We start from the raw sequence: 72,089 nt of genomic DNA, 5'->3' as shown, positions 1-72,089 counted from the left end.
GGAACAGTAATAGTTGGAATAGTAACTGAAGTCTGGACACTGACTGTAGACCTCACATGTACCCTATTATAATAGTAACTGAAGTCTGGACACTGACTGTAGGCCTCACATGTACCCTATTATCATAGTAACTGAAGTCTGGACACTGACTGTAGGCCTCACATGTACCCTATTATCATAGTAACTGAAGTCTGGACACTGACTGTAGGCCTCACATGTACCCTATTATAATAGTAACTGAAGTCTGGACACTGACTGTAGGCCTCACATGTACCCTATTATCATAGTAACTGAAGTCTGGACACTGACTGTAGGCCTCACATGTACCCTATTATAATAGTAACTGAAGTCTGGACACTGACTGTAGGCCTCACACGTACCCTATTATAATAGTAACTGAAGTCTGGACACTGACTGTAGGCCTCACACGTACCCTATTATAATAGTAACTGATGTCTGGACACTGAGTGTAGAACCTCACATGTACCCTATTATAATATTAACTCCTGTAGAATGAAGTGTGTCTTGATAGGCCAAATGTTAATTTTGTGTGGTGAAATTGAATTAATTTATTTCATCTTTAAAAAAATGGAATATACCGTATCCTAAATGTGAATTTTTTTTCGCACCATAAATGCTGATTGTACTTCACTGTCTCAACATGCATCCAAGACTGAATATCCAAGACTGAATACTGTATCCAAGGCTGAGTATGCAAGACTGAATACTATATCCAAGACTGAATACTGTATCCAAGACTGAGTATCCAAGACTGAATACTGTATCCAAGACTGAGTATCCAAGACTGAATGCTGTATCCAAGACTGAGTATCCAAGACTGAATACTGTATCCAAGACGGAGTATGCAATACTGAATACTGTATCCAAGACTGAGTATCCAAGACTGAATACTGTATCCAAGACCGAATACTGTATCCAAGACTGAGTATCCAAGACTGAATACTGTATCCAAGACTGAGGATCCAAGACTGAATACTGTATCCAAGACTGAATACTGTATCCAAGATTCAGTATCCAAGACTGACTACTGTATCCAAGACTGAGTATCCAAGACTGAGTATCCAAGACTGAATACTGTATCCAAGACTGAGTATCCAAGACTGAGTTTCCAAGACTGAATACTGTATTCAAGACTGAGTATCCAAGACTGAATACTGTATCCAAGACTGAATACTGTATCCAAGATGGAGTATCCAATACTGAATACTGTATCCAAGACTGAGATCCAAGACTGAATACTGTATCCATGACCGAATACTGTATCCAAGACTGAGTATCCAAGACGGAATACTGTATCCAAGACTGAATACTGTATCCAAGACTGAGTATCCAAGACTGAGTATCCAAGACTGAATACTGTATTCAAGACTGAGTATCCAAGACTGAATACTGGATCCAAGACTGAGTATCCAAGACTGAATACTGTATCCAAGACTGAGTATCCAAGACGGACTATCCAAGACTGAATACTGTATCCAAGACTGAGTATCCAAGACTGAATACTGTATCCAAGACTGAATACTTCTGAAACATACTAGATCGTTTTTATAGCTTTTCCCATCAGTAGAAATCCACTTTTTCAACCTGAAAGATGATGGCTAGAGCTAACCCATGATGTTGCACAATCATTTGTTTTAGACAAAGAATGATATATTCGTGCTTGAAGTGACAAATCCTAACTGCCCACTTTGTGCAAATCTAGTGTGAATGCGGTGTCTTGTCCTTGGATACTGTTGATATGATATGACATACCAATTATTTTCAGCCCACGTTTCGTTTCAGGGCTGGGTATTATTTGAATGTTACCACCCACCAGCATGTTATTGTTAATGAATCAGAAACAGCTGCAAAGTTATTCTTCTTCACTACTAAAATGAGCCCAACCGCCTTGTGTCCACTTGGCCGCCTGAGCCATGGAGAAAATGAGAATAGGAGGTGCAAACTTCTTCTTCTTCAATGCTTTGATTGGTGTAACGTTAGCTAGAAACCACAAGTGCCAATCCAGATAATTAAAATAATATGACATTTATAGTTACATGTTATTTGCGGCGTGCATGATTAAGACTAAAGTCAATGTAGCCTATAATTTCACTTCCCCTGTGAGAACCATGAGCAAGGGCTGACCTGGCTTGGCTCTACCGCAGCCGAGGCCTACCAGTTAACGTTACTTACCAAAGGTTCCCCCGTGTCCATTACAATGTAGAAAAACGCATATCAGCTTTCTTTCAATAGTTACCCATATTACTGGAGCTTCATCTTATTCTTTCTATGTCGGACTCGCCTCCACAAGTTTTGTAAGATGACAAAACTTTGGCGATAACAATAGATAACAAATAGATGGCAAAGCCAAAGTGGGGATGTTTTCCTTAAATCAATGCTTATGACAAATCCATAACCAGCCACAGAGGCAGCTGGCTAATCTTTTGAATATGTTGTAGTTAAAAACAGAATCAACAGCAACACCATATAACATTTTCTAGCTAGTTAGTTAGATAAGGTAAGCAGGTTCACATGCTAGCTATATGTTGATGTTTATCAACTCCACATGGAAATTCCCACACCCAATTTGTGAATATGTACAAGTAGCCTTCGTCATTCTTCGGAGGTGCGGCGGGTCCTTTAAAACCGGCCAACAACTGATGTAATTTGGAAATGTTGCAAAATCTCCCCGGTCCACAAACGTCTTCGCTCCGTGGAAAGAAGCAGAAATGAAAGATAATACTTTACAGATGTCAACTCATTTGTTGACGATCATTCTATGGATTTATGACATTATTATTGAGTATCAAGTAATGACAAAAGAGAAGCATGTATCACATTTTGGAGAAACAAACAAATAGCCTACTTAATGTCAGATTATTATTTATTTTTATCTGAGTGAGGCAACAACAAAAAATCCCGCAGCCCCTGTCAAAAAAATCATTCCGCCGTCCACGGGCAAATTCTGAATATTTAGTTTATTCATGGATAAAGGGATACTCGTGAGCGGGATATCAAAGGTGCATGTAAACATCTTATCCTGAATAAGACCTAAACTGGGATATGAGCTACTATCTGGAATACTGTGCACATGTAAACGTTGTCACTATGAATCAAGCATCAAGCACACATGACTACATTCACAAATACACACACACACACATTAGCCCCAGGGATGAGAGGCTGTCTTTTTATCCTCATGTGTTTCGAAGGAAAATAACTACATTTCGGGTGATATGTTTACAATATCCTTATGATCTCACTCTTTCTGTGATGCTCTCTTATATTCTTGTAAAATAAATTCAAGTTGATAATGTTCACGGAACAGGATACACAGTGAATGTACACATTATATCCAATATAAACAACAGCACTTTGATGTCGTATGGAGGTATGCCACTTGCAATGTGCTTCATATTAAAACATAGGCAATTCAAACCATAACTTTGAAATAATGAATTGATACTACACATTGACAGACATACTTACTGTTTTTAACTTATGTGACATAGATATTTATATTTCTATTTCTGTATTGAAAAGATATGATTCTGTTATAATGATGCTTTAAATCCATGATTATCCCCTAAAATATGATTTATACAAGTTTACAAGAAAGTGAGCTTCAGGTAAAGTGACAAAGTTCTTGACAGAAGTACAATACTGGATGTGTCACACTTAAGAACAAGATTATGTCAACTTGTTCCCATTGTATATCACGAGGTGCACGCACACACACACACACACACACACACACACACACACACACACACACACACACACACACACACACACACACACACACATACACGCACTTTCAGATTTTTTTCCATAGGGGTAGAAAAATGATTGGTTCCTCACACATGCTTAGACTCCCAATGATATCCTGCTTGCCGTGCTGAAACAACCCAGGCTATATACAGTAGGTTTTGTATTTCAGTCTGTGACGTGGCATGTGGGTCCCGGTGATGATGCTGTGGTGTGTTGCTTTCATTGACTAGTACGGACATCTGTGCACTGTCACATAGTAGGGCTCCTCTGATTTTTGGAGTGGGGGTGTGTAGTGGTTTGAGAAAAAAATTGGCGAATCGACACAAAATGTGTTTGCCTGGTGATTGCCCTCTGTTCCCCTTCCTGCCATGATTGGCACAAAAAAACCTGGGATGGGGGTAGGGGGTTAGAGAGAGGGAGAAAGGGGGATAAACAGTAGAGTCGAGAAAACAATGTATTTCATCACTCGTGGTTGTTCATTGTCATTTATACAGGATGACTTCATCTTGAGCGAACTATGAACGTTATAATAGGGAAAAATGAAATCAACTTCCCAAGTCAGCTGACTTGTTACTTTAACCTCTTATTCTTGTCTGTATTTTTTGAAACTGCATTGTTGGTTAGGGGCTCGTGAGTAAGTATTTCACTGCATTCAGCGCATGCGACTAATGCATGTTGATTTGACTATACAAACACTCCTAATATTCCAACAAGTGGTGTATAATGACAGTTTAAGGACTATGTAGGCTTTTAAGAGATTTTATCAGTTTAAGGACTAGGCAAGAGATTTTATCTCAATGAGAATAACCTGTATAAATAAAGGTTAAAAAAAACATGCTATTTTAATAGTATACTTCATGTACTATTCTATGTACTATTCTAAAGCTACTTTTTATTAACATTTCATTGAGTTCAATAATAATAAAACCATAATTTCCACATATATAAATGATTCACCATGAGCAATAGTCAAATTAGACACCCTAGACCGCTCATATGAAGCTTTCATACATTTAAATATGAGTCTGGAAATCTGCAAAGAAATTCATGAATTTGAGGCTACCCGGAAAATGACACACCCAATTTCCTTTTTCTCCCCATCTCTGGTAATTTGTATATGTATGCAATACATTTTGTTATCTCTGTGGAAGAAGCAAAATCAATCTTACAACATTGGCTGTGAGACTTGGAGGCATTGAGATTCTGCAATATCACCCAATTTTACAGTCATAGTTTTTCTAGAATGGGATTCACACAGCCCTGCACTATGGATAAATAATATTCCTATTGCTTCAGAAATTCACTAAATAAGCAATTGGATAAACTGCAGTAGCCAATGTTTACCGGGTGAAACCTAAAAAGGAGTTTACGGTTTTCTGCAGTGCAGGTTTGACTTAATTTGGTTATTCATAGCGCACTCTCTCAACACAACAGTATATTTCCTTAGTCTTCTTAAACAACACAGCCATTTGAAGTAGCCTGGTCCTTTGAAGCAGCCTCTTTGGGCTTTATTAATTTGTACCCCTCTGCATTAAGTAATTTTCTAGCAGTATAGCGCCTTTAGATTGTTCCTATGCACTTTTTTCATCAAAGCCGTTTTCCCAGAGGAAAATGCCACCACCAATTATGTATTTTCTGTGAAAAAGAGAACGTTTTTGCTTTGAAAAGGTATAAGCGCAGAGGCCAGTTTAACCTTTAAACTCCAACGATTAATGTTAGAATTTGTAGATGGTAAGATGGTCTCAGATCTGCACTTCTGCTCATCTCAAATCAAACCAAATGTTATTGGTCACATACTTACACATATTTCACAGATTATTATTGAGGGTATAGCTAAAAACTTGTGTTCCGAGCTCCAAGAGTGCAGTTGTATCTAACAGTTCACATTACATTCTAATCTAAAGGAAAATAATGGAATTAAGAAATACAGTGGCAAGAAAAAGTATGTGAACACTTTGGAATTACTTGGATTTCTACATAAATTGGTCATAAAATTAGATCTGATCTTCATCACAAGTCACAACAGACAAACACAGTCAGCAAACCTGGAGTACAAACATTGAGACGAGATTGGAGAAGTTGGTTTGAGGTGCCCCGCCCTTTAAAAAACACAAGAAGCATTGCCTGACATGAACCACGCCTTGAACAAAAGAGATCTCAGAAGACATAAGATTAAGAATGGTTGACTTGGATACAGCTGGAAAGGGTTACAAAAGTATCTCTAAAAGCCTTGATGTTCATCAGTCCATGGAAAGACAAATGGTCTATAAATGGAGAAGGTTCAGCACTGTTGCTACTCTCCCTAGGAGTGGCCGTCCTGTAAAGATGACTGCAAGAGCACAGAGCAGAATGCTCAATGAGGTTAAGAAGAATCCTAGAGTGTCAGCTAAAGACTTACAGAAATCTATTGGAACATGCTAACATCTCTGTTGATGGGTCTATGATACGTTAAACACTAAACAAGAATGGTGTTCATGGGAGGACACCATGGAAGAAGCCACTGCTGTCCAAAAAAACCATTGCTGCACATCTGAAGTTTGCAAAAGAGCATCTGGATGTTCCACAGCGCTTCTGGAAAAATATTCTGTGGACAGATGAAACTACAGTTGAGTTGTTTAGTAGGAACACACAACACTATGCGTGGAGAAAAACAGGCACAGCACACCACCATCAAAACCTCATCCCAACTGTAAACAATGGTGGAGGGAGTGAGCATCATGGTTTGAAGCTGCTTTGCTGCCTCAGGGCCTGGACAGCTTGCTATCATCGGCGGAAAAATGAATTCCCAAGTTTATCAAGACATTTTGCAGGAGAATGTAAGGCTATCTTAATTAATGTAAGGCTAACTCGAGAGCAGTTCACACCAGACATCCTAAGAATATTGTTGAACTGAAACAGTTTTGTAAAGAGGAATGGCCCAAAATTCCTCCTAACCGTTGTACAGGTCTGATCTGCAACTACAGAACATGTATGGTTGAGGTTACTGCTGCCAAAGGAGGGTCAACCAGTAAGTAAATCCAAGTGTTCACATACTTTTCCCACCACAACATTGTGAATGTTTACACGGTATGTTCAATAAAGACATGAAGACATATTTCTGTGTGTGTGCTATTCGTTCAAGCAGACTGTGTTTGTCTATTGTTGTGACTTAGATGAGGATCAGATCAAATTCTATGACCAATTTATGTAGAAGTCCAGGTAATTCCAAAGGGTTCACATACTTTTTTTTGCCACTGTATATAAAAATGTGATTGACAGCTGTCAGTGCAAAAAAGAAACATACACTATGAGAGAGTGGATTGAGCCAGACTCACCTACCCACTGTGTTCTAAACTCCTTACGATGGTTCCTTAGGCAAAGGCTAGAAAGAAGATAAAAGACAAGATTGAAAGGCAGAAACTTCAGAACAGACCACAGCTCTCTTCTATCAAAGTATACGATCACGCTTTAGTCCAGCAAAATGTCAAGGAGCATATAACAGATGTCCCTTTTGAAGCACAGAAAGACATTCAATTATATTTATTAAGGCTAGATGATGGAAACGTATTATTATATTTAACCAGGCAAGTCAGTTAAGAACAAATTCTGATGTTATAATGACAACTACCCTGGCCAAACCCTCCCCTAACCAGGACGATGCTGGGCCAATTGTGATGCTGGGCCAAAACGTAAAGTTAGGCTTACTTGTCAAATGTTGCATTTTTTCTGTCCTTTGAGCTATACAATACCAGGAAATACTAGCAGGTAAGGTGGGTCCATATGGGCGACTCAGCCATGGTTCCTGAGGCATTACATTCCAGGGTCACAATAGAACAATTACAATATACTGTGTGTCCAGTGAAAATTGAACTATATGCTCGCTGCATGTTGTAGCAAAGGAATACTTTATTTCCACTTCATTATCTATTCTCTGTGAATAATCACTAATATTTTGCGTTTCTCATTCATTTCCCACAACACTTTCTGTTGTTTCCCTCACATTTTCAAAGAAACTCGTCAGGGCATTTAAACTGGTAAGGCATCAAAAAAAACTGTTTGCCTTTTGCCCAGAGGGTCGGACACAACTGCCAGTGCTTTCTAGCTGTGGGGAATGAATAACTTACTTCCAAGAAGCTAATGTCTAAGCTGTTCATAATCAGGAAGCTAATGGTCTGCGCAGCCAATCAAGGCCATGGTACAGTGGGGAGTGGTAAACACATTGGCATTCCCAGGAGCCTCTTCACTGCTGTACGGGGGGCTCCTGCAGCAACAACGGGCACAGTTTGGTATTCCACTTCTTACCCATCTGTTGGTCAGTCGGTAGTTCAGTCGTGTCTCTGTATGTTGGGTCTCCCCGCCCGCCTGTCTTTCTGTGTCTGGTCCTTTCGTTTGTCTGTTGTGTCTGTCCGTCTGTCCTGTCGGTGCCTGGTCTGTCTGTTTGTCTGTCTGCCTGCTGTGTCTGTTCTGTCTGTCCGAGTGCAATACCAAGCGCTATCAGAGAAACACTCCTCGTAGCGGTGCTGTTACACCACACCCATCTAAATGCTAAGTATTTCTGCTGCGTCTTTATATCAAAATAAGAAAATAGTGAGGGGGGAAAAAATCTTAAATGACCACAATAGAATCTTCCGAGCACGCCCAAGGTTTCTTGATTTCATTTTTTTTCTTCAGTTGAAGGCTGAATGCCTAGAACATTCTCTACTGGTGGTGTGTGAGAAGAGTTCCAAGACCTTGCTATCTATTATAAACTCCAAGAACCGAGTAGAAGGCGAGGTATTGATATTTTAATTAATTTTTTATTTCACCTTTATTAAACCAGGTAGGCCAGTTGAGAACAAGTTCTCATTTACAACTGCGACCTGGCCAAGATAAAGCAAAGCAGTGTGACAAAAACAACAACACAGAGTTACACATAAACAAACGTAGGGTCAAAAAACACTATAGAAAAATCTATGTTCAGTGTGTGCAAATGTAGAAGAGTAGGGAGGTAAAGGCAATAAATAGGCCATAGAGGGGTGAAATAATTACAATTTAGCATTAACACTGGAGTGATAAGATGTACAGCTGATGATATGCAAGTAGAAATACTGGGGTGCAAAAGAGCAAGAGGATAAATACAAATATGGGGATGAGGTAGTTGGGTGTGCTATTTACAGATTGGCTGTGTACAGGTACAGTGATAGGTAAACTGCTCTGAAAGCTGACACAAAGTTAGAGATGGAGGTATAAGACTCCAGCTTCAGTTATTCTTGCAATTCGTTCCAGTCATTGGCAGCAGAGAACTGGAAGGAAAGGCGGCCAAAGTAAGTGTTGGCTTTGGGGATATACCCAACTTTGGCACTTTTCCTACGTTCGCTCTCAAAGAAAAAGGGATTTCTCCCCCCCAAAGGCGAGTCCCGACTGAGCTAGTACTTCTCCAACATTTAAGTGCCCTTCTCTCGCTACTTCTCTTTGATATCGATTGTGGGGATACTAACTCAGGCCAATGTGCTGAGGAGGCAGTGGCACTGTTAAATGCTGACACTAACAAGGTGAGTTGGGTCCAGGAGAGGAGGAGTTGTGGGAGAGACATAGTGGCCTGTACCACTGCCAGTCAAACAAACAGCTGAGCAATGCCTAGTGTTCACAGGACAAGAAACCTAAGGACATCGCAGACTATGTCCTCTCCATAGGCTACAAAGAGAAAGATAGAAAAAAAAGAATGGGAGGGATGGAGAAAGAGGGATACAACAAAGGTATCGAGTGTTTCACTAACTAGCTATTCTTTGTTTAACTGAAAGGCATAAACCCTGACCCCGAGCTCCAGGGACTGTATGTGTCAAGCTTCTCGAAGTAGGAGTGCTGATCGAACCCTAAAAAATAATGTGTCTCTATGTAACTGGCTTCACTGTGCTGCTAACAGCCTCCACTGTCCCGGTCCCTTTACTGGGCTTGAACCAGTGGTCCTCTGACCACTAACACACATCATGACCACCCACTTGACAATGTACAATGAAAAGTCCCCAGTTGTGCCACTAAAACAAGAGCTCTACAAACATTGCTACATATATAAAATCCACTGTTACAAACGATTTACTCAAGTAACCCCAGCAGCTTGGTTGCATACTGTACACTGAACCGGAGTTGAGGCAACACTATATTAACACTTTCGGTAGTTCAGACAAAGACACCAATTCTCACCGTCAGAGTTCCCAGCCATTGTAGACACTGCGAGCACAATGACAAAAAAATACAAATTGTATCACAAGAGGACTGCACAGTAATGTGCTAGCATCCTGGGGTGGCCTGTGCTGGGTGGGGTTAACCATCTAAAGACTCATCAAGCTCAGAACCACTAACAACACCTGGCATACACAAAATGCCAGAGTGCATGCAATCAGACCAGGGCGGGATTTTGTGTACTTACCAAGACAACACACATTGTCATTCAATCTAATGGCTAAGGAATATGAACAACAGTCGCTATCTAACAGCCTGGCTGGTCCCATTTCTCTGTACATTATTTGTTGGATGAGATCAGCCGTGAAACATACTATAGCACCTTCTAGGCCTATTGCTAGAATTGCTATTGTTGTGTATTGGGGTTGTGTGCCGCAGCGCATCATGAGGGTCATCATTATTGAATTGTTGTAAAGTTTTGATTATGAAACCCACGAGACGTAACAAAAGAGAGATGCACCATCGAGAGCATTCTGACGGGTTACATCCGTCAACTTTAAATGGCAAGTTATTGTAAAGGGGATTTTTTTGCGGCCATATTAAGCTGCATCAATTCGCTTTTACTGAGATTCAGTTTATACCCTGATAAGTGACCCAAGGATGTGAAAGTGCCAAGGGCAGCGGGAACAGAAATAGAAAGGTTGGAGGGTATATAATAATAAATCATCTGCATGTAAAGACAGTTTGCGTTCGTGTCCGTATCTGACTATACCTTTGATGAGGGGGTTGGAGCGAAGTCCTATTCCAAGTTTCTATGGTGAGGGTAAACAGTAAGGGACTTAAAGGCCAACCCTGGCATGTCGATCATTGCAAAGGAAGCAATCTGATTGAGTGTTATTAGTCCTGACAGAGGCTTGAGGGGATGAGTACAGAAGTCTTAGCCAAGTCATTAATTTGGAGCCAAAGCCGAATTTATTTGGAGTGTAAAAAATGTCCATTCCACCCGATCAAACGCTTTCTCCGCATCCAGGGATATAATGGCTTCGGATGTATTGGCGACAGAAGGATGATATATATTATTAAATAATGAGTATCTATTTTTAATAAATCCTGTTTGATTCAGAGAGATGATTCATGGGAAGACTGTTTCCAGACGCGTTGCCAGGAGTTTGGGTAGAATTTTATAGTCAACATTTAGCAGGCTAATTAGACGGTATGATACACAGTCAAGAGGGTCTTGTTTTTTTTTAAGAATAAGACAAATGGTTGCCTGACTGAGAGTCTGTGGGAGAGAACCATTTACAAATGGTTACCTGACTGAGAGTCTGTGGGAGAGCACCATTTACAAATGGTTGCCTGACTGAGAGTCTGTGGGAGAGCACCATTTACAAATGGTTGCCTGACTGAGAATCTGTGGGAGAGCACCATTTACAAATGGTTGCCTGACTGAGAGTCTGTGGGAGAGCACCATTTACAAATGGTTGCCTATCTGAGAGTCTGTGGGAGAGCACCATTTACAAATGGTTGCCTGACTGAGAGTCTGTGGGAGAGCACCATTTACAAATGGTTGCCTGACTGAGAGTCTGTGGGAGAGCACCATTTACAAATGGTTGCCTGACTGAGAGTCTGTGGGAGAGCACCATTTACAAATGCTTCATTGTACATTTCAATTAGAATAGGGGCTATTTTGGAGAGAAACGTCTTATAAAACTCTGACGAGTAGCCGTCAGGCCCTGAGCTTCTCCCGGATTGAAGGGATTTGACAGCATTAGACAATTCTTCAACAGTGATCGGCTGCTCTAATTTTCTTTACCAAATCCTGGCTGACAGAAGGCACAGAAAGTGAGTGGAAGAAATTGGAATGTAACTGCTTTACTTCCAGAAGTATATAAAGACTGGTAAAATCTCTTGAACTCATCATTGATCACCCTAGGGTCTAATGATGTCCCAGACGATGTACGGATTTTAGGAATCTGAAATTATGATGATAGTTGACGTAACTTGTGAGCTAATAATTTACTGGCTTTATCTCCTTGTTCATAGTAAGTGCTCCTAGACTTGACAAGCAGTTCAGTAACCTGGTCTGTTAACAATGTGTCAAATTTTGCTTGCCAAGTTAAATATCCGGAGATGGTGAAATGGAATAAATGGAACCTAATTGGGCAATGCAGTGTGTTATCATAGATAGCCTATCCCTTTTCAGTTTGTTTGAATGTGGGGCGTAGGAAATAATTTCACCTCTGATATAAGCTTTCAAAGTTTCCCAGAGAGTAGACACAAAGATGATTGGGGTTTGTACTCATGAAAAAGTCAATTTGATGCAAAACAAAATTGATAAAGTGTTCATTACGGAGCAGTTGAGTATTTATCCACCAAGGCGATCACAGATTGTCAACAGTTTGAAAGACTACTTCCATAGTAACAGGGGTGTGGTCAGATACAACAATTGGATTAAATGAACAGTAAGATATGGAATGGAGAAGTCTGTCATCAACAAGGAAGTAGTCTATGAACCAATGACAAAAAAGAGTATGCTTTTCCAGATGGATTAAATCTCCAAGGGTCTGAAACTTCGAATTCAGACAAAGGTTTGGACAACTCTAACTCCAGCTGGTGTCCACTTTACCATAAAGGCCTGATTGGCGGAGTGCTGCAGAGATGATTGTTCTTCTGGAAGTTTCTTCCATCTCTCGGGAGGAACTCTGTCAGAGTGACCATCGGGTTCTTGGTCACCTCCCTGACCAAGATCCTACTCCCCGATTGTTCAGGTTGACCGGGCGGCCACCTCTCGGAAGAGTCTTGGTGTTTCCAAACTTTGTCCATTTAAGAATGTTGGAGGCCACTGTTCTTCTGGACCTTCCCCAGATCTGTGCATCGACAATCCTGTCTCGGAGCTCTACGGACAATTCCTTCAACCTCGCGGCTTGGTTTTTACTCTAACATGCACTGTCAACTGTGGGACCTGATATACACAGGTGTGTGCCTTTCCAAATCATGTCCAATCAATTGAATTTATTACAGGTGGACTCCAATCAAGTTGTAGAAACATCTCAAGGATGATCAATGGAAACAGGATGCACCTGAGCTCAATTACAAGTCTCATAGCAAAGGGTCTGAATACTTATGTAAATAAAGGTATGTTTTTTTATACATTTAAAAAAAAAATACAAAAACCTGTTTTTGCATTGTCATTGTGATGTATTGCGTGTAGATTAATCAGGATAAAAAAAAATATTTTTTTAGAATAAGGCTGTAACATAGCAACATTTTGAAAAAGTGAAGGGGTCTGAACACTTTCCGAATGCACTGTATGTGTAAACCGAGCCCGTCCTAGATAAATCGTTGAACTGAATCCTGTCTCATCATTATTGAATTGTTACAAAGACTTGATTATGAAACCCGCAAGACATAACACAAGGACATATTAATAAATTATTATAATAATCATGACACACTACACCAGGACAGCATGGTTAGATGTAGCCCAATAATGAACAAAGGAGCCTAACATTACTCCTTATAGTCCAAGGACCTCACATGTTCTGTTTAGAAACGAATTGGCTCTGGCAGCCAAAACAGCCAAATTCTCGATACGAATGTTGTTCTTGCCTTTTGTTTTCACTAGCAAAGTGCATATAAATGTTGATTCAGGTTGGGGTGATGTCGGGGGTAAGTTCCCACATTAATTTGGTTAAAAGGGCAGTACATTAAATCATACTTTGAGGACTTGTGTCACGCCCTGACCTTAGTATTCCTTGTTTTCTTTATTATTTTGGTTAGGTCAAGATGTGACAAGGGTGATATATGTGTTTTTGTACTGTCTAGGGGTTTTGTATGTTTATGGGGTTGTTTACTATCTAGGTGTTTTGTATGTCTATGGTTGCCTAGATTGGTTCTCAATCGGAGGCAGCTGTTTATCGTTGTCTCTGATTGAGAACCATATTTAGGCAGCCATATTTTTGGGGTAATTCGTGGGTTATTTTCTATGGTTAGTTGCCTGTGTCTGCACTTGTTTATATATAGCGTCACGGTCGATTTGTTGTTTTGTGAAGTTTGTTTAAGTGTTCTTCGTTTCATTAAATAAGAAGAATGTATTCACATCACGCTGCGCCTTGGTCTCCTCCATTCAACTAACGTGACAACGTGTTAGAAAGCTCTCTGTGTGTGTGCACACATTAGACTTTTTATCTTAGAGATTATTCTGAACTGAAGACACATGTAACTATGTAAATCTTAGCCGATTGGTGATAGTAATTTGCTCTGTTGTATTTTATCATGTATTTCATATACACTTGGTCTTGACGTGACTACCATTAATGCAATGACGATTATTTTATCAAATCAATTAACTGTTTAAATCTTACGATTAAATTAATCATGTAACAATTAACTTATTAGCAATATTGGGGCACCACGGAAAAAAGTTTGTTTAATGAGTTACCGTTTCCCGAATTAATTCAAGAATATTAGAATATATCGTTATTATATTAGTCATTCATTAATTATTATCTCATATCAGTCTCATTCTGAACGTCGCATAATCCGTCAAATCTGCACAAACCCTAGTCTACATGATGACTCAGCGATACACAAACGGCTTTATTTACTAACTAACTAAATAATCACAGAATTACATTAACACTCATACAGGATAGATTATACATCGACTATTAACATAATGCAATGAAAAGTCCCTAGCAGACTAACCCGATATGATGGCTTGTTACACAATGAAAGGGGTGGGGAAAGAAAGAGCGGAAGAGGAGAGAGACAAAGGAATTAAACTATCGTAAATATGGATATTTAGCACCCTAACAACCACTCATTCAGATATGCAACATTTTTTTTATTTTACCTTTATTGAACTAGGCAAGTCAGGTAAGAAAAATTCCTATTTTCAATGACTGCCTAGGAACAGTCGGTTAACTGCCTGTTTAGGGGGCAGAACACCAGATACCTTGTCAGCTCGGGGGTTTGAACTTGCAACCTTCCGGTTACTAGTGCAACGCTCTAACCACTAGGATACCCTGCTGCCCCAACATATTTACGCTTGTACAGTGGTTCCTCCATTAAAAGTTGCGTCATACTGCAGCACACCTGGTACTGTAGCCGGACGCTCTGGGCTGGGTACTGTAGCCGGACGCTATGGACTGGCGAGGCGCACTGTAGGCCTGGTGTGTGATGCCGTTACTGGTGCATTCTATGGCACGTTATTTAATTGTCAGCACATTTTTTACATTAATGCAAGTTAGTGCTAGTTTGACCACCAGAGGGCATCTTTGAGGCGCATTTGATAGTCCTCCATATTGACATTACTAGAGAATTTAAAACCTTTTTGTAAGAACATAAGCTCAGCAAAAAAAGAAAAGTCCTCTCACTGTCAACTGCGTTTATTTTCAGCAAACTTAACATGTGTAAATATTCAACAACTGAGACATAAACTGAACAAGTTCCACAGACATGTGACTAAGCACTGAAATTCCTGTAGTTTAATTAATTTGATTAATATTGGTGTTTATATTCCAAGTGTCACGTTCGTCGTAGTGAGAAGATCAAGGTGCAGCGTGAATTGAATACATGTTATTTTTTAATGAAGACGGACACTAAACAAACTACACAACAACAAAACGAACGTGAAGCTATACTACAAACGTGTAGACACAGTTAACTAGGCAATTATAGACATATATAAACACCTAGATGGTAAACAACCCCATAAACCTACAAAACCCCTAGACAGTGGAAATACACACACAATGTTTTTAATGCTGATCAATGACGGGGCTCTCCACCCCATCCACAATGTTTTTAATGCTGATCAATGACGGGACTCTCCGCCCCATCCACAATGTTTTTAATGCTGATCATTGACGGGGCTCTCCGCCCCATCCACAATGTTTTTAATGCTGATCAATGACAGGGCTCTCCGCCCCATCCACAATGTATTTAATGCTGATCAATGACGGGACTCTCCACCAATAATTACATTTAGAGGATTGGAGGTTTCTAAATTAATATCGAAGGGGAATTTTTCATTAGGATCTGTGAGAATATCTGTGAGAATATCTGAAAATGTTGAAGGGGCATTTATATAATTAGAAATTAATTAATAATAATAATGATCGCTTTGTTTTAAAAGTAACAATATTTTGGAGATTTCGTTTTCAAAAAAGTATTTAGTCAGTCACCAATTGTGCAAGTTCTCCCACTTAAAAAGATGAGAGAGGCCTTAATTTTCATCATAGGTACACTTCAACTATGACAGACAAAATGAGAAAAAAAATCCAGAAAATCACATTGTAGGATTTTTAATGATTTTATTTGCAAATTATGGTGGAAAATAAGTATTTGGTCAATAACAAAAGTTTACCTCAATACTTTGTTATATACCATTTGTTGGCAATGACTGTCATGACTCCGACCGAAGGACACTCCCCTTCCCGTTCGGGTGGCGCTCGGCGCTCGTCTTCGCCGGCCTACTAGCTGCCACTGATTATTTCCTCCCCCTCCTTATGTGTTTATAGAATGCACCTGTTTTGAGTTAGGTAGTTAGTAGTAGGCTTTATTAGGCAGCCAGCCCGCCTGGTTCCTTGTGCGGGATTAATTATTGTGACCGTCTGTTTGGTGTACACGTCTATGGGTTTTGTGTTGTCCCATTTTGTTGGTTTTCCCTGGACAGTTTAAATCCCCCTGTTTGGGGCATTTGTTTGTTCTTTACGCCCTGTGTTTTCGTGAGGGTTGGCTTATGTTCGCCGTTTCTCTGTACATTAAAATAGCACTCACCTGAACTCTCTGCTTCCTGCGCCTGACTCCTCACCCACTACACTCAGATCGTTACAGAATCCCGCACCTCTGAGGAATGGAGTCAGCAGGAGCAACAGCCACTCCCCTCCCATTGATGGAAGAGAGGGTTCTACATCACACCACCGTTCTCCATTGGATCGGAACGGCGATGGATCTGGTGAGGGAGAGAATGGACCGATGGGAGAGAAGCGGTCTCCTCTCTCCACCTTCGGCCCCCCCTCCTCAGGATTCCCCATCTCCCGACTCCAGCACCCTCCGTCTTACGCTCCCGAGGGTCTATGATGGAGCGACAGCAGGGTGCCAGGGGTTCTTACTCCAGCTAGAACTGTACCTGGCCACCGTCAGACCCACTCCCTCGGGAGCGGAGAGGGTGAATGTCCTCATCTCCTGCCTCACGGGTCGTGCTCTGGAGTGGGCAAACACAGTTTGGAATGGCCCAGACTCAGCTAAGGAGCACTACCCCGAGTTTTCTCGCCGCTTCCGCGCCGTGTTTGACCACCCTCCAGATGGCCGAGCGGCGGGAGAACGACTATTCCATCTCCGGCAGGAGAAGAGGAGTGCCCAGGATTACGCGTTGGAGTTCCGTACCTTGGCAGCAGGATCCGGGTGGAACGACAGGGCCCTTATCGACCACTACCGGTGTAGTCTCCGGGAGGACGTCCGCAGGGAGCTAGCGTGTCGGCACACCGCGCTTTCCTTGGATGAGCTAATTGACATGTCCATCCGATTGGACAATCTGCTGGCTGCCCGCGGGCGTTCAGAGGGGGTCCTGTGTGTTCCACCACCCAGCACCTCCATTCCTGTTCCGATGGAGTTGGGAGGGGCTTTGCCGAGGGGTACCGGAGGAGGAGGCTCCCTCTGCACCAACTGTGGTCGGAGAGGACACACGGCCGATCGGTGCTGGGGGGGGTCCGTCTGGGAGTCGAGATGACAGGCGGAACATTTCTCGATCACCCCAGGTGAGTCAGCACCAAACTCACCCATGTTGGTCACATGTTTGTCTTTTTTTTCCTAAATTTTTCCCCCTCTTCCCAGCATAGGGCGCTAGTCGATTCAGGCGCAGCTGGGAACTTTATGGATCGCGGACTCGCTATTAAATTAGGTGTTCCGCTTGTGCCGATAGATTCTCCCTTTCCCGTGCACTCCCTAGATAGCCGGCCATTAGGGTCAGGGGTGGTCAGGGAGACCACGATTCCACTGGACATGGTAACGCAGGGGAATCATAGGGAGCGTATCAGTCTCTATATTATTGATTCGCCTGCGTTTCCAGTGGTGTTAGGGATTCCCTGGCTGGCCCGGCACAATCCTAAAATTTTGTGAAGACAGGGGGTTCTCCAGGGGTGGTCAGAGGAGTGTTCTGGAAGGTGTCTGGGAGTTTCCGTCGGTGCCACCTCGGTGGAAAGTCCAGACCAGGGTCCCACAGTGTGCATTCCCCCCGAGTATGCCGATTTGGCAATCGCTTTTAGTAAAAAGAAGGCGACTAAATTACCACCACATCGACCGGGAAGGGATTGTGCGATAGATCTCCAGGGTAACGCTGTGCTTCCCAAGAGTCACGTGTACCCATTGTCCCAAGAGGAGACGTTGGCTATGGAGACATATATCACGGAGTCTCTGGGACAGGGGTACATTCAGTCCTCCATTTCACCCGTCTCCTCGAGTTTCTTTTTTGTGAAGAAAAAGGAGGGAGGATTGCGTCCGTGTATTGATTATAGAGGTCTAAATGCCATCACAGTGGGGTTCAGCTACCCACTACCTCTCATTGCTACGGCAGTGGAATCCTTTCAGGGAGCGCAGTTCTTCACAAAATTGGATCTCAGGAGTGCGTATAGCCTGGTGCGTATTCGGAAGGGAGACGAGTGGAAAACCGCATTTAGTACCACATCGGGCCACTATGAGTACTGCGTCATGCCGTATGGGTTAAAAAATGCTCCAGCCATTTCTCAATCCTTTGTAGACGAGATTCTCAGGGACCTGTGCGGGCAGGGAGTAGTTGTTTATATCGATGACATTCTGATCTACTCAGCCACTCACGCCGCGCATGTGTCTCTGGTACGCAAGGTGCTTGGTAGACTGCTGGAGCATGACCTATACGTCAAGGCTGAGAAGTGTGTGTTCTCCAAGCGAGCCGTCTCCTTTCTGGGTTATCGCATTTCCACCTCGGGGGTGGAGATGGAGGGTGACCGCACTAAGGCCATGCGTAATTGGCCGACTCCGACCACGGTAAAAGAGGTGCAGCAGTTTGTGGGTTTTGCCAACTACTACCGGAGGTTTATCCGGGGTTTTGGCCAGGTAGCGGCTCCCATTACCTCACTGCTGAAGGGGGGCCCGGTGCGGTTGCGGTGGTCAGCAGAGGCGGACTGAGCTTTCAACAAGTTGAAGGCGCTGTTCACGGATGCTCCCGTGTTGGCGCATCCGGACCCCTCTCTAGCATTCATAGTGGAGGTGGACACCTCCGAGGCTGGGGTGGGTGCCGTGCTATCACAGCGCTCCGGTACGCCACCAAAACTCCGCCCCTGCACTTTCTTTTTTATTTATTTTATTTTTATTTATTTCACCTTTATTTAACCAGGTAAGCAAGTTGAGAACAAGTTCTCATTTACAATTGCGACCTGGCCAAGATAAAGCAAAGCAGTTCGACACATACAACGACACAGAGTTACACATGGAGTAAAACAAACATACAGTCAATAATACAGTAAAAAAAACAAGTCTATATACAATGTGAGCAAATTAGGTGGGAAGGGAGGTAAAGGCAAAAAAGGCCATGGTGGCAAAGTAAATACAATATAGCAAGTAAAACACTGGAATGGTAGTTTTGCAATGGAAGAATGTGCAAAGTAGAAATAAAAATAATGGGGTGCAAAGGAGCAAAATAAATAAATAAATTAAATACAGTTGGGAAAGAGGTAGTTGTTTGGGCTAAATTATAGGTGGGCTATGTACAGGTGCAGTAATCTGTAAGATGCTCTTCTCGAGTAAGCTCAAGCCCAGCGGAGCGTAACTATGATGTGGGGGACCGGGAGTTGTTAGCGGTGGTCAGGGCTCTGAAGGTGTGGAGACACTGGCTTGAGGGGGCTAAGCACCCCTTTCTCATCTGGACCGACCACCAAAATCTGGAGAATATTCAGGCAGCTAGGAGACTGAACCCGCGTCAGGCAAGGTGGGCCATGTTTTTCACTCGATTCCGGTTCACTTTATCTTATAGACCGGGCTCCCAGAACGTGAAGGCGGACGCACTGTCCCGCCTTTACGACACGGAGGATAGGTCCACCGAACCTACTCCCATCCTTCCGGCCTCAAAGCTGATGGCACCGGTGGTATGGGAGGTGGACTCGGACATCAAGCGGGCGATATGGGCTGAACCCGCGCCTCCTCAGTGTCCGGCGGGGCGGAGGTACGTGCCGCTTGGTGTTCGGGACCAACTGATTCGGTGGGCTCACGTCCTACCCTCCTCGGGTCATCCTGGGGTGAGGAGGACCGTGGGAAGCCTTCGGGGGAGGTATTGGTGGCCTACCTTGGCTAGGGACGTTAAGGTTTATGTCTCCTCCTGTTCGGTATACGCCCAGAGTAAGGCTCCTAGGCACCTTCCTAGAGGGAAGTTACAACCCCTCCCCGTTCCACAACGGCCATGGTCACATCTATCCGTAGATTTCCTGACCGACCTTCCCCCGTCTCAGGGCAACACCACGGTTCTGGTGATTGTGGATCGGTTCTCTAAGTCCTGCCGTCTCCTCCCGTTGCCCGGTATCCCAACAGCCCTACAGACTGCGGAGGCATTATTCACCCACGTCTTCCGGCACTACGGGGTGCCGGAGGACATAGTTTCTGATCGGGGCCCCCAGTTCACGTCCCGAGTATGGAGGGCATTCATGGAGCGTCTGGGGGTCTCGGTCAGCCTAACCTCCGGTTATCACCCCGAAAGTAATGGGCAGGTGGAGAGAGTAAACAGGAGGTGGGTAGGTTTCTGCGGTCGTACTGCCAGGACCGGCCAGGGGAGAGGGCGAGATACATCCCCTGGGCTGAAATGGCCCAGGACTCACTACGCCACTCATCTACTAATGTGTCCCCCTTTCAGTGTGTGTTGGGGTACCAGCCGGTCCTGGCACCGTGGCATCCGAGCCAGACCGAGGGTCCTGCGGTGGGGGAATGGGTGCAGCGCTCCAAAGAGACCTGGAGGGCTGTCCAGGAATCCCTTCAACAGGCTAGTGGACGGCAGAAAAGGAGTGCTGACCGCCACCGCAGTGAGGCCCCCGTGTTTGTACCAGGGGACAGGGTCTGGCTCTCGACCCGAAACCTGCCCCTCCACGTGCCCTGCCAGAAGCTTGGGCCGCAGTGTGTAGGGCCGTTCAAAGTCCTGAGGAGAATAAACGAGGTGTGTTATCGATTACAACTCCTTCCTATTATCGTATTAACCCCTTGTTTCATGTGTCTCTCCTCAGGCCGGTGGTAGCTGGTCCCCTACAGGACGGTGAGGTGCTGGAGGTCCCTCCTCCCCCTCTGGACATCGAGGGGTCCCCGGCGTATACGGTGAGGGGCCTGCAGTACCTCGTGGACTGGGAGGGGTACGGTCCGGAGGAGAGGTGCTGGGTACCCACCAGGGACATTTTGGATCCGTCAATGTTGAGGGATTTCCATCGCCTCCATCCGGATCGCCCTGCGCCTCGTCCTCCGGGTCGACCTCGAGGCCGGTGTCGGCGCGCTGCGGGAGCCGCGCGTCAAGGGGGGGGTACTGTCACGACTCCGACCGAAGGACACTCCCCTTCCCGTTCGGGTGGCGCTCGGCGCTCGTCGTCGCCGGCCTACTAGCTGCCACTGATTATTTCCTCCCCCTCATGTGTTTATTGAATGCACCTGTTTTGAGTTAGGTAGTTAGTAGTAGGCTTTATTAGTCAGCTGGCCCGCCTGGTTCCTTGTGCGGGATTAATTATTGTGACCGTCTGTTTGGTGTACACCCTGTGTTTTCATGAGGGTTGGCTTATGTTCGCCGTTTCTCGCAACATTAAAATAGCACTCACCTGAACTCTGCTTCTGCTTCCTGCGCCTGACTCCTCACCCACTACACTCAGATCGTTACAATGACAGAGGTCACGTTTTCTGTAAGTCTTCACAAGTTTTTCACACACTGTTGCTGGTATTTTGGCCCATTCCTCCATGCAGATCTTCTCTAGAGCAGTGATGTTTTGGGGCTGTTGCTGGGCAACACGGACTTTCAACTCCCTCCAAAGATTTTCTATGGGGTTGAGATCTGGAGACTGGCTAGGCCACTCCAGGACCTTGAAATGCTTCTTACGAAGCCACTCCTTCATTGCCCGGGCGGTGTGTTTGGGATCATTGTCATGCTGAAAGACCCAGCCACGTTTCATCTTCAATGCCCTTGATGATGGAAGGAGGTTTTCACTCAAAATCTCACGATACATGGCCCCATTCATTCTTTCCTTTACACGGATCAGTCGTCCTGGTCCCTTTGCAGAAAAACAGCCCCAAAGCATGATGTTTCCACCCCCATGCTTCACAGTAGGTATGGTGTTCTTTGGATGCAACTCAGCATTCTTTGTCCTCCAAACACGACGAGTTGAGTTTTTACCAAAAAGTTATATTTTGGTTTCATATGACATTCTCCCAATCTTCTTCTGGATCATCCAAATGCTCTCTAGCAAAATTCAGGCGGGCCTGGACATGTACTGGCTTAAGCAGGGGGACACGTCTGGCACTGCAGGATTTGAGTCCCTGGCGGCGTAGTGTGTTACTGATGGTAGGGTTTGTTACTTTGGTCCCAGCTCTCTGCAGTTCATTCACTAGGTCCCCCCGTGTGGTTCTGGGATTTTTGCTCACCGTTCTTGTGATCATTTTGACCCCACGGAGTGAGATCTTGCGTGGAGCCCCAGATCGAGGGAGATTATCAGTGGTCTTGTATGTCTTCCATTTCCTAATAATTGCTCCCACAGTTTATTTCTGATTGATTTCAAACCAAGCTGCTTACCTATTGCAGATTCAGTCTTCCCAGCCTGGTGCAGGTCTACAATTTTGTTTCTGGTGTCCTTTGACAGCTTTTTGGTCTTGGCCATAGTGGAGTTTGGAGTGTGACTGTTTGAGGTTGTGGACAGGTGTCTTTTATACTGATAAAAAGTTCAAACAGGTGCCATTAATACAGGTAACGAGTGGAGGACAGAGGAGCCTCTAAAAGAAGAACAATATTTCTAAAGATCAAAATATATATTAGGCTAAATGTATTATTTTCTTCTCCAAATGCAGACAACGACACAAAACATACTGCCTCCCGGGTTTGCATTGCAAAAGAGGGCATGAACTGGGTCAAGACGCCAGCAGAGGAAGTGGAACTTTATGTGGTATAATAAAGGTAAAATAAAAATAAATAAGAGATCTCCAACACCTACGGTAGGCCTACAGTATATTAAAAAAATGTTTTCAATTCTCTACATGTAGGTCTCCTGATTTAAACCCAATCAAACTTTTTTGGCATCAACTGAAAACATTAATTTGTAACTATGCCAAGCCTACAAGACATTTTGGCTAAATAAATTGACGATACAACAATGCAACAAATACAGTGGCTTGCAAGAGTATTCACCCCCTTTGGGATTTTTCCTATTTTGTTGCCTTACAACCTGGAATTAAAATAGATTTACACAACATGCCTACCACAAAACTTGAGCGTGCATAACTATTCACCCCTCCACAAAGTCAATACTTTGTAGAGCCACCTTTTGCGCTATGAGTATGGCACATCTAGCCACTGTGATTTTTGCCCATTCTTCAAGGTAAAACCTGCTCCTGCTCCTTCAAGAAATCGTTAAGTCATACCACAGATTCTCAATTGGACTGAGGTCTGGGCATTGACTAGGCCATTCCAAGACAATTAAATGTTTCCCCTTAAACCACTCAAGTGATGCTTTAGCAGTATGCTTAGGGTCATTATCCTGCTGGAAGGTGAACCTTCGCCCCAGTCTCAAATCTCTGGAAGACTGAAACAGGTTTCCCTCAAGAATTACCCTGTATTTAGCGCCATCCATCATTTCTTCAATTCTGACCAGTTTCCCAGTCCCTGCCGATGAAAAACATCCCCACATCATGATGCTGCCATCACCATGCTTCACTGTGGGGATGTTGTTCTAGGGGTGATGAGAGGTGTTGGGTTTGCGCCAGACATAGCATTTTCCTTGATGGCCAAACAGCTCAAATTTAGTCTCATCTGACCAGAGTACCTTCTTCCATATGTTTGGGGAGTCTACCACATGCCTTTTGCCGAACACCAAACGTCCAGCTCTGTGGAGTGTACGGCTTAAAGTTGTCCTATGGACAGATACTCCGATCACTGCTGTAGAGCTTTGCAGCTCCTTCAGTGTTATCTTTGGTCTCTCTGTTGCCTCACTGATTAATGCCCTCCTTTCCTGGTCTGTGAGATTTGGTGGGAGGCCCTCTCTTGGCAGATTTGTTGTGGTGCCATATTCTTTCAATTTTTTAATAATGGATTTAATGGTGCTCCGTGGATGTTCAAAGTTTTGGATATTTTTTTATAACCCAACCCTGATCTGTACTTCTCCAAAACTTTGTCCTTGTCCTGTTTGGCGAGCTCCTTGGTCTTCATGGTGCCGCTTGCTTGGTGGTGCAGGTGTATATATACACTGAGATCACGAGACACTTAAATAAAGTCCACCTGTGTGCAATATAACTAATTATGTGACTTCTGAAGGTACTAGAACGTATTTAGGGGCTTCATAGCAAAGGGGGTGAATACATACGCAAGCACCACTTTTCCATTTTAGATTTTTTTTTAAATTAATTTAATTTAAGTATATAATTTAAGTAATTTTTTAAATTTCACTTCACCAATTTGGAGTATGTTGTGTATGTCTATCACATCAAATCCAAATAAAAATCTATTTCAATGACAGGTTGTAATACAACAAAATACTTTTGCAAGGCACTGTACGAGCCATGACCTATATGTTCAATATATATTGTCCTGCTAGAAACGTTGTTTGCAGAATTCACAGCCTGTTACGCCTAGGAAAACATGGTTAATATTATATCTGTGACAATATCTAAGGGGCTTTTATATCATTCTAAATTAATAATGATAATAATAGCTTTTTTTTAATAACGATATTTTGTATATGATTTCGTTTTCAAATAATGAAAAGTGAGCAAGAAAAAGACCCTTCTTGAACATGGGGTGAGACATTGTTACTAATTTGTAAATAAAGCAAGTTTGTTATTGGAAATATTTATTTATGTTTTTAGATGGAGAGAAATCAAAAGCCTACCATCACCTCATGGGTCTCCCAGTCACAGGTATTGAACCACCATCTGTAGCAACACAGTTTGCACTGCGATGCAGTGTCTTAAACCAGCGCCTTGGGACCCAAAAGCATAATCAGTGCTCTAAATCCCCCTTGCGATGGTCTGGAGCAATGAAGTGGTGATGCAGGGTACCTTACTAAACCACAAATTACCTCTAAGTCCCGCAGCCTAATCGCAAAACGTTTAGTTGAGCAACCACTGTATATCTTTGTCATTTCTCTGTTGAAATCACCCGGTCCGTCTACATGGGGAGTAATTCAACAGAAAGTCTCTGTTTGTTTAATTCTATGGTTGTCCATTAGACTGGATCCTTCAGACGTTCCAATGGTCATTTTATGGGATTTCCCTTGTGTCTTTGGTCAAGGTTGTAGACTGTGAATGTCTAGTCTTCACCTTCACACTGTTGGTCAAGCTGGTCTTCACATTCTCTGGTCTGGTGGAGTCTAACCATTTCCACATGTAGCCACCACTCCACGCTTTCTGGTCTAGTGGTTGATTATTCAAGGTACAGCTAAGGCCACTTTGCACATCGGCAGCAAGCCGGCATGTTTTGGTCAGTATTTAAATCGCAACCATTTGAACGTGTAGCCACCACTCCACATTGTCTGGTCTTATAGTTTTAAACCATTTGTCACATCCGGCTTACCGTCCGAATACTGGTCTGATGTAAATTGGGTTAGGAGTCCTTATTAAGCACTCTGGTCAAAGGGGGTGTTCCATCCTTTTGGCATAATGTCACATAATGTCTGTGCTCACGTGGGTGTGGTTACTGACTGGGTAAAACTTTACATGAAAAAGTTTGAAGACTAAAATCACATTTAATCTTCTCACAAATAGTTTTATATTTACCCCTATATGTTTTACAACATGTAGATGTAACTCTGACATATACATTGTGAAAGCTCTTAAAGTTACATTGTTTCCGTTTTAAAGCCTTTAATGATATCACCAAACAATAAATTATCTGACATGATTGCTCTTTAAGTCCCCCCGACCATTTCCCTCAGACATTCCATACTGCGAAGGGCCAGAGAGAGACTTTTTACGACCGGTCGTTAAAGTCATCAACTGGCCCAATTTTTCCCCCCTTCCTCTCTGGTGGGAGGGAGAGGGAGAGAAAGAGAAAGTATGGGTAAACCACTTCTCCAATCTTTTTGGCTCTTTAACCTGTTGATCCTACCCCCTACTTTTTCAAACATTCTGTTAAAAATCGCGCAACATTTCAGCGCCCTGCTACTCATGCCAGGAATATAGTATATGCATATGATTAGTATGTGTGGATAGAAAACACTCAGACGTTTCTAAAACTGGTTAAATCACGGCTGTGACTATAACAGAACGTGCGTTTAATCGAAAAGCGCAGGAAAATCTGATCACTGAAAATGGGAAAATATATCAATGCGCCACTTGAATGTATTGTTGAATAGAAACCACATTAAATGGGGCCGAGGTTGCAATACCTACAGCTTCCACACGATGTCAACAGTCTTGTCATTTGCCTAGGATTTGTTTCTTGGTCAAACGGACAAGAGACAGCCCATATCTTCCGGTCTCTGACCGGATATTTTGGTTGAGATTTACCCGGACATTATTTCAAGACGTACAGCTATAGAATATACATCGCCTCGTGATCAATTTGATCGATTATTAACGTTTACTAATACCTAAAGTTGCAATACAAAAGTATTTCGAAGTGTTTTGTGAAAGTTTATCGTCAACTTTTTTCATTTTAAAAAATGACGTTGCGTTATAAAACGCTGTTTTTTTCCTTGATCACACAGTCTTCATAGATCGATATCTAGGCTATATATGGACCGATTTAATCGAAAAAAAAAGACCCAATAGTGATGTTTATGGGACATCTAGGAGTGCCAACAAAGAAGATTGTCAAAGGTAATGAATGTTTTATATTTTATTTGTGCGTTTTGTGTAGCGCCGACTATGCTAATTATTTTGTTTACGTCCCCTGCGGGTCTTTTGGTGTGTTGCATGCTATCAGATAATAGCTTCTCATGCTTTCGCCGAAAAGCATTTTAAAAATCTGACTTGTTGGCTGGATTCACAACGAGTGTAGCTTTAATTCAGTACCCTGCATGTGTGATTTAATGAACGTTTGAGTTTTAACGAGTGCTATTAGCATTTAGCATAGAGCATTTGCATTTTCAGATGTCTAGATGGGACGCCTGCGTGTCGGGGGGACGCAAGAGGATAACAAAGAATAAAGAGCAAAAACATATACATGATCAAATACAGATCTTAGAATCAACTATTAAAGACTACCAGAACCCACTGGATTCTCCAATTACATTGAATGAGTTACAGGACAAAATAAAAACCCTCCAACCCAAAAGGCCTTTGGTGTTGATGGTATCCTCAATGAAATGATCATATATACAGACAACAAATTCCAATTGGCTATACTAAAACTCTTTAACATCATCCTTAGCTCTGGCATCTTCCCCAATATTTGGAACCAAGGACTGATCACCCCAATCCACAAAAGTGGAGACAAATTTGACCCCAATAACTACCGTGGAATATGCGTCAACAGTAAACTTGGGAAAATCCTCTGCATTATGATGAACAGCAGACTCGTACACTTCCTCAATGAAAACAATGTACTGAGCAAATGTCAAATTGGCTTTTTACCAAATTACTGTACAACAGACCATGTATTCACCCTGCACACCCTAATTGACAACCAAACAAACCAAAACAAAGGCAAAGTCTTCTCATGCTTTGTTGATTTCAAAAAAGCCTTCGACTCAATTTGGCATGAGGGTCTGCTATACAAACTGATGGAAAGTGGTGTTGGTGGTAAAACATACGACATTATAAAATCCATGTACACAAACAACAAGTGTGCGGTTAAAATTGGCAAAAAACACACACATTTCTTCACACAGGGTCGTGGGGTTAGACAGGGATGCAGCTTAAGCCCCACCCTCTTCAACATATATATCAACGAATTGGCGCGAGCACTAGAAAAGTCTGCAGCACCCGGCCTCACCCTACTAGAATCCGAAGTCAAATGTCTACTGTTTGCTGATGATCTGGTGCTTCTGTCACCAACCAAGGAGGGCCTACAGCAGCACCTAGATCTTATGCACAGATTCTGTCAGACCTGGGCCCTGACAGTAAATCTCAGTAAGACCAAAATAATGGTGTTCCAAAAAAGGTCCAGTCACCAGGACCACAAATACAAATGATCAAAATCCAGAAAAGAGCCGTTAAATTCTATAACCACCTATAAGGAAGCGATTCCCAAACCTTCCACAACAAAGCCATCACCTACAGAGAGATGAACCTGGAGAAGAGTCCCCTAAGCAAGCTGGTCCTGGGGCTCTGTTCACAAACACAAACACACCCTACGGAGCCCCAGGACAGCAGCACAATTAGACCCAACCAAATCATGAGAAAACAAAAAGATAATTACTTGACACATTGGAAAGAATTAACAAAAAAACAGAGCAAACTAGAATGCTATTTGGTCCTACACAGAGAGTACACAGCAGCAGAATACCTGACCACTGTGACTGACCCAAAATTAAGGAAAGCTTTGACTATGTACAGACTCAGTGAGCATAGCCTTGCTATTGAGAAAGGCCGCCGTAGGCAGACATGGCTCTCAAGAGAAGACAGGCTATGTGCTCACTGCCCACAAAATGAGGTGGAAACTGAGCTGCACTTCCTAACCTCCTGCACAATGTATGACCATATTAGAGAGACATATTTCCCTCAGATTACACAGATCCACAAAGAATTCGAAAACAAATCCAATTTTGAAAAACTCCCATATCTACTGGGTGAAATTCCACAGTGTGCCATCACAGCAGCAAGATTTGTGACCTGTTGCCATGAGAAAAGGGCAACCAGTGAAGAACACACACCATTATTTATTTTATCTTGTGTCCTTTACCATTTGTACATTGTTAAAACACTGTATATATATATAATATGACATTTGTAATGTCTTTATTGTTTTGAAACTTCTGTATGTGTGATGTTTACTGTTAATTTTTATTGTTTATTTCACTTTATATATTCACTTTATATATTATCTACCTCACTTGCTTTGGCAATGTTAACACATGCCAATAAAGCCCTTGAATTGAATTGAATTGAAAGAGAGAGAGAGAGTTAGAGGGGGGGAGGATCTCTTTGATCCTCACCCAGGAGGGAAAGACAAGACAACTGTAATTGTCAATTCTTTCATGACTAATAAATCGTACTGGTTGAATTGAGTAAATGCACTTCTAATTATTTGATTGACTTTACGTTCATAATTTAGTAGGTCTATTGGTAAATGTTATTCACACTACACAAAGCATTTATGCTTGGACTCTAACTCTGCAGCTCAGAGCTAAGGTTAACTCAATAAGTTTATGCTAGGACATTGATCGCAAGATATTAGCTCTTTGTCTCTCAACCTCTTAATATTGCATAACATTTATCTTGGACACATATTAATCTGAGTGGTGAAAAAAAGCTTGCTACCTTGACTATACCCATCTAATACGCTTATGGGCCTATAGTATTTATTCACATAATAATGGAGTCAGATTGAGGAATGTAATTTATTATTAAACATAATTTAACAAAAGTCCCCCAGCCAGAAGATACTCCCATTAATAAAGGTAGCATCTATGAATGGGTTTATTAGGGATATTTTCACACATGGGAAAGGGGGAATCCAGCAACAAGTTCACAATGGGTAAGGGTACAGATATTTCTCACGCTTCTCACACTCTCCACAATACGCGTTTCCCTCTCGGTCCTCTCCCTCTTTGTGCAGCCTGCTTCCTCTTTTATCCTCAAGCACACAATGGCTTAACGATCCATCGGCAGGAAATCCATATAAGGCTTGAGGGTGGGAGCCAGCAGGCTGCACGATATCTTCTTTCAATCACCCCTCTCCCTGCCGTCTGCCACAATACGTACCTACTAATTTTAACTAATTGATGTGCATCATTCCATACTTAGTAGGGAGCACAATCCAGACCATTGCCGATAGAAATGAGGTGTATAGAAGATACCCTACACATGGAATCGAGAGCAATGTAACATTCTGAACGTTACACCCCAACAGAACACAGGTCTTTTTTTTTTTACACCAGACAATGGTTTGTGGAAAAGTAAACAGAGCTGTGTAAAACAAAAATGTCAGTTGAAAAAGTAGTCAATGACAGAAGTTGAAATGCGAAGCGGGCTAAAAGTGCGCTAAGTGACAGGGGAAAGGACTGTGTTCAGACAGGGGCTCTGACAAGAACAAGAGAGGGGTAAACATACACCGAGGAGATAAAAGTAAAAATAAAAGGAAAACATAGATGAATTAATAGAGTGGGGCAGCACCAGAGGAGTATTTATACTTACAAGGGGCTGTGCCCAGGGACATAAAGTCATGAAATTCACTAGCTCTTAAAATGGAGCTAAAACATAAAGGCCATTGGAACGTCAAAGAGAAGAGGGAACAAATAGGGGAATCATATTCAAATGATTTCAGCAGTCAGCTTTCATTCTTTCGTTTTAAGTCATCTTTCTTTCTACATCTGTTTCCATCTATAGCATACTGTTTCATACTTTCCATCTATCCATACTGTTTCATACCTACCAAACCTATCCTTCTTTCCTTGTTAACACACAGTATTCCTCTGCTCTCTGTGTGCTCATTTAAGCATACTTTTTTATATATATAATGAAATAGTTTGTTACTCCTTATACAACTGGGGGGGGGGGGGTCAATACATTACAATCAATTACATCCTGCATGAAAACCAAAGGGAAATCCAGGGGCTTTTTCCTTCCTTTGAGCACTGGGCTCAAAGTCTGTCTCCTCCAACTTTGAGCAGGGGATATCAAAATAACTTTGGGCATTAAGAACTTAGGCATGCTGGTTTGCATAGTCAGCGACAGTAAAACACATTTTACAAGATGCCGTTATCAACACTTCAGTATTTTAGTTGGTCAGATTAACTGATCGAAGGCTGAAATTCAAACGCAATGCTTTTCAATGCATAGGCTTGTAAAAATAGGGCTGGTTTTGCGGACCAAGATGAAGTCAACTGCTGGACAACAAAAAAAACATACTCAATGGAGATTCTTCATTGAAAGTGCTTTTTAGTCCAGGGTCCAGAAAATGGATCCTACAATCATTTTATGTTGGCTAACAACTTGGAGGGAGAAGGAACAGTTGGCAGAAAGCCATCAGGGCAGCAGGAGAAACATTTTTGAATTGTAATACAATTCTTTGTGACCCATTGAGTCCTGTGTGTGCTGTTCTGTTTATAGAGCGCTAAGGATTTCAGATTCAGAATATCCTCAGAGGCAATTCATCTTGCAGCAGTCATTCAATATATAACATCTAAAAATGTACAATGAATAGCAGAGGATATTTACAAACAAATCAGCAGGGTAAAGTGCAATTTCAGAGTGCAAGTGCTAAGCACAATTAGTCCAACATTTGTAAAGTTGCAGAATTGAAATCGGAATAAAATAGAACTTGGTCCTATTATTTTTAACCTCAGGTAGTCTGTACCTGTGTCCAGGGGGAAGGAGCTGGAATTTAGGGTGGAGTGGGCGGGAAGAGTTAACCGCTACTTTATTTGCCTCATGTAGGACTCTGCCCAGGTAGAGAGATGACCGTTCTTGCTGTTGCTGCCAGATGATTTTTCCGCAATCATCTGACTATCTTGCCTAACCTATTTTTCGGTGCAACCTTGATGTTCCCAAACCAGCAGGTCAAGCAGTAGGACAGAATGATCTCAATGAATGATTTATAAAAGACAACCATTAGATCAACGTTAAAAAGTGTTGTTTCCGTAGGAAATACAGTCTCTGTTGGCCTTTCTTAAAAATAGCGTCAGAACACGGATCCCAGGATAGCTTGTTGTCGATGACTAGTCCAAGGAATTTGTACTTCTCCACTATTTCAAGGCGCTCACCTTTTACGGGCTCACCTTTTATGACTGCAGCTTCCCCTAGCCCTTGCAACATCATGAAACACATTTCAAATCAAATCAAATTTTATTTATCACGTGCATCAAAATAAACAACAGTAGACCTTACAGTGAACTGCTACCTCACAAGCCCTTAACCAACAATGCAGTTTTAAGAAAAAAAGTATATATTAAATAATTAAGGAGCAACGATAAAATAACAGTCGATGAGCTTTATACAGGGAGTTCCGGTACAGAGTCAATGTGCGGGGGCACCGGTACGTTGTGGTAATATATACAGTACCAGTCAAAAGTTTGTGAACAGTTACTCATTCCAGGGCTTTTCTACATTGTAGAATAACAGTGAAGACATCAAAACTATGAAATGACACATATGGCATCATGCAGTAAACAAAAAAGTGTTAAACAAATCAAAATAAACCCAGAAAAAAAAGAAACGTCCATTTTCAGGACCCTGTCTTTCAAAGATAATTAGTAAAAATCCAAATAACTTCACAGTTCTTCATTGTAAAAGTGTTGAAACACTGTTTCCCATGCTTGTTCAATAAACCATAAACAATTAATGAACATGCACCTGTGGAACGGTCGTTAAGACACTAACAGCTTACAGACGGTAGGCAATTAAGGTCACAGTTATGAAAACTTAGGACACTAAAGAGGCCTTTCTACTGACTCTGAAAAACACCAAAAGAAAGATGTCCAGGGTCCCTGCTCATCTGCATGAACATGCCTTAGGCATGCTGCATGGAGGCATTACATTTACATTTACATTTAAGTCATTTAGCAGACGCTCTTATCCAGAGCGACTTACAAATTGGTGCGTTCACCTTAAGACATCCAGTGGAACAGCCACTTTACGATAGTGCATCTAAATCTTTTAAGGGGGGTGAGAAGGATTACTTTATCCTATCCTAGGTATTCCTGAAAGAGGTGGGGTTTCAGGTGTCTCCGGAAGGTGGTGATTGACTCCGCTGTCCTGGCGTCGTGAGGGAGTTTGTTCCACCATTGGGGGCCAGAGCAGCGAACAGTTTTGACTGGGCTGCGCGGGAACTGTACTTCCTCAGTGGTAGGGAGGCGAGCAGGCCAGAGGTGGATGAACGCAGTGCCCTTGTTTGGGTGTAGGGCCTGATCAGAGCCTGAGGTACTGAGGTGCCGTTCCCTCACAGCTCCGTAGGCAAGCACCATGGTCTTGTAGCGGATGCGAGCTTCAACTGGAAGCCAGTGGAGAGAGCGGAGGAGCGGGGTGACGTGAGAGAACTTGGGAAGGTTGAACACCAGACGGGCTGCGGCGTTCTGGATGAGTTGTAGGGTTTAATGGCACAGGCAGGGAGCCCAGCCAAAAGCGAGTTGCAGTAATCCAGACGGGAGATGACAAGTGCCTGGATTAGGACCTGCGCTGCTTCCTGTGTGAGGCAAGGTCGTACTCTGCGGATGTTGTAGAGCATGAACCTACAAGAACGGGCCACCGCCTTGATGTTAGTTGAGAACGACAGGGTGTTGTCCAGGATCACGCCAAGGTTCTTAGCGCTCTGGGAGGAGGACACAATGGAGTTGTCAACCGTGATGGCGAGATCATGGAATGGGCAGTCCTTCCCGGGAGGAAGAGCAGCTCCGTCTTGCCGAGGTTCAGCTTGAGGTGGTGATCCGTCATCCACACTGATATGTCTGCCAGACATGCAGAGATGCGATTCGCCACCTGGTCATCAGAAGGGGGAAAGGAGAAGATTAATTGTGTGTCGTCTGCATAGCAATGATAGGAGAGACCATGTGAGGTTATGACAGAGCCAAGTGACTTGGTGTATAGCGAGAATAGGAGAGGGCCTAGAACAGAGCCCTGGGGACGCCAGTGGTGAGAGCGCGTGGTGAGGAGACAGATTCTCGCCACGCCACCTGGTAGGAGTGACCTGTCAGGTAGGACGCAATCCAAGCGTGGGCCGCGCCGGAGATGCCCAACTCGGAGAGGGTGGAGAGGAGGATCTGATGGTTCACAGTATCGAAGGCAGCCGATAGGTCTAGAAGGATGAGAGCAGAGGAGAGAGAGTTAGCTTTAGCAGTGCGGAGGGCCTCCGTGATACAGAGAAGAGCAGTCTCAGTTGAATGACTAGTCTTGAAACCTGACTGATTTGGATCAAGAAGGTCATTCTGAGAGAGATAGCGGGAGAGCTGGCCAAGGACGGCACGTTCAAGAGTTTTGGAGAGAAAAGAAAGAAGGGATACTGGTCTGTAGTTGTTGACATCGGAGGGATCGAGTGTAGGTTTTTTCAGAAGGGGTGCAACTCTCGCTCTCTTGAAGACAGAAGGGACGTAGCCAGCAGTCAGGGATGAGTTGATGAGCGAGGTGAGGTAAGGGAGAAGGTCTCCGGAAATGGTCTGGAGAAGAGAGGAGGGAATAGGGTCAAGCGGGCAGGTTGTTGGGCGGCCGGCCGTCACAAGACGCGAGATTTCATCTGGAGAGAGAGGGAGAAAGAGGTCAGAGCACAGGGTAGGGCAGTGTGAGCAGAACCAGCGGTGTCGTTTGACTTAGCAAACGAGGATCGGATGTCGTCGACCTTCTTTTCAAAATGGTTGACGAAGTCATCTGCAGAGAGGGAGGGGGGAGGAGGATTCAGGAGGGAGGAGAAGGTGGCAAAGAGCTTCCTAGGGTTAGAGGCAGACGCTTGGAATTTAGAGTGGTAGAAAGTGGCTTTAGCAGCAGAGACAGAAGAGGAAAATGTAGAGAGGAGGGAGTGAAAAGATGCCAGGTCCGCAGGGAGGCGAGTTTTCCTCCATTTCCGCTCGGCTGCCCGGAGCCCTGTTCTGTGAGCTCGCAATGAGTCGTCGAGCCACGGAGCAGGAGGGGAGGACCGAGCCGGCCTGGAGGATAGGGGACATAGAGAATCAAGGGATGCAGAAAGGGAGGAGAGGAGGGTTGAGGAGGCAGAATCAGGAGATAGGTTGGAGAAGGTTTGAGCAGAGGGAAGAGATGATAGGATGGAAGAGGAGAGAGTAGCGGGGGAGAGAGAGCGAAGATTGGGACGGCGCGATACCATCCGAGTAGGGGCAGTGTGGGAAGTGTTGGATGAGAGCAAGAGGGAAAAGGACACACAGTGGTCGGAGACTTGGAGGGGAGTTGCAGTGAGGTTAGTGGAAGAACAGCATCTAGTAAAGATGAGGTCGAGCGTATTGCCTGCCTTGTGAGTAGAGGGGGAAGGCATGAGGACTGCAGATGTGGCCAGGGCAATAAAATGCAATGTCCGTACTGTGACACTTCTGATCATCCTCGCAGTGGCAGACCACGTGTAACAACACCTGCAGAGGATCGGTACATCTGAACATCACACCTGCGGGACAGGTACAGCATGGCAACAACTGCCCGAGTACACCAGGAACGCACAATCCCACCATCAGTGCTCAGACTGTCCGCAATAGGCTGAGAAAGGATAGACTGAGGGCTTGTAGGCCTGTTGTAAGGCAGGTCCTCACCAGGCATCACCGGCAACAACATCGTCAATGGGCACAAACCCACTGTTGCTGGACCAGACAGGACTGGAAAAAAGTGCTATTCACTAATGAGTCGCGGTTTTGTCTCACAAGGGGTGATGGTCAGATTCGCGTTTATCGTCAAAGGAATGAATGTTAAGCCGAGGCCTGTACTCTGGAGCGGGATTTATTTGGAGGTGGAGGGTCCGTCATGGTTTGCAGGCAATCTCAACGCTGTGCGTTACAGGGAAGACATCCTCCTCCCTCATGTGGTACCCTTCCTGCAGGTTCATCCTGACATGACCCTCCAGCATGACAATGCCACCAGCCAAACTGCTCATTCTGTGCGTGATTTCTTGCAAGACTGGAATGTCAGTGTTCTGCCATGGCCAACGAAGAGCCCGGATCTCCAGCCCATTGAGCACGTCTGGGACCTGTTGGATCTGAGGGTGAGTGCTAGGGCCATTCCGCACAGAAATGTTCGGGAACTTGCAGGTGCCTTGGTGGAAGAGTGGGGTAACATCTTACAGCAAGAACTGGCAAACCTGGTGAAGCCCATGAGGAGGAGATACACTGCAGTACTTAATGCAGCTGGTGGTCACACCAGATACTGACTGTTACGTTTACTTTTGACCCACCCTTTGTTCAGGGACACATTATTCAATTTATGTTAGTCACATGTCTGTGGAACTTGTTCAGTTTATGTCTCAGTTGTTGTATCTTATGTTCACACAAATATTTACACGTTACGTTTTCTGAAAATAAACGCAGTTGACAGTGAGAGGAAGTTTCTTTTTTTGCCGAGTTTACATGACTCAATATGTATTATTTAATAGTGTAGATGTCTTCACTATTATTCTATGTAGAAAATAGTAAAAAATAAAGAAAAACCCTTGAATGAGTAGGTGTGTCTGTAGCTGTAGAACATTTTGAGGATCTCCATGCCAAACGTTTTCAGTCTCCTGAGGTGCAAAAGGCGTTGTCGTGCCCTCTTCAAGACTCTTGGTGTGTTTGGACCATGATAGTTTGTTGGTGATGTGGACACCAAGGAACTTGACGTTCCCAACCTGCTTCTCTACAGCCTCGATGAGAATGGGGGCGTGCTCGGTCCTCCTTTTTCCTTTGTCTTGATCACGTTGAGGGAGAGGTTGTTAGCCTGGTACCACACTGCCAGGTCTCTGACCTCTCTATAGGCTGTCTCGTTGTTGTCGGAGATCAGGCCTACCACTGTTGTGTCGTCGGCAAACTTAATGATGGTGTTGGAGTCGTGCCTGGCCATGCAGTCATGGGTGAACAGGGAGTACAGGAGGGGTATGAGCACACACCGCTGAGGGGCCCCTGTGTTGAGGATCTGCATGACAGATGTGTTGTTACCTACTCTTACCACCTGGGGGCGGCCCATCAGGAAGTCCAGGATTCAGTTGCAGAGGGAGGTGTTTAGTCCCAGGGTCCTTAGCTTAGTAATGAGCTTCATGGGCACTATGGTGTTAAATGCTGAGCTGTCATCAATGAATAGTATTCTCACGTAGGTGTTCCTTTTGTCCAGGTGGGAAAGGGCAGTGTGGAGTGCAATAGAGACTGTATCATCTGTGGATCTGTTGAGGCGGTACACAAATTGGAGTGGGACTAGGGTTTCTGAGATAATGGTGAGTCTTGACCAACCTTTCAAAGCACTTCATGGCTATAGACGTGAGTGCTACGGGTCGGTAGTCATTTCGGCAGGTTACCTTGTTAAATAAAGGTGGAATAGTTTAAGTAGTTGGTGAACCAGGCGTGGCAATCATTTGAGAAACCAAGGCTGTTGAGTCTGCCGATAAGAATGTGGTGATTTACAGAGTCGAAAGCATTGGCCAGGTCGATGAATACGGCTGCACAGTAATGTCTCTTATCGATGGCGGATATGATATAGTTTAGGACCTTGAGAGTGGCCGAGGTGCACCCATGACCAGCTCTGAAACCAGATTGCATAGCAGAGAAGGTACGGTGGGATTCGAAATGTAATCGGTAATCTGTTTGTTAACTTGGCTTTCAAAGACCTTAGAAAGGAAGGGTAGGATAGATATAGGTCTATAACAGTTTGGGTCTAGAGTGTCTCCCCTTTGAAGAGGGGGATGACCGCGGCAGCTTTCCAATCTTTGGGAATCTCAGACGATACGAAAGAGAGGTTGAACAGGCTAGTAATAGGAGTTGCAACAATTTCGGAAGATCATTTTAGAAAGAGAGGGTCCAGATTGTCTAGCCCGGCTGATTTGTAGGGGTCCAGATTTTTCAGCTCTTTCAGAACATCAGCTGAATGGATTTGGGAGAAGGAGAAATGGGGAAGGCTTGGGCGAGTTGCTGTTGGGGGTGCAGTGCTGTTGACCGGGGTAGGAGTAGCCAGGTGGAAAGCATGGCCAGCCGTAGAAAAATGCTTATTGAAATTCTCAATTATGGTGGATTTATCAGTGTTGCTGCCTATATTTGCCAGGACGCTCTTGAAAAAGAGATTTTAAATCTCAATGAGCCCTTCCTCGTTAAATAAATATAAAATAAAATATCTCTGTCCTCAGTTTTTCTTGCTTGGGACTGGAACTGGAGAATGTTTTCATAATGTCCTTGCACTTCTTTCAGAACATCAGCTATCTGGATTTGGGTGAAGGAGAAATGGGGAGGCTTGGGAGAGTTGCTTTGGGGGGTGCAGGGTTGTTGTTTGGGGTAGGGATAGCCAGGTGGAAAGCATGGCCAGCCGTAGAAAAATGTTTCTTGAAATTCTCAATTATAGTGGATTTATCGGTGGTGACAGTGTTTCCTAGCCTCAGTGCAGCTGGGAGGAGGTGCTCTTATTCTCCATGGACGTTACGGAGTTCCAGAACGATTTTGAGTTTGTGCTACAGGATGAACATTTCTGCTTGAAAAAGCTAGTCTTAGCTTTCCCAACTGCCTGTGTAAATTGGTTCCTAACTTCCCTGAAAAGTTGCATATCACGGGGGCTATTTTGTGATGGTCGAGGGCAGTCAAGTCTGTAGACAACCAAGTGCTATATCTGTTCCTGGTTCTACATTTTTGGAATGGGGCATGCTTATTTAAGATGGTGATGAAGAAAGACACTTCTAAAGAATAACTAGGCATCCTCTAATGACGGGAGGAGGTCAATATCCTTCCAGGAAACCCGGGCCAGGTCGGTTAGAAAGGCCTGCTCGCTGAAGTGTTTCAGGGAGCGTTTGATAGTGATGAGGGTCCGCAGACCCACCGCAGACCCATTACGGATGCAGGCAATGAGGCAGTGATCGCTGAGATCTTGATAACAACAGAGGTGTATTTGGAGGGGAAGTTGGTTAGAATGATATCTATGAGGGTGCCCGTGTTTATGGATTTGGGGTTGTACCTGATGGGTTCATTGATCATTTGTTTGAGATTGAGCTAAGATTGTAGGATGGCCGGGGTGTTAAGCATGTCCCAGTTTAGGTCACCTAGCAGCACGAGCTCTGAAGATAGATGGGGGGCAATCAAATCACATATTGTGTCGAGGGCACTGCTGGGGGCAGAGGGTGGTCTATAGCAAGCGGCAATGGTGAGAGACTTATTTCTGGAAAGGTGGATTTTTAAAAGTAGAAGCTCAAATTGTTTGGCTACAGACTTGGATAGTATGACAGAACTCTGCAGGCTATCTCTGCAGTAGATTACAACACCGCCCCCTTTGGCAGTTCTATCTTGTCGGAAGATGTTGTAGTTAGGGATGGAAATTTCAGAGTTTTTGATGGTCTTCCTAAGCCAGGATTTAGACATGACTAGGACATCCAGGTTGGCAGAGTGTGCTAAGGCAGTGAATAAATTAAACTTAGGGAGGAGGCTTCTAATGTTAACATGCATGAAACCAAGGCTTTTACGGTTACAGAAGTCAAGAAATGAGAGCACCTGGGGAGTAGGGGTGGAGCTAGGCACTGCAGGGCCTGGATTAACCTCTACATCACCAGAGAAACAGAGGAGGAGTAGGATAACTGTACGGCTAAAGGCTAACAGAACTGGTCGTATAGTTCGTTCGGAACAGAGAGTAAAAGGAGCAGGTTTCTGGGCGCGATAGAATAAGTTCAAGGCATAATGTACAGACAAAGGTATGGTAGGATGTGAGTACATTAGAGGTAAACCTAGGCATTGAGTAATGATGAGAGAGATATTGTCTCTAGAGACATTTAAACCAGGTGATGTCACCATATATGTGGAAGGTGGAACTAAATGGTTGGTTAAGGCAAATTGGGCAGGGCTAGAGGCTCTACAGTGAAATAAGACCATAATCACTAACCAGGACCGTAATGGACAAGGCATATTGATATTAGGGAGAGGCATGCGTAGCCAAGTGATCATAGGGGTCCAGTGAGTGGTTGGGCTGGCTCAAGACATGGCGAGTCAGACAGCTAGCAGGCCGGGGCTAGCAAGCTAGCAGAAGGGCCTTAGAAGGACGTTGAGAAGGAGGAAAGTCTGTTTTAGCCTCCGCATGTGGTGACATCGATAGACCAGTTGTGATGGATTAGTAGGGTTCCGAGTAGCAGAGGGGTCCAAGTCCAATTGGCAAAATAGGTATAGTGGCCCAAGAAATTGGCTGATGGATCTATTCAGCTAACAGTCCAATATGCTCTCGACAGCTAGCGGGCCTCGGCGAGCAGCTAGCGGGCCGTGGATAGCAGATGGGCATTCAGGGGACGTCGCTGCATAGGGGCCAGTTCAGTACCCCCTCGAGCAGGTTACGTCGTTAATCCAGTCATGAAGGATCGGCGGGGTTCTGTGCCTCATATAATACCCGGCAGTATAAGGGGTCCGGGTATTGTAGCCCAGGAGTGGCTGATGGGCCTCTTCAGCTATCCGGGAGAATGGGCCTAGCATGGGTTAGCTCCAGGCTAATTGGTGCTTGCTTCGAGACAGGCGTTAGCCAGGAGTAGTCACTCGGATTGCAGCTAGCTAGCTGTGATGATCCGGTGAAAAGGTTCAGAGCTTGCGGTGGGAATCTGGGGATATGGAGAGAAAATAGGTCTGGTATGCTCTGGTTTGAGTCGCGTTGTACAAACTAGTGAGAGCTTTCTGAGCTAAAGGATAGCTGATGACCGCTAGCAGTGGTTAGCTGACTACTAGCTAGTAGCTAGTTAGCTGGCTAGCTTCTGTCGGAGGTAAATAAAAATACTTTAGAAAAAAACAGATCCGCACCACATTAGGTGAGGTGGGTTGCAGGAGAGTATTTTGAAGTTGAGGTTTAGAAAAATATAAAAAAGATATGCGAAGAAAAACATAAAAAGATATATACATGGGACACGACAAGACGAAGGACAAAGACGTCTGACTGCTGTGCCATCTTGGATGTTTTTGGGACGTCTTCTATGGTGGATCGCTAAAATATCCAAGTGATTATGATTATGGCCACATTATACCAAAGACTACGGTTTATACATTTGGGAAACAAGCTCATGTTATCAGTATAGCCTGTTATCTTCTGGACTAGTTGAAATATCTTCACATCTAGAAAACATATTTTTTTATTACAGGGGGCAGAAAAAATGCGTGCCATCCAAATCGTCCTCTGGAATAACAGACATTCTGGGGCAATAAATAGGCTACATAACCAACTAGTCCCGTGCGAATAGGGAATAGGCAGTAAAATGATACACCAAATGTAGGCTAAATTTGGACTTGGGAACAGGAGAAATATGATTTATTCATTTATGCATGCACATTCACACACTCCCTTTCTGTCTCTCACTTATTGTATCATAATTGTGTATCAAAGTTATTTACAACCAATGATAACAGAACAGTTACAGATCCACATTATTCAAAATCCATGTAAATTCCATTCCTGTTACAACGCTAATGGCAGTTGCATGTTTCAATGTGTACTCCATATATGACTCTGTAAGGCTACGTCTTACCGTGACTGTCTTGATGTGGCCACTACCTTTGGTACAGGTCCAACCAGAGCGGTTGAAGAGGAGGCCACACATCTCTCCCTCCAAGCAGGGTGCCATCTCACACCACTGTCTACTCCTTACGATACGCACTAAGGAGACAGAGAGAAGGGAGAGCGAGAGAGAGACAGCGAGACAGAAAGAGGGAGAGAGAGGGTGAAACCAAGAGTTAGAACCAAGCTCAATTGAGCTACTGTATATCAATGTTTAAATTCACACTTTAGTGCATTTTAACAGTAATAAAAACCAGAGAGCAAGGAGAGTATGAGAGAGTGAAGAGAGAGAGAGATGATAGACATCTAGATAGAGAAAGATGAAGAGAGAGGAGAGAGTGAAAGACGTATTTCACAATCAGGGGTTCTTGATTAGATCCTTTGAATGTCATCAGTCTAGATGTAATGTAATGATGGCCACTCTTGTGCTCGCCGTATAATCTGTCCGGGAAAACAATGAATTAGCATTAGTCTTTGTTGACGCTAATTAACACTGATTGTTCCTCACACTGGGTGTGTGTGTCTGTGTGTGTGTATGTTTGTGTGTGTTCAAGTCTGTTCAAAGATTAAATCGGTCGTCTCAGGACCTGGCATGAACTATTGTTCCTTTCGGTTTACCAAAAGGTCCTTCTGACTTTATGATGGTGGGCAAATTGAAAGAGAGGGACTACAGTAGCAAATGTCCCCCATGAGAGTGAATGAGTTTGTGTCCCTAGTGATTGTGACATGATGTCAGTAAAGTAAACCCCTTGTCCATGTTTTCAATAATTGGGTGTGTCAGGTTGGCCCTTTGAGCTGGATACTGCTGTCCTGTATAGATCTGTCATTCCATGGGACTTAGCATGGTCGTGCACACACATGCCAGTATGCACACCAGCACACGAAGTAACAACAGCTGACTGAACACCAACTGTTTTCCAATATCATATTAGAAATGGAAAAGGGTAAAAAAAAGGGATTCAAAGACCACATAGACCTAGCTTTAATGGCAAAAGCATTCGAAATTACCTTTAGCTTACTGCTCAATTCCTTCATCTGCTGAAAAAGTCCAGCTATCCAGCCCGACAATTCAATTTCCTTCTGCGAATTGGATTGTCAGCACGACCCATCGGACATAACAAAGCATAGATTGATCAGTCATTCAGTCATTCATAAACGTAGATGTGATTATATTATGTGACAGCCAAATCCAACTGCTGAAGGGCTAAAAAAGTGTGCATCAGAGGGACCAACAGAGCGCTATAGCAAAGCCTGGCTGGAAGACGGACTGAATCAGCTGGGTCGTGTCCAATAGGAAAAAAACGTTATTAAACAGAGTGAAACGGGGTGGTGCTACGGTCATTTTATTTTTCCATTTAAAACGTTTTCGAACTTTGTGTCCTTCTGAATATCACCCGGGGTAAAGTAGTCACACAGGGAGAGCTGTGACACCTGTCATCATGGCCCCCCACCCAGACTGCATTTAACTGTCATAAATGCCATTATAGAGGCTATTTCTTTAGTAGGTGACATCAGAGGTCACCATGTGGGAGAAGTCAAGATGATATTTCAAGTTTTAATGTCACAGGCAGAAGTACAGTGAGGTGGGGGGGAGCAGGAGAAAATGATAGAAAGAGAATCTGAATAACCATCAAACCATGAAGTCCTCTACATTTCCATTTACCTCCACAATTATATTTACAGGCAAAGTTCCCAAACCCACTACGGTAACATAAGTAATGATCAGTTGCATTTACGCTGTGGTAGGTATTTCCTTTAGACAGCACCACCCTTCACTACAACTCTATGCTGTAATTCAATTAAGCGATGTAACTACAAAGTTAATTTCCCACAAAACAGGTGGGGGAAAGGGTACCTAAGTATGGTTCTCAATCAGAGACAACGGTAGACAGCTGTCCCTAATTGAGAACCATACCAGGCCAAGACATAGAAATACAAAACATAGAAAAAAGGACATAGAATGTATTTGTACCGAACTGTCCGGTACAGGGACTTTGGTTCTGCCACGACCCCGACCGAAGGTGGCTCCCCTTCCCGTTCGGGTGGCGCTCGGCGTTCGTCGTCGCCGGCCTACTAGCTGCCACTGATTCTTTTCTCCCCCTCCTTATGTGTTTATTGATAACACCTGTTTTGAGTTGGTTGTAATTAGTTGGGCTTTATTAGTCAGCCGGCCCGCCCGTTTCTTTGTGCGGAATTGATTATTGTAACCCTGGTGTTTGCTACAGACGTACGTGTTCGTGTATCTAGTGCTAGACTGTTTTCGTTCCCTGTGTCTGGGGCATTTTGTTCGAGCACCCAAAAGTGGGGTGGCCGTGGTTCACCATGTGTGCATTAAAGGAGCACTTTATTGAACTCTCTGCTTTCCTGCGCCTGATTTCACCCTCACGACACACAGGACCTTACAGGTTCAGTCTGCACTGTCAACCTGAAGGAATAAATTAAACAAATATTTAGATAAACACTGTGTTGTAGGCCTTGCCTTTTGAGTCAAACAGCTGAATTTATAGCCTGATTTTTCAGGCTATTCTGGTAAAACAACTAAATCTTATGTGCACATTCAAATCTTGATTACTGCGAATCAACCTCTTGGCTTCTTGAATGGAGACCAAGTTCTTATGGTCCATCCAGATCACGAAAGGATGAGGTGCCACCTCCAACAAGTGTCTAGACCCCTCAAGGACTCACTTAACTGCCAAGAGCTTCCAGTTGCCTACATCATAGTTGCGTTCCGCTGGAGAGAACCACTTGGAGAAAAAGGCACACTTTCGTGTCCTCCTCGTTCCGCTGTGAAAGGACCACCCGTGTTCCGGTATCCGAGGTGTCCACCTCTACCACGAAGGGACGGGTAGGATGAGGATGGACGAGGATGGGTCCAGAGGTGAAATGTCCCTTGGGCTCCCCAAACGCCCTGTCAGCCTCGGGGGGTCAGCAAAAATAGGTCTGGGACTGGGGGGTTGGGACTGTGAGAGGCGCTGCCACCGCACCAAAGTTGCGTATAAAACACCTGTAAAAATCGCCATACCCAAGGAATCGCTGAACTTGTTTGAGTGAGGCTGGACGGGGCCAGTCTGTGACCGCCTCACCTTTACAGGGTCCATTTGGATGCCTGAGGAAGACATAATGTGGCCCAGGAAAAACCATTGGATACATGGAACTCACACTTCTCTATCTTGATGTATAGTTGATTCTGCAGGAGGACTTGGTGGACGTGGAGGATGTGTTCCGAAAGGTTCTTGGAGAAGATCAGGATGTCGCCGAGGTAAACAAAGACAAACCGATTCAACATATCCCTAAGCGTGACATTGACCAATGCTTGGAAGACTGCCTGTGAGTTCGATAATCCGAATGGCATGACTAAATACTCATAGTGGCCACTAGGAGTACTAAAGGCAGTCTTCCATTCATCCATCTCCCTCCCTGATTCTCACCAGATTGTAAGCATTGCAGAGGTCCAGTTTGGTGAAGAATTGGGCCCCATAGGCCAACTCCAAGGTGGTGGACATCAGGGGAAGGGGGTAACGATTCTTAATCATAATCCTGTTCAGCCCTCTGTAATCGATGCAGGAATGCAGAACTCCATTCTCCTTTCCCACGAAGAAGAAGCCTGCAGCACCTGGGGATGTAGGCGATCAAATGAAACCTGCCTCTAGTGACTCCCGGAAGTAATTGTCCATGACGGTTGCTTCAGGGGTCGAGAGGGAGTACAGACGGCCCCGGGGAGGGGTAGAGCCGGGTAGGAGTATTATAGCGCAGTCATATGGATGAGGAGGGATGGTGGTGGATTGCCTCTTACTGAAGGCCACCCAGAGGTCGAAGTCCTCGGGAGGGAGAGGGGAAAAGTCTTGGTCTTCAATGGATGCCAGGTGAACACAGCGAGGCTCTTGGTGGGGGTCTTAGGCATCTAGTAGGTGTCCCATTGACCAGGAGAATAGTGGGTTATGTAGCACTAGCCAGGGATACCCTAGGATAAGGGGGTTCTCGGGAGCAGTAATCAACAGAAAACTAAAAGTTTTAGAGTGGTTCACCCTAAACTGCGGTGGAATGGGCTTGGTCTGACATTCCACCTGGCCGGAGCCGATGGGGCATCCATCGAGGTCTTGAATCTACAGAGGGATGGGTGATTTCACGCAGGGGATTTGTAATTATCTGGAGAAGTCTTGGTCATTGAAATTATCCACGTCCCCGGAGTCCACGAAGGTTCGAATGTGGTGCTGACGGTTGTCCCAATGGAGGGTTGTGGGTAGTGTTGGACGGTGAACGGGTAGCTGGGGTCTAACTGCACAGCTTGTTCAGGTGAGCCCCGGCATTTCCCGTCAACTCTGGGCATGTAGAACGGAGATGGCCAAGACCTTCGCATTAGAGGCAGCAGCCGCCGCGCATGCACCTGTCACGTTCCTGTGGGCTCAGACTTGTGCGTCCCAGCTGCCTGGGCTCCTAATTGCTGGGCTGGGGTGCTCCGGAAACCAGAGTGTTTGGTGTCAAAAAGGCGCTGTCTCACACGTTCTCGGATCCAGTTGTCAATCCTGATGTTCAGCATTATCAGGGAGTCGAGGTCCTCTCCCACGTCCCGAGCGGCCAGTTCATCCTTGATGGAGTTAGACAGACCCTGGTGCCTCACTATTCCACCCACTCTCTGCGGCGAGGGTGAAGAACTCAATGGCGAAGTGAGCCACTTGTCTGGACCCTTGGCGGAGGTTGAACAGTCTGCTTGCCGCTTCTCTTCCGCCGACTGAGTGGTTGAAGACTCGTCACAGCTCAGCAGTGAAGGCTAATATGGAACTGTAGGATGGTGGCTGCTATTCCCACATCGCCGTTGCCCACGCAAGGGCCTGGCCCGAGACTAGAGTGATGATGTAGGAGATCATGGCTCGATCAGTGTGGAACGAGGAGACGGTAGCTCGAACACCAGAGAACGCTGAGTGAGGAACCCCCTTGCATCCTCCCGGCTGGCCGCCATAGCACTCGGGGGCTGGGATCTTGGGTTCCCGGTGCAGGTTCTCTGGAGGAACTACAGCGACGCTTTTAGCACTGGGCGATGAGACTTGGGCATTGGCTCCTCCTGGGTTGGGCCAGGTAATCTGTAAGAGGGAATCTGTAAGTGCCCGAAGGGTCTCCGATATTTGGGAGAGTTGTTCTTGCTGCCGCCCCAGCGGTGTTCCTTGGTGGGTTTTAGCATTCTGCATCTGGGTGATCTCTGCTGGGACCATGTTGAGGCAGAAGCTTACTGTGATGTGGTGAGGTTGGACCCAGGAGTAGAGGAGAGACCAGATGAGGAATCAGTGGTTAAGGATGAACATAATACTTTACTGAGAAACGGTAGTTGCAGGATCACAGTACACTTGAAAAACAACAAACACTAAGTCTCAAAAACTCACTCAGGAAAAAACCACACACGATAAACAAGTCAAGCTTCTGCAAAGTAGAACAGAAAACGCACCTCTTTTAACAGGGAAATCATAAAGAGTAAATGGGACACACCCGAGTGTCGTTCATTTCTCTAGGATGGTATCTGGTTATGTTTAAGGATAGGGGTTAGGGTAAGGGGTAGGGGGTGAGCTTCCACATTTTTCTAGTATTCCATTCTTATTTGATTATTGAATTGTTTGGTTTTGAGTTTGCAAGAAAGGCATTTCACTGAATTTGTGCATCTGACATTAAAACTTGAAACGATCATCCTGAGCACCCACTTCTCCCACAGTGACCTCTGATGTCACCTACTAAGGAAATGGACACGATATCGGCATTTTCAACAGTTAAATGCAACAAAACATTATTTATAAAAAGCAATCTATTAATGTGGTTTTTGAACTCTATAATTTGTTTTCCAGGATGATAGCTGTACCTGGTTGACACAGCTTGTTGGCAATTAGCCAATCAGCATTTCCCAAAGAGTTCAAATCACATGAATGCATCCGACTGGTATTTAAGACTTCACAACTGGTAAATTCCCCACCTCCCACATGGTTACAAATGCAGCATCAGAGTGGAAACTTGTGAGGCCCAACCTAACAATCCTGTCACAACAGACTATGCAAGGAACATTGTGAATGCTGAACATTGGCATTTAATTTTTCATCTGTACTGAAACCAAACCGTGACCCCAAAACCGCAATACGTACCGAACCATGGGTTTGGTGAATCAAATCCAATCAAATGTATTTATATAGCCCTCCGTACATCAGCTGATATCTCAAAGTGCTGTACAGAAACCCAGCCTAAAACCCCAAACAGCAAGCAATGCAGGTGTAGAAGCACGGTGGCTAGGGAAAACTCCATAGAAAGGCCAAAACCTAGGAAGAAACCTAGAGAGGAACCAGGCTATGAGGGGTGGCCAGTCCTCTTCTGGCTGTGCCGGGTGGAGATTATAACAGAACATGGCCAAGATGTTCAAATGTTCATAAATGACCAGCATGGTCAAATAATAATAATCACAGGCAGAACAGTTGAAACTTGAGCAGCAGCACGGCCAGCACAGTGAACCATTACAACTATAGCAGCCAATAATAATCCATTTCCTTATTCTATAATCATAGTTCTCTCTTAGTTAATTAGCATCGCAGGAGCCAGAGACAGTATTACAAAGACTGTGTGGTACCAGATACGCCAGATATGTCCTGTTGTTTATGTACTGCAGAGCAGTGCGGACTGGGGCAGGGGGGTGGTCAAGTGTGGTTGATCTCCATGTAAGATGAAGATGACCATGGAGAGATATAGCTAGGGTTGCAAAATTACCTATTTTTTCAGAAATCCCAGTTGGTAGATTCCTAGAATCAGGAGGGAATAAGCATTGAAATCCAAAATCCTCCAATGAGGATTTCTGAAAACTAACCGCAATTGTTGACACTTACCGTCGACGCAGGCTGGCCTGGCCTTCGTGGTGCCAGCGATCTGGCCTCTCCTGCAGGCACAGCGGGCAGTCTGACGGGCGATGGTGCATCTGGGCACGCTGCTGTCTCTGTTGAGCATCACAATCTCACAGGTGCCCACAGCCAACTGGCCTGCAGAGACAACAAAGGAAGAGTCCATTACATGGTCTGTCTTCAATGGCATCCTACACTCCTTATGCAGTGCACTACTTTTGACCGTTGAATTGAATAAGATGCCATTTCAGACACCGTCTATGTTACGTTACAGTCATTCAGCAGAAGCTCTCATCCAGACCTGCATTCAAATAGCATTTGTTTTATTTCAAAATACTTCAGCTGCGCATGATTGAGCTGCCTGGCACAGTGGAATCAATGGAATATTCCCTTGCTCAAATTTTAGGTCATGGGTGCTTCTTTATAGTTACACTTACACTTTAGTTATACTTTTTGTAGTTGTTCCGATGTCAACAACTACAGACCAGTATCCCTTCTTTCTTTTCTCTCCAAAACTCTCGAACGTGCCGTCCTTGGCCAGCTCTCCCGCTATCTCTCTCAGAATGACCTTCTTGATCCAAATCAGTCAGGTTTCAAGACTAGTCATTCAACTGAGACTGCTCTTCTCTGTATCACGGAGGCCCTCCGCACTGCTAAAGCTAACTCTCTCTCCTCTGCTCTCATCCTTCTAGACCTATCGGCTGCCTTCGATACTGTGAACCATCAGATCCTCCTCTCCACCCTCTCCGAGTTGGGCATCTCCGGCGCGGCCCACGCTTGGATTGCGTCCTACCTGACAGGTCGCTCCTACCAGGTGGCGTGGCGAGAATCTGTCTCCTCACCACGCGCTCTCACCACTGGCGTCCCCCAGGGCTCTGTTCTAGGCCCTCTCCTATTCTCGCTATACACCAAGTCACTTGGCTCTGTCATAACCTCACATGGTCTCTCCTATCATTGCTATGCAGACGACACACAATTAATCTTCTCCTTTCCCCCTTCTGATGACCAGGTGGCGAATCACATCTCTGCATGTCTGGCAGACATATCAGTGTGGATGACGGATCACCACCTCAAGCTGAACCTCGGCAAGACGGAGCTGCTCTTCCTCCCGGGGAAGGACTGCCCGTTCCATGATCTCGCCATCACGGTTGACAACTCCATTGTGTCCTCCTCCCAGAGCGCTAAGAACCTTGGCGTGATCCTGGACAACACCCTGTCGTTCTCAACTAACATCAAGGCGGTGGCCCGTTCTTGTAGGTTCATGCTCTACAACATCCGCAGAGTACGACCCTGCCTCACACAGGAAGCAGCGCAGGTCCTAATCCAGGCACTTGTCATCTCCCGTCTGGATTACTGCAACTCGCTGTTGGCTGGGCTCCCTGCCTGTGCCATTAAACCCTACAACTCATCCAGAACGCCGCAGCCCGTCTGGTGTTCAACCTTCCCAAGTTCTCTCACGTCACCCCGCTCCTCCGCTCTCTCCACTGGCTTCCAGTTGAAGCTCGCATCCGCTACAAGACCATGGTGCTTGCCTACGGAGCTGTGAGGGGAACGGCACCTCAGTACCTCCAGGCTCTGATCAGGCCCTACACCCAAACAAGGGCACTGCGTTCATCCACCTCTGGCCTGCTCGCCTCCCTACCACTGAGGAAGTACAGTTCCCGCGCAGCCCAGTCAAAACTGTTCGCTGCTCTGGCCCCCCAATGGTGGAACAAACTCCCTCACGACGCCAGGACAGCGGAGTCAATCACCACCTTCCGGAGACACCTGAAACCCCACCTCTTTCAGGAATACCTAGGATAGGATAAAGTAATCCTTCTCACCCCCCCCCCCCCCTTAAAAGATTTAGATGCACTATTGTAAAGTGGCTGTTCCACTGGATGTCTTAAGGTGAACGCACCAATTTGTAAATCGCTCTGGATAAGAGCGTCTGCTAAATGACTTAAATGTAAATGTTTATGTCTTTGCCAGAAATGAAATATTAAGATGAACAAGGTTGCTCCATGAAGGTTAACTTCAAGCTCTACTTCCTGGCTTGAGGCATTATTTCACCTCATCCCACAATGCAGTTCAAACAGGGGTAGTGGGGGTATGCGGTACCGGTAAAACGTTAATATTATTACTATAGATGGTTAATTTCGTTCATAAGAGAGCAAAGAGCAGAAAGCTCTGATGAAGGCCAAGAGGCCGAAACGTAAGCTTGAATAAAAAAGTGATACTAGCAAGAGCAGGTAAAAAATTAATTTGGCGTATATAAACTGTTTCCATGCACCTGCAACAAGATAGCTCAGGTGTGCGAGTGTAATTTTTTGTTGTTGAAATGTTGAACGTAAAACACACACCAACATAACATGTACAAATATCATGTAAACAAAAAACACTTTTCAATTAGAAAAGAAATCCACTTTGGTTTTAAAAAAGGACTTGACCAAAAATAAAGAAATAATAGTTACAAATAAAAACGACTTACACCACCACAGAAGCTTCGCTATTCGCCATCTTCCAAGTTGTTTTGTTGTTTACTTGGATATAGCTTTCAAAACTCACAGCCCCTCTTCCCAATGCATTGGAATGCAGTGTGCTGCATCCCCATATCTAATTGATCAGCTGTTGTCAAAGCCAAAATGATTATGACATCTGGGCATTTAAAGTGTTGCATCCCCGGGTAATGGAAGCGGGTTATTTTTAGTTGTTGTAAAGAGGAACTCGACAGTAAAAAGCATTAACATCACGAAGAGGTTTATTTCCAAGATGACAGTAGATACTACATAGCAGGTTCCAGGCCGAGTCCATCTGCACCCGCTGAAAGGAAACACAATTGAATACCTTGGCCAACAACCAATGAGGCCTGCCAATAAAACTATGCGCATCCAATCAGATACATATTTCCAATATAACGTACTGAACATGTGCATACCATTTTAACCAGGAGAGCATAATAACTTGCTGCTTATCTCTCAAACACTACATAAAGTAGACTTAATTTTCTAAATGTCACATTCTATTAAACTTAATTTTTGCATACTAAAACGGCCTACTATTTAGGATGCAAGTATGAGTATTCGGACACATAATAGTCTCACCCCCCCCACCCCACCCCACCCCTCCACACACAAACATCCAGCAAGTCCCCCACTCCTGGAGGTTACGGCTGTGCCATTTGATATCAATGTTCTCCCCATGAGTCAACAGCAACCAGATGAATGGGACCACATGTGATAAGCTTAGAGGAGAGAGGGAGGAGGGAGAGAGAGATGGAGGGAGAGATGGAGGGAGACAGTGCGGAGGATTACAGGCTTCTTAATGTGCCCTAAGCCACTGCAGCCCATTCCATCACGAGGAGCAGGAGTTAATTCATATGACAGGGGGTTTCTGTCACTCGGTGGCACGGAGAAGCTTGGTCTCGCCTCTATTTCAGATTATGAAATGCACTTACGGCGGGCCACAGAGTGAGGGATGGCAGGGGGGGTGGGGGGGGGGTCGCCCACGCTCTGGTTTCCATCACAGATGACATCTACAGGCGCTGGCACCCGCTACCGAGTAGAGTGACTAGCTCTTCCCGGGAAAATGACCTTATCACTGAGTCACACACAAACAAACGTACCCACTTACAGAGATGCATGGATACATATATGCACACACACACACACACACACACACATGCACACACACACAAACCTCAAAGCAAATTCACAGTGCAGTGTGATTTCAAATGTGCAAGATTTTTGTGTAAACTTATTGTATGACTTTTAAGTTTCAATAATTCAATATTCTGTAAATACTGTATACCCCAAGCAAAAGGTATGGGATCAAAAACATGTTTTAACTATGGCTTAAATTCTGATATTTTTATGAATGCATATATTTTAGTTTTGACCTGGCTGGCTGCAGCTCAAACTAGCACTATGTAACTTAATCTGTATGTGTGACAATATCTTAGTCTCATTCCTATGTTGAAATCATGGGACTCAGCCATGTAGTTGCAGTGATGTTATTTGAGTGAGGCAATTGAAACCACACACTCACAACCAGAAGCATTTTCTGAGTTGATGAATATGTGATGTTATGTAAAAGTAAGACCATCAAAACCACACACCCACAACCAGAAGCATTTTTCTGAGCTGATGAATACAGTAACTTAGACAATATACAGTGCCTTTCAGAAGTATTTAGACCCTTCTATGTTGTGTCTTGTTAATAAATACAAAATTCATAACTAAAATATAGTAATTGAGTAATTATTCAGCACCTTGAGTGATATGTGACTTAACAAATCACATAATAAATTACATGGACTCACTCTGTGAGAAAATATGATTTTTGAATGACTAAGCCTTCCTCTGTCCCCCATACATACATCTGTAAGATACCTCAGTTACGTATTGAATTTCAAGCACAGATTCAACTACAAACCTTTCCGAAAGCCTGATAAAGAAGGGCAGCACACATGAAGAAAATAACCTATATAATACTATAGAAGTATTACTATATTTAGATACTCTATTATTCACTGCAGTGGTTGTGCAGAACAAATATATACACTACCGGTCAAAAGATTTAAGGGTTTTTCTTTATTTTCACTATTTTCTACATTGTAGAATAATAGTGAAAACATCAAAACTATGAAATAACACATATGGAATCATGTAGTAACCAAACAAGTGTTAAATAAACCAAAATATATTTTATATTTGAGATACTTGTGCAAAGCTGTCCTCAAGGAAAAGGGTGGTTATTTGAAGTATCTCAAATATAAAATATATTTTGGTTTATTTAACACTTTTTTGGTTTCTACATGATTACATATGTGTTATGTAGAAAATAGTCAAAATAAAGAAGAATCTTTGAGTAGGTGTTCTAAAACTTTTGACCGGTACTGTAGTGAATACTGTAGTATTTACTGTAGTATTTTTGTGGATATGACTGTATTATTTGCCAGACATTACTGCAGTATACGGTAGTGTTTACTGTAGTGTTTTTTGGACATTACTGTAAAATACTTTAGTATTTACCAGGTGTGAAAGTAAGATGGTAAGGTCCAGTATGGTGTCCCGGCAAAATAAATAGTGGGGGTAAGCTGTACCGGTAAAACACGAGCCTATTAACAACAATCAAAACAAAATATCAAGAAAAGTGTAGGCTATTACACCATTATTTATCATTCCCACAGGTCAGAGGCATGGAAAACTGAGCAAATGAACTTGAAAACAGGTGGTATATTCTACGTTCCAAAATACGATGTGGTTCGAGGAGAACACAGAAATTTTGATCTTCATCTAACTCACAACAATAGACAAACACAGTGTGCTTATTAAACTAGTAACACACAAACAAGAATATGTCTTCATGTCTTTATTGAACACTGTGTAATCATTCACAATGCAGGGTGGGAAAAGGTATGTGAACACTTGGATTTACTAACTGGTTGACCCTCCTTTGGCAGCAATAACCTCAACCAAACATGTTCTGTAGTTGCAGATCAGACCTGTACAACGGCTAGGAGGAATTTTGGACCATTCCCCTTTACAAAACTGTTTCAGTTCAACAATATTCTTAGGATATCTGGTGTGAACTGCTCTCGAGTTAGACTTACATTATTAAGATAGCCTTACATTCTCCTGCAAAATGTCTTGATTAACTTGGGAATTCATTTTTCCGTCGATGATAGCAAGCTGTCCAGGCCCTGAGGCAGCAAAGCAGCTTTAAACCATGATGCTTCCTCCACCATACTTTACAGTTTGGATGAGGTTTTGATATTGGTGTGTTGTGCCTTTTTTTCTCCACACATAGTGTTGTGTGTTCCTTCCAAACAAGTCAACTTTAATTTCATCTGTCCACAGAATATTTTGCCAGAAGCTCTGTGGAACATCCAGGTGCTCTTTTGCAAACTTCAGATGTGCAGCAATGTTGTTGTTTTTTAGACAGCTGTGGCTTCTTCCATGGTGTCCTCCCATGAACACCATTCTTGTTTAGTGTTTAACGTATCATAGACTCATCAACAGAGATGTTAGCATGTTCCAATAGATTTCTGTAAGTCTTTAGCTGACACTCTAGGATTCTTCGTAACCTCATTGAGCATTCTGCACTGTGCTCTTGCAGTTATCTTTGCAGGACGACCACTCCTAGGGAGAGTAGCAACAGTGCTGAACTTTCTCCATTTATATGCAATTTGTTTTTCCATGGACTGATGAACATCAACGCTTTTAGAAATACTTTTTAAAAACCCTTTTCAGCTTTATACAAGTCAACAAGTCTTAATCTTAGGTCTTCTGAGATCTCTTTTGTTCGAGGCGTGGTTCACATGAGGCAATGCTTCTTGTGTTTAGAAAACTCAAATCTTGTCTCATTAATTGGACTCCAGGTAAGCTGACCCAGTCATTAGCCTAGAGGTTCACATACTTTTTCCAACCTACACTGTGAATGTTTAAATGATGTATTCAATATAGACAAGAAAAATACAATAATTTGTGTGTTATTAGTGTAAGCACACTATGTTTGTCTGTTGTGACTTGAAGATCAGATCAAATGTGATGACCAATTTATGCAGAAATCCAGGTATTGCAAAGGGCTCACATACTTTTTCTTGCCATTGTACATTCTGCCCTAATGACAATTGCCAAACGTCATTGCACCATTTGGTGTTTTGTGTAACAGATATTTCCATTCATCACTGTTTGGAGGCTGGTGGATGTGAGTGGATGAACGTGTATGGGTAGGATGTTTTATATCAGATATAAAACATCATGACTCGTGTTTATACCACAATAAAAGGTAATACATTTTAAAAGTAAAATGGCAAATCTTTACAACTATGCCCAAAGAGCTCCTATTGAACTAATAGGGATTCTACATGAAATTCTAGGAGTAGGCCAATAAAATGTTTTGGTGCACAATACATTACATTTACTTTCACCTTTGGTATTTAGTAATAGTCTTTTTGTTTTATAAACTTTTAAAAAAGTATTATTATAATTTTGTACTGAATTCAATTTTATGAATGAATGACATTTTGTTTTTGTGTCAAATCACCATTTGGTAACCCATCCTTTATGGGATTAATTGACACAAACAAACATTACAATTCACTATGGTAATTAAATGATCATTCTTCTTCCGGCTTTCTCTGCATTGCACATCACATAGAGTGAAAAAAAACTATCAATAGTAAATTATGTTATCCAAACGATAATTACATCCCTAGAGCAGTAAAATAATATACATACATACACACTGTATACATACACATACACTAACGTTCAAAAGTTTGGATTACATCCCTAGAGCAGTAAAATAATGTACATACATATATACATACACACTGCATATATACACACTGTATACATACACACTGCATATATACACATACACTAACGTTCAAAAGTTTGGGGTCACTTAGAAATGTCCTTGTTTTTGAAAGAAAAGCACTTTTTTTTGTCAATTAAAATAACATCAAATTGATCCGAATTACAGTGTTAATGTTTTAAATGACTATTGTAGCTGGAAATGGCTGATTTTTAATGGAATATCTACACAGGCATATAGAGGCCCATTATCAGCAACCATCACTCCTGTTTTCCAATGGCACCTTGCGTTAGCTAATCCAAGTGTATCATTTTAAAAGGCTAATTGATCGTTAGAAAATCCTTTTGCAATTATGTTAGCACAGCTGAAAACTGTTGTGCTGATTAAAGGAGTGATAAAACTTGCCTTCTTTCGGCTAGTGGAGTATCTAGAGCATCAGCATTTGTGGGTTTGATTATAGGCTCAAAATGGCCAGAAACAAAGGACTTTCTTCTGAAACTCATCAGTCTATTCTTGTTCTGAGAAATGAAGGCTATTCCATGGGAGAAATTGCCAAGAAACTGAAGATCTGGTACAGCGCTGTGTACTACTCCCTTCACAGAACAGCACAACTTGGCTCTAACCAGAATAGAAAGAGGAGTGGGAGGCCCCGGTACACAACTGAGCAAGAGGACAAGTACATTTGCTGCCTAGAAGGCCAGCATCCTGGAGTGGCCTCTTCACTGTTGCCGTTGAGACTGGTGTTTTGGTACTATTTAATGAAGCTGCCAGTTTAGGACTGGTGAGTCGTCTGTTTCTCAAACCAGACACTCAAATGTACTTGTCCTCAAAACAGGTGCACTCAATAAACACATAAGGAGGGGGAGGAAATAATCAGTGGCAGCTAGTAGGCCGGCGACGACAACCGCCGAGCGCCACCCGAACGGGAAGGGGAGCCACCTTCGGTCGGAGTCAAGACATCAGCAAGTGACTTTTTGGACCTGAATGCCAGAATATTAAGGAGATAAAGGTGCTCAAAGTTGACCATTTGCATACCCCACACTACCACGAGACATCCATGTCTTCATCACTGGAAGGTAAAACGGTTGAAATAAAATATCCCAGAAATGTTCCATTTGCACAAAAAGGTTATTTCTCTCAAATGTTATGAATACATTTGTTTACATCCCAGTTAGTGAGCATTTCTCCTTTGCCAAGATAATACATCCACCTGACAGGAATATCAAGAAGCTGATTAAATAGCATTATCATTACACAGATGCACCTTGTGCGGGGACAATAAAATGTGGCGCTTAAATGTGCCGTTTTATCACACAACACAATGCCACAGAGTTGTGTGGTCGAGCGGTTTGCTGATGTAAACATTGTGAACAGAGTGCCCCACGGTGGCGGTGGGGTTATGGTATGGGCAGTCATAAAAATAAATGTGTTTTCATATTCTCATGTGTTGTAGCATGTATATCATCTGAGGTTTTTTGTTTTTTGCCACCATCGGTTGAGACACAACATGTTGTTGAATGCAGTGTGTGTCATTTCAATCATAGAAATATAATTCATAGAATGGACCTATCCCTGCAATTTAGCTGGTACACCATTGAAATTGTAACTTCTAATTACTACCACAAAGATGGCCATCAGTCCATCCATTGATCAATGTCAACTTAAATGTTAATGTCTATCTATTATCTATATTTCTGGGATTTCAACAGGTTTCCTATAGAGGATTGACAGTTTAAAACAACAGACATTCCCATTCAAGTCAACATTCTCTGATGTCTAGACCTCCAACCATCTTAGTCAAAAACATCAGATGAAATAGGATCAAGCTACAACATATGCAAATATGAAAAACATCTGTTTATTTCAAGAAATTATGAGATAGTTTGACAACCCTGTTTGTAAGCTTTAAATAACATAAATCTCAACATTTATATTTTCCGGTGATGAAGACATGGATATCTCATGGTATTGAAGGGTATACAAAAGGGATCAACTTGGAATACTTTTATCTCTTGAATGTTTTGGCATTCAGATCCAAAAAGTAACTTTAAGTGCACTTCTACAATGGGCAAATATGTACGGAAGGTTTTGTTTAAATCAAAAGGAGTGTTGTCAAAACGTGATTCAATTCAAAGGGATTTACCCCTACTCATAACGCCCAAGAGCATGCTGGGGCCATTCATTCTCTTTGGTTTTTGGTCATCAATGCTTGTTTCTGAAAGGTATTCTAAGCCCAGATTGTGGATTGCAATACACTACTTTTCTTAGGTAAGGAGGCATTTTTGTGATTAAGTAATTTGGGTAACTTAACCCTTTAAAATGCAGGAAGGAGCGCCTTTCGTGGTATAAAATTATTTAAAAAATACTATGGAAGGAAAAGACGAGGACAATTACTGATAATATTTGCACTTTCCACCCACACTCTCCATAACATCAAGAATATTAAACTCCAATGCACTCCACGTAGAAAATAACTACAAACTCAACCGCAAGGGAGACAAACAGTTGCTGCAAAATATAATTCCTATTCAGGGAGCTGTAAAATATGGGTCTTGATTGATTATGCTGTAAAAACATTTTCATTTTTCCATAAACATCCCCGTAGGTATACGACTTCAAAACAGGAGATGTGGTTTACTTACACCAAAATCATCCTCACTGTGACTTGTCACCACTGAACTGAGCTGCCGGAGAAGACTGAAATCTCTCTATAAACTTTACAAAGCATTTTCCATTGAGCTGATAGCTTCAAATGGACTTAGTAGGCTGGACATAGTAGGCTACAGCACACAGCTAAAGTGACAAACTTACCATTCCATCATCACCACCTTACGATGCCGATATAGTCAGAACAACAACTACCTCCACCTCATTAATCAGAGAACATCTCTCTATCTCCACCCTGTCCTCGAACCCACGTCCAAAACAAAGGTGCTGAGGTTAACAAAATGAAGAGAGGGGAGCTGCTGGTCCACTGAACAACTGGAGGAATTGGCTCCGGTGAGGGAAATACAGAAATCTCCGAATGTATCGTTGAATAAACTGGCGAGGGTAGAGAGAGGCTTGACAGGCAATCCATTAGTGTGGGGCTGGGGCCCAATCGTGTGAGCCGGACAGGCTACTGCACTTTGATTTCCTGTCGCTGCCACTGTGACGGATGGCGCCGTTATAGAGGGGAGGCGATGCAGCCAGTCGTGGCAGGATTCATGACCGGCCCGGCACCCAAGACCAAATACCTCTCGTCGTGGAAATTCAGTACTGAGAGAGACTCGGTCTTGGTCCTTTCTTCAAACAATCATCTTTATTTAATATTGATTGATTATTGCCATAATGAGACCGTCAGCCCACCAGTCTTGACTGACTGTTAGGCTGAGAGGCTAGCCTTTACAGACAATGCACAGATGTTATATAGCTGATACCAAGATTGTTTCGTCAGTGACTTCTAACCTTCCCATAAGCCACCTTGGTTCTCTACACAGGATGGCATTTTACTTAGTGTCCCAGATGCCAGGAAGATGAGACAATGAGGCATTGTTCTTAACTCTTCCAGGCTCTCTCTATCTTGTGTCACACACACCACATCTTGTCTATAGAATGCTAGCTTTTAGGTTTTTATCACCAACACAAGTCAATTGTCAGCTTCAAGCTCTCTCTAGTAGAACCCATGTCCTCAACACACAGACTAGCTGCAGGGTGCTAGAGTGGAGACCATAAAACACAGCATTAGCAGGACAGAAATATCTTACTGTTCGTTAAGTAAATAATTGTTACATATCCAACAAATAAGGTGAATATGAAATTTTTCCCTCACATTCTCTTTATTTGGCATCTAGGGGCTTCCAGGGGGCTCCGGGGGAGTTGGAGATGGGCCGTAGGAGCACTGAGTAGCTGTGTAAGTCAGGTGTGGTTGAGATACTGTATATAAAAAAGTATGTGGACACGCTTTCAAATGAGTGGATTCTGAAATTTCAGCCACACACATTGCTGACAGGTGTATAAAATCGAGCACACATCCATGCAATCTCCATAGACAAACATTGGCAGTGGAATGGCCTTTCTGAAGAGCTCAGTGACTTTCAACGTGGCACCATCATAGGATGCCACCTGTCCAACAAGTCAGTTCGTCAAATTTCTGCCCTGCTAGAGCTGCCCGGTCTACCTTAAGTGTTGTTATTGTGAAGTTGTCTAGGAGCAACAACGGCTCAACTGCGAAGTGGTAGACCACACAAGCTCACAGAATGGGATTGCCACGTGCTAAAGTGGGAGGCGAGTAATAATTTTCTGTCCTCGGTTGCAACACTAACTACCGGGTTCCAAACTGCCTTTGGAAGTAACGTCAGCACAAGAACTGTTCGTCGGGAGCTTCAAGAAATGGGTTTCGATGGCAGAGCAGCCGCACACAAGCCTAAGATCACCATGCGCAATGCCAAGCTTCAGCTGGAGTGGTGGAAAGCTCGCCGCCATTGGACTCTGGAGCAGTGGAAATACGGTCTCCGGAGGGATGAATCACGCTTCACAATCTGGCAGTCCAACGGACTAATCTGGGTTTGGTGGATGCCAGGAAAACGCTACCTGCCCGAATGCATAGTGCCAACTGTAAAGTTTGGTGGAGGAGGAATAAAACATTTTTTTTCATGGTTCGGGCTAGGCCCCTTAGTTCCAGCGAAGGGAACGCTGCAGCATGACATTCTAGACGATTCTGTGCTTCCAACTTTGTGGCAACAGTTTGGGGAAAGCCCTTTCCTGTTTCAGCATGACAATGTACAAAGGGAGGTCCATACAGAAATGGCTTGTCGGGATTGGTGTGGAAGAACTTGGCCTGCACAGAGCCCTGACCTCAACCTCATCAAACACCTTTGGGATGAATTGTAACACAGCTGCAGGCCAGGCCTAATTTCCCAACATCAGCTCTTGTAGCTGAATGGAAGCATGTCCCAGCAGCAATGTTTCAACATGTGGTGGAAAGTCTTCCCAAAAGGGTGGAGGCTGTTATAGCAGCAAAGGGGGGACCAACTCCATATTAATCCATATTAATGCTCATGATTTTGGAATGAGATGTTAACGAGCAGGTGTCCACATACTTTTGGTTATGTAGTGTTTGTGCACATTCTAACAATAGGGAAGTGGAGGTGAATTTATGTCCACACTATCTAAGAGGTATCTGACTTGAGTGATGGGAAAGTCCAGAAGACTTCAAATGCTGGAGGAGCGCCCTAATCCCAAATCAAATCAACTTCTATACTAGCCTCTATGGACGTGTGATGATCTGAGAGGATTGGACATGGATAGAGTTCTAGTCAATCAGAGGGCAAGTTGGAGCTACTTAGACTGGCTGACTTCAAACTCTAAGTCTTCCTGACTTCGGAGTCCAGAAAGGCTCCTTGGTGTTGTTGGCATAATGCATCGATAATGAAGGGGGCTGGGCTTTTTTACTGATTGATTCTCCTCTATGTCTCTCTCATTCAAACAACCACATGGACAACCACACACAGCCCCCAAGCGCCTCCCCCTTCCAATACAACTGTTGGATGTTTAGAGGGACGGCCAGGTCTTGGTAGATTTGCAGTGGTCTGATACTCCTTCCATTTCAATATTATCGCTTGCACAGTGCTCCTTGGGATGTTTAAAGCTTGGGAAATCTTTTTGTATCCAAATCCGGCTTTAAACTTCTTCACAACAGTATCTCGGACCTGCCTGGTGTGTTCCTTGTTCTTCATGATGCTCTCTGCGCTTTTAACGGACCTCTGAGACTATCACAGTGCAGGTGCATTTATACGGAGACTTGATTACACACAGGTGGATTGTATTTATCATCATTAGGCATTTAGGTCAACATTGGATCATTCAGAGATCCTCACTGAACCTCTGGAGAGAGTTTGCTGCACTGAAAGTAAAGGGGCTGAATAATTTTGCACGCCCAATTTTTCAGTTTTGATTTGTTAAAAAAGTTTGAAATATCCAATAAATGTCGTTCCACTTCATGATTGTGTCCCAATTGTTGTTGATTCTTCACAAAAAAATACAGTTTTATATCTTTATGTTTGAAGCCTGAAATGTGGCAAAAGGTCGCAAAGTTCAAGGGGGCCGAATACTTTCGCAAGGCACTGTATATTTGTAATAATGACAATTACAACAATACTGAATGAACAATGAACACTTATTTTACCTTAATATAATACATCAATAAAATCTATTTAGTCTCAAATAAATAATGAAACATGTTCAATTTTGTTTAAATAATGCAAAAACAAAGTGTTGGAAAAGAAATTAAAAGTGCAATATGTGCCATGTAAGAAAGCTAATGTTTAAGTTCCTTGCTCTGAACATGAGAACATACGAAAGCTGGTGGTTCCTTTTAACATGAGTCTTCAATATTCCCAGGTAAGAAGTTTTAGGTTGTAGTTATTATAGGAATATTTCTCTCTATACCATTTGTATTTCATGTACCTTTGACTATTGGATGTTCTAATAGGTACTTCAGTATTGCCAGCCAAATCTCGGAAGTTGATAGGCTTGAAGTCATAAACAGCGCAATGCTTGAAGCACAGCGAAGAGCTGATGGCAAATGCACAAAAGTGCTATTTGAATGAATGCTTACGAGCCTGCTGCTGCCTACCATCGCTCAGTCAGACTGCTCTATCAAATCATAGACTTAATTATAATAACGCACAGAAATACGAGCCTTAGGTCATGAATATGGTCAAATCCTGAAACTATCATTTCGAAAAAAAAAACGTTTATTCTTTCAGTGAAATACGGAACCGTATTTTATCTAACGGGTGGTATCCATAAGTCTAAATATTGCTGTTACATTGCATAACATTCAACGTTATGTCATAATTATGGCAAATAATTATGACATAACTGCTTGCATATACCCTGACTCTGTTGCACGGAACGCAAGAGAAGTGACACAATTTTCCTAGTTAAAAGAAATTCATGTTAGCAGACAATATTAACTAAATATGCAGGTTTAAAAAGATATACTTGTGTATTGATTTTAAGAAAGGCATTGATGGTTATGGTTAGGTACACATTAGTGCAACGAAAGTGCTTTTTTCACGAATGCGCTTGTTAAATAACCCTGTTATTAGGCTGTGATTCAATGACAAATTAACAGGCACCGCATCGATTATATGCAACGCAGGACAAGCTAGATAAACTAGTAATATCATCAACCATGTGTAGTTAACTAGTGATTATGTTAAGATTGATAAAATATATGTTTAATGCTAGCTAGCACCTTACCTTGGCTCCTTGCTGCACTCGCATAACAGGTAGTCAGCCTGCCACGCAGTCTCCTCGACGAGTGCAATGTAATCGGCCATATTCGGTGTCCAAAAATGCTGATTATCGATTGTTATGAAAACTTGAAATCGGCCCTAATTAATCGGCCATTCGGATTAATCGGTCGACCTCTAGTCTCAACCCTCCAGGATTTTTTATTAGAGAACCAATCAAAGTTCAAGCCAGTTTTTTTGTGGGAATATTGCACCAACAAACGGACTCCTGTCCAGTGTGTCACGGCCCTCCCTCGCTATGTACCACGTGAGCCAGGCTAGGAGCTACTACCATATCATATCTAATCCTTTCAGATCTCCACAAGTGCGTAGGAGGTAGAGGCAAGTGGTCGACTTGGGATCAAAGGAAAGAGAAGTCAGTGGGCATAAAATGTTTGTCTACCTTTATTCTAAACAATGTTTCCAAAAGATCAACATGGCTGCCCAAGGATGTCCTCATCTTTGTGACGATGGATCCTTCTTGTTTGGTTGAGAATATAATTCTAGTAATTTATCCCAAAACTGAACTACTGTGGGCTACATAGAGAAAAGGTCAAATTGCAGGTTTGATCAGCATCGTAGGGCATAGTATTCCATAGTTCAGGGCTTTATAGAGTCTGAATAAAGTATATTGATTATTTGTGAAGGATCTATGTAGTGGTCTTGTGTGGTTTAGTTGGTAGAGCACGCTTGCAATGGCAAATGTTGTGTGTTCGACCACTGCTGGGGCCACCCATACGTAAAATGTATGCACGCATGACTGTAAGTTGCTTTGGATAAAAGCATCTGCTAAATGGCATATAGTATTATAATAGTTTATATGCAGACTTTATGTAGGCCTATCCTCTATAAAGTCTTTAGAGTGGGTTGTGAAAGAATAAACTCAATTGATCGGTTCGTTTCTACAGCCCGTAACAAGGAAATGAATGAACAATAGGATTGTAACAGACTCATACACAGCATCCTTTCGTCAATCGTTTTGGGTCAAAGAAATGAATATAGGGATAAAATATTGTTGGTTTGAGAGACGAGGAGCTGAGGAGGACATAGTATGCATTTGCCTTGAGAGAAGAGAGAAGAAAATGAACACAGTAGTAATAAGTGAATAACCAAGTTCCTAAGCGTTGGTGTCCTTCTCCGTTTAGACATGACTATGGAGTTCCAAATCGTTGCCGAGGTAACGGAGAGAAACATGGTTTTGCTTTCCATTCTGTGGACGAGTGAAGGTGTAATTGCACTAGCGCATACATAATTCAACACGGAAGGCTACTACTGTCATGGAATGGCAAGGAATGAGTACAAACCAGTATGAAATCACAAGGCACGTGATAAAGAATAATAGTGTAGGCCTAATAGCAAAGTGAAAAGGTTACATCATAGCCAGGGATAGTCTAAAGCATACATGACAGTAGTAGTGCTTCCCATATTCATCTTTTAAGTAGCCTAATAACAATTATAAACAGGGTAGTTTGGGTTCTGGATGCTGATTTCGCTAAAAGCCATGGTATATCAGACAATATACCACAGGTATGATGCAAAATGACTTATTTACTGTTGTAATTGTGGTGGTAACCTGTTTAAAATAGCAATACGGCACCTCTAGGTTTGTGATACACTCTTAGAAAAAAGGGTTCCAAAAGGGTTCTTCGGCTGTCCCCATAGGAGAACCCTTTTTGGTTCAAGGGAAATCCCTTTTTGGTTCCATGCAGAACCCTCTGTGGAAAGGGTCCTAGATGGAACACAAAAAGATTCTACCTGGAACCAAAAAGGGTTCTTCAAAGGGTTCTACCTAGGGGGACAGCCGAAGAATCCTTTTAGGTTCTAAATACCACCTTTTTTTCAAAGAGTGAAGATGGCCAATATACCACGGCTAAGGGCTGAATCCAGACACTAGCGTTGGGTCTTGTGAAAGAACAGCCCTTAGCTGTGGTATATTGGCCATATACCACCTTCTCGGGTTTTACTGCTTAAATAATCCCTAACAAACCCATACAAAAGGTCTACAATACCAACCCTAAGAGATGGGTCATTTTATGTAAAAAGCAATAAAACATAGCAAAACAACATTATTCTGTAATTATAATTATACACTGAGATATCAGTATAGCAGTATCAATACAATGATCCATCTCCTTGCATGAATAAAAGCGTACAGTAAGTAGAGTAACCGTGGCATGCATCATGTAGGCTATGCACTTACCCTCTCTCAGGCGATGGGAGTGGATGACCCACAGGAGCAGCAGACAGCAGAGAGACGCTCCTCCACCTGCCGAGAGCTTCTTCATTCCCTTTCCCGACCGCAGCCCCGTCTCGACGTGTCCCCCTCTTTATTCCCACTTTTAAGGTGGCGTTCAAATGGGTGAATACTTATTCATGTGGTGTTCTGATAGCCCGTCGCTGGCATCCATCTTGCGCGGTAAATTAGTGGAGGAAAATCCAAAAGATTATGATTGACAGGATCCCTTATTACAAAATGCCCCTTTTATCTTGCCCTGTGACTGTCTGTCGATGAGTTGTCGGGAGTGGAACACCGATAGAAGAGTCATAGCCCAAAATTGAATCAAAATTAGATGTCAATTTGGCAAGTTTCTAAACACATTCAAATTCAGGAGAATATTGTAATGAAACATCAGCGATATGAAATAGCCTACCATTCATCCCGGTGGAGGTTACAGGTTTATCCCATGTAGTAGACCGTAAGGTTTATCCATTCACTGACTGCCGATGGAAAGATCTGCCTTCTGCAAGACGCGGAGGCGAACACCAAGATCTCCGCAAGAATCGTAAGCAACTTTGCGCTTGAACGTGAATAGCCGAAGACGACGGAACCTGTACCCACTGATTGTTCCTTCAGCCCAATAACAATAAAAATAAAAGTTAGGCTCGTGAAAATCAAAACAGGATATACATTTCTGCAAGGTAACTTGTGGTGTGCAAGCAACTGCAATATACAAGTCAACATATTAAGGCCGGTTATAAAATTGCTCTTTTGTTGGATTCGTTTTGTATTGTACACTTACAAAACGTATTGCATTGGTCAGTTATTGGAATTATTTGGACAAGATTGATCATTAAAGTAAGGCTATCGGTGTCTCCATCTCTATCAACTGGGCACAGACATCAGTTCAACTTCTAGTTTTTATTTACATTTGGTTGAGTTGTCAACTAACATGAATTCAACGTGAAATCAACCAAAAAAATCAAGTTGATTACTTTCTGCAAATCCAATACATTTTCCAGGTTGATTCAACATCATCACATTTCAATAGAGTCAGAGGAGGAAGGGGGGGACCATCCTCCTCAGGGAATAAAAATGCAACATTTAAAAAGTGATCCTTTTTAGATAAAACATTACTAAATATAATCACATCACCAAATAATTGATTAAAACACACTATTTTGCAAAGAAGTTTTACAGTAGCCTCAACAGCACTCTGTAGGGTAGCAGAGCCGGAGGTCAGCTAGCTTCTGTCCTCTGAGTACATTGACTTCAATACAAAATCTAGGAGGCTCATCGTTCTGACCCCTTCCATAGACTTACCCAGTAATTTTGACAACTTCAGGAGGACGTCCTCTGACCTATCAGAGCTCTTGCAGCATGAACTGTCCACCCAATCAAAGGATCAGAGAATGAATTAATTAATGAATCTAGTACTGAAAGCATAATGTACAGCTAGCTAGCACTGCAGTGCATAAAGTGTGGTGAGTAGTTGACTCAAAGAGAGAGAAAGAAAATAGTTGAACAGTTTTGAGCAAATTAATTTCTTCCTAAATGAAGGAGAAGAAAGAGAGAAATAGAGAGAGACAGATTCCGTCATTGTATTTTCACTCAGTTTAATTTAGCTAGCAAATGCAGCTAGCTAGTTTAGCCTCGTAACACACCCTGCTCAAACAGAGGGATGCTATGTTAGCTAGCTGACTATGACTATCCAACACTGTAACTCTTCCAAGTCAAGGTAATCTTTTGGTTTTAGAAAAGTTTGTGGTCATACGCACATCCTTAAAAACATAGATGCTGGGCTGATAAAGAAAGTGGTTTAATTTCAAGTGTACTGTTAGCTAGCTAACATTATGCGTATGATCTTATTCTTCGTATCTCAGACACATTTGCTTGACTAGTTATAGCCATAGAACCTGGTTCTAGTATTCTAGGTATTTACATTTCAAGTTAGTGTGCTGTTAGCTAGCTAGCTGACGATAGCTGGCTGGCTCGCTAACTAATGTTACATCATGCGTTGGGATTCATTGTTTACCTAGCTAACGTAAACCCACTCACTTTTGTACATCGCCTTGGTCCGTACAATTGACCTTATTTTTGCGCCCAAAAAACGTAATACTTCCAGATCAACTGTAATATCAATACCATTGTAAAGCACAATTTCTCCCCTTTCCAACAAAATTAATGACGAGACCTGATGCCCATCTCTGCATAATTCAAGAAGGCAATGAGCTTCGTCGGGTCTTTTTAAAAATGTCGGGTGGAGAGCGAAGGCTACGAAGTGATCTTGAAAGGGGGAAATATGTTGTGTGAAGAAACAGGTTTTTTCACCCGATTTGTCCAACTAAATCAATTTTAAAATGTAAATAGAACATAAAGAGTTTATGTAATGTCTCATCACATACCTGTTTGAAGGTTTTAGGGCTGCGCTAACGTTAGCCTCACAAGTGAACTGCAGCTGTTCTGGCTTTTGAGTGTCATGACGGCTCGCAGTAATGACGTGCAAAAAAAATGCAATTGGCACCCTAGTCATGAAATATTAGTTTAATATTAGCAATAATTATATTCATTTAGACAAAAATCATGAATAATGAAGTTTTCTTACAAGTGTATATGGTTAAGCATGATTTTAATCTGCGAGAGAAGGGCTACCCCTGGTGGAAAGAGGCTGTACAGCACAAAATGTGTTGCAAATGCGCGCTGTACGTTACGTAGTGACACAGAGGGGTCCGTTTTTTCATCTTTTCTCCAATACTGTTAGTCCTTTACCATGTCAATCAACGCTTGAATAGAAACGTAGTTCATACCCCGGATTGTGATGCCAACACAGTCACTACAGTCCCATTCGTTTTCATTGCAGCCTCTTTTGAATGTCGTGGTTACGCACATTTGTACGGAATGGGGTGGGTTTACGTTAGCTATCTAGCTACATTTATTAACAAAGGACTTTCGTCTTAGTGTGCCAGAGCGCATAATAACTGATGAATTTTTGAAAGCTCAACACCCATTGAAAATGTTCGGTGTCAGTAAATGTCAGCAAACAAAGCGTCATTCAGTTGTTGCCAGCAGCACAGTTACAGTCAACGCTCTGGATAACATGAAAAAAGCCTAACCAGCTCTGCTAGGGTGAGTAAAATGGTCAGAGTGGGGTGTTCTCTCATTATGTGTCTGGAAGTAGCTAACCAATATTAGCCAGTTAGCTTGGGTGCTTGACTGTAGCTGTGAGGTCAGAGCTTTCGGAACAATCCTACTTTTTGGCCAGAGCCTCCAGTGTGCGCTCTGAACGAGAAACCACAGATAGAGCAATAGGGAGAGTAATGTTCAGTGAGCTGTTCTCTCTCTTAGGTATCTGGAAGTAGCTGGCAAGTTAGTACAGAACGGTTGGACCAACCCTTAAAGAGATGGGTGGGGCTAAGGCTTAAGATGCTAGCAAGAGTGTGCAAGGCGGTATTGAATGTCAATGTCTGTCCATGTGTCACTGTTTATCACATCAAATTTGTCTCTCGGCCTGTGTGCACCTACTTTGTAAACGTTCATTCATAGGCTAGGTTCTGGCAACCTCATGCTGGGTATAGGGTAAACCTATCGCTGTTACATTTAGCTGGGTGAATGGAATATGAATGACAGTCATCCAATATGCTGTTAAAATAAGGCAAAGTTCATGAAAAAAATCATCCTCCCTCATCTTAAACAACACTGACTGCCACTGTCACATTTACATTTTTGTTTAAATAACGTGGAAACAACATTGATTCAACCAGTTTTTGCCCAATGGCTTGTCAGCTCTAGGCCTAGCCTATGAGTCGCTGTAACCTGTTCTCAGAGCATTTTGTATTATTCTGTACATAAAACCAAATCTCCATTGTTTATGATATGTTACTCTTTGTATGGTATTTATTAATTTGTGGATGTCCATCAATTTTGTATGATATGTTAAGAATTACAATTCATATGATACGATGTTAGGTAGGCTATGGGTTAGGATTTAGGGTTAAAGGGTTAAGGAACAGGTGACAACATTGAATTTTACTCCACTCGAAAGACAACAATGTACTTTTTACTCCATACATTTTCCCTGAGACCCAAAAGTACTCATTTTGAGTACTTAGCAGGACAGGGAAATCGTCAAATTCACACACTTATCAAGTTAACCTCTTGCTTCTACCCTCTACTTTTTTGAACATTCTGTTAAAAATCGCGCAACATTTCAGCGCCCTGCTACTCATGCCAGGAATATAGTATTTGCATATGATTAGTATGTGTGGATAGAAAACACTCAGACGTTTATAAAACTGGTTAAATCACGGCTGTGGCTATAACATAACGTGCGTTTCACCGGAAAGCGCAGGAAAAACTGATCACTGAAAATGGAAAAATATATTGCTGCGCTACTTGAACCCATTGATAAAGGTGAACCACAATTAATGAGCTGAGGTTGCAGTACCTACAGCTTCCACACGGTGTCTAGAGTCTTGTCATTTGCCTATGAGTTGTTTCTTGGTCAAACACATGCAAGGCAGCGCATTTCTTCAGGTCTAGGACCAGATATTTTGGTTGAGTTTCTAGCCGGACATTTTTCCAGACGGACAGCTATAGAAGATACTTCGTCTTGTGATTAATTTGATCGCTTATTAACGTTTACTAATACCTAAAGTTGCATTACAAAAGTATTTCGAAGTGTTTTGTGAAAGTTTATCGTCGACTTTTTGAATTTTTAAAAATTACGTTACGTTATGAAACGCTGTTTTTTTTCGTTGATCACACAGTCTACATATAACGATATCTAGGCTATATATGGACCGATTTAATCGAAAAAAAGACCCAATAGTGTTTATGGGACATCTAGGAGTGCCAACAAAGAAGATGGTCAAAGGTAATGAATGTTTTCTATTTTATTGTGCGGTTTTTGTGTAGCGCCGAATATGCTAATTATTTTGTTTACGTCCCCTGCGGGTCTTTTGTGGTGTTACATGCTATCAGATAATAGCTTCTCATGCTTTCGCCGAAAAGCATTTAAAAAATCTGACTTGTTGCCTGGATTCACAACGAGTGTAGCTTTAATTCAATACCCTGCATGTGTATTTTAATGAACGTTTGAGTTTTAACTAATACTATTAGCATTTAGCGTAGCGCATTTGCATTTCCAGAGCTCTAGTTGGGACGCAAGCGTCCCGAGTAGAAGCAAGAGGATAACATCCCTGGTCATCACTACTGCCTGTCACTGCATTCAAGAGAAGAAGGCGAAGACCAAGGTGCAGCGTGGTACGTGTTCATAATTAATTTATTAGCAACTGAACACTAAATACGAAAATGACAAAAAGAATAACCGAAACAGTTCTGTCTGGTACAGATACAAAACAGAAAACAACTACCCATAAAACCCATGTGGGCAAGAGCTACCTAAGTATGGTTCTCAATCAGAGACAACGACAGACAGCTGTCCCTGATTGAGAACCATACCCGGCCAAAAACAAAGAAATACAAAAACATAGAGAAAAGAATATAGAATGCCCACCCTAGTCACACGCTGGCCTAACCAAAATAGAGAATAAAAAGCCTTTCTGTGTCCAGGGCGTGACACTGCCTCTAATCTGGAGGACTGTAAATGATGTCTCAGTGTTGTCTGCCCCTGGCTATCCATAAAAAATATATAAGAATCGTGCCGTCTGGTTTGCTTAATTTAAGTAATTTTAAATGATTTAAAAAAAATGTAATTTTAGCAATTACATTTACTTTTGACACTTAAGTATATTTAAAAACAATTAATATTTTGCATTTAATCAAGTAGTATTTTACTTGAGTCATTTTCTTTTAAGGTATTTTAAGCTAATTTCCTGCAATTCTACACATTTTGCTCTGACTTATTGTAACGATGTGCGCTGAGTCGGGAAACAAGTTCAGGGAGTGAGTGTTTTAATAAATAAACACAACTTTATGCAAAAATAAGAAACACGATGTTACGATTAATGAGTGAAGAGGTGTGGAGTCAGGCGCAGAGAGCAAAAGGATTTGGGAAAAACACGCTTTAATGTCCAGGAAAAATAACAAGAACAAAAGTAGGAAAACAAATGATCAGAAATAATAACGGAAAACGCAAACAACCCGAAAATGCAAACAAAATCACTCTAACACAAAACAGACGAACAAGCCCGCACGAAACAAAAGCGGGCTGAACAAACTTATATAACCCCACCCTAACAACCAAACAAGAAACAGGTGATACCAATCAGACAAAACCAAAGGAACACAGAACAAAGGATCGGTGATAGCTAGTAGACCGGTGACGACGACCGCCTGGCACCACCCGAACAAGAAGGGGAGTCACCTTCGGTAATATTCGTGACACACGAACACCACACAGAACTGACACAGGAACATAAACAATGACGCCTGGGGAAGGAACCAAAGGGAGTGAAATATATAGGGAAAGTGATCAGGGAAGTGATGGAGTCCAGGTGAGTCTGATGACCGCAAGTGCGTGTAGCGATGGTGACAGGGGTTTGCCATAACGAGCTGCCTGGTGACCTAGAGGTCGGAGAGGGAGTACACGTGACAGTACCCCCTATCCAACACGATGCTACAGCCGCAGGATGCCGAACAAAAAGACGATCCCGGGAATCAGGATCAGACCGGTGTTAAATTCGATTATTGGGACACACAACGCAGAGCCTGTGCTTTCAACATCAGCCCACTAGCTAATGTTGGACACGAGCAACTAACTGGCAATCGTGTCAGTTGTTTAGACAATCAACCAAATTTAAACTAACAAGTTAATTGTTAATTCAGGAATATGTCAATTATAAAGAACAGCTCAGTTAAAAATCCTGAATTGGGGATCTCGCTAGTTAGCTCATGTGGTTTTAACAAAACACTTTCTTTGCATTCATAATCTGTATGTGTTATTGCCAAATTCAGAGTATAAATATAGTTTTTAATCTTATAAACGTAGGATGAAACATAGCAATGGAGCATTTTCACATCGGTTCATGGAGGCTAGCTTGTAACACATCACATCAGGCCTTCGGGCCACTATCTTATCTGAACTAAAACCCT

General features: G+C 43.1%; 1 protein-coding gene across 1 annotated transcript; it reads right to left on the bottom strand.

Moving 5' to 3' along the window:
• Positions 1 to 20,764: 20,764 nt before the first annotated feature.
• LOC115102701 (chemokine-like protein TAFA-2) lies at positions 20,765 to 65,216 on the bottom strand. The gene is made up of 4 exons (XM_065006066.1): positions 65,019 to 65,216; positions 48,225 to 48,374; positions 41,348 to 41,475; positions 20,765 to 21,070 (listed from the first exon to the last, which is right to left on the bottom strand). Exons 1-4 carry the CDS (start codon positions 65,101 to 65,103, stop codon positions 20,765 to 20,767), a joined length of 669 nt encoding a protein of 222 aa, XP_064862138.1. The 5' UTR covers positions 65,104 to 65,216.
• Between the last annotated feature and the right edge of the window lie 6,873 nt (positions 65,217 to 72,089).

The sequence above is a fragment of the Oncorhynchus nerka genome, linkage group LG20, assembly GCF_034236695.1.
Source record: "Oncorhynchus nerka isolate Pitt River linkage group LG20, Oner_Uvic_2.0, whole genome shotgun sequence".
NCBI lineage: Eukaryota > Metazoa > Chordata > Actinopteri > Salmoniformes > Salmonidae > Oncorhynchus > Oncorhynchus nerka.
This window is presented reverse-complemented; position numbering and strand designations above follow the sequence as displayed.

Bases quoted from the DNA above. Each gene is read 5' to 3' on its own strand.
- LOC115102701 (XM_065006066.1), bottom strand. From the start codon at position 65,103: ATGAAGAAGCTCTCGGCAGGTGGAGGAGCGTCTCTCTGCTGTCTGCTG. The intron at 48,375-65,018 runs GTAAGTGCATAG...TTGTCTCTGCAG, and splicing joins CTCCCATCGCCTGAGAGAGG to GCCAGTTGGCTGTGGGCACC. The intron at 21,071-41,347 runs GTAAGACGTAGC...TATTCTCCTCAG, and splicing joins GCCACATCAAGACAGTCACG to GACTTTGAACGGCCCTACAC.